Here is a 72089-nt window from a genome sequence, read left to right on the forward strand (position 1 = left end):
ACTATTCTAATTAATAAAAAAATCAACTTTCCTGAAATAGTAAAATTCAAATTTTTCAACAATATATTACATAATTGATAAATATATCTGGTCTTCGGTCTCAGCAGCCCTAAGACTCTTGACGCTCAGCAGATAAATTATAAACACTAAACCAAACTCCTTGCAAAAAAGTAGATACTGTAAAAAAAATAACAATATTGACAAATAGAAAATATTAGTAGGCCCTACCAACCTATGAATAAATTTCGAAGAAATTTATAAGTTTAAGAATTTATGTACCTACATAATATTAAACTTGAAACTATCAAAACAATAAAAACCTAAGAATGTTAGTGAAACTAATTTTTTTTTATTTGTCATAATACCTAAAATACGTATGTTTCCAAAATGAAACAAAGTATAAATAATGACCAATTTGACAAAAAAAAAATGTAGAACTCGAATGACATTGAAAACATACACGTGAAATTTAAAAGAATTATGAGTGCCCTAGGTAGGAAGAAAAAATATATATAGAAGAAATTAAATAAAAAATTGGGAGCGTGTACTTAGGTACGCGCATGAGAAGTTATACTTCTTTGGCATCATTAAAAAATAGTTTTTAATTGCATGCAAAAATATTGCGTGGAGTCCCTCCGCGCGGAAGAAGTGAAACTTCGTAATGTGGAAATGAAAATAGGAAGGGGTAGAAATTGATTTTTAGTGAAATCATATTGTATCAAATCAAACTAAAAAAAATAAAGGAAATAAATTTGTAACGATTCATAAATTGATCTTCAGAGAGAGAGCGACACCTATTGAATGTCTATAAAACTAACTTTCTTATGATAGCAGATTTTCATGAAATAAATCATGAAATCATTCAACGATAAAAGCTGTTTATTTAACTAAGCGGACGGGTTCGCCCCAAGGAGAAAATTGACGCGGCGAGACCTCGTGGACATAGAGAAATGACACACACTCACTATTTATGTGTCTATGAAACATGATTTTTTTTTGCAATTTAAAAAACGGTATTGAAAATTGAAGCAAATATGGCGACACTACAAACTGTCAAGATCTTAATTTTTTTTCTTTCTTTCTACTTAGTTCCTTACAATAGCAAAACGTAACGTAATGGCTTGAAAGCTATTGCTCGGCAGACATAGAGGAATGACACTAACAGTTTGTATATCTATGACACACATTACATAAAATGAAGATATATTTTTTTAACATGTTTAAAATTTATTTTTTTAGACAAAATATAGCCTATGTCCATCCCCAGGATATAATCTATCTCCTTGCCAAATTTCATTACGATCCGTTCAGCCGTTCAGCCGGGAAAAGGTAACAAACAGACAGACAGACAGAGTTACTTTCGCATTTATAATATTAGTAAGGATTAAATTGTCTAATGTGTGCGCACTTATACAACGAAAACTGACAAAGTGTCGCTATATAATATGAAATAAACACATTTATTGAAACGACTCTCGGGATACCTATTAACTCACCAAAATTTCATCGCAATCGGAATAATGGTATAGGAACGCATACAGCACAAACAAAAGAAAATTCAAGACATGACAAACGCATCAAACGATGCGATGGTGCGTTTAAAATTAATGCCAACTCTATCTATTTAGGAAGTTAGGAACAAAACTGTTATTAGCGCCTTTATTTTGCTAGCCGCTGCGAGCTCCACTAAGCGGGCTGGTCTCACCAAGGAGAAGGATATGAATTTTCCAGACCTTACTATGTTTATGATCGTGTGGCAGACATAGAGAAATGAAACTCACTATTTGTATGTCTATGACCTATGACTTTTTCTGTTATAAAATGAAATTATCACACTTTCACTCCCTTAGGGATGGAATTACATATAAATATGTAATCTATGTGTTAATCCAGGTTATAAACTATCTGTGTGCCAAATTTCAATCAAATCCGTTCAGCCGTTTTTGCGAGATTAAGTAACAAACATCCATCCATCCATACTTACAAACTTTCACGTTTATAATATTAGTAGGATTTATAGATCCAACTATTTATGTTTTCTTTTGTTTCATATCACTACTTTGGTGGAATACGATTTCGCTATCAATGAAATTATGGGTTGTTTTATTTGATTGGGTGTTAAAGGAAACATTTAAGTACGGTAATAAGAGTATTTTGCAATGGTACAATTCATCAATTAATACTAAAGTACCAGACATATGAAGTTACATAGGCCAACCCATGTTGCTGAGGCACTAAACTGGACAAAATAATTAGGGAATCAGACAAATATAATTAGGGGATAAAATAACAATGATAAGGTGATTAATACCAGCTCCTTGCTGGGTTGTTTGGTGATACATGTTTCCTTCAGATGAGAACACGTCGATTAGGCTATCAGGTACCACACAGAATCGCGACTCTTCGGAGAACAGGACATACTCCCTTCTACGATGTTCTTCCGCCCAGTTTCTATTGGTTGTGCGGTGCTCTCTTGTTAGTGGAACGCCTAACAGGGCCCTACGTGCATAGAGGTCACTATTATGGACACTTTTATCTGACACCTTGCTTCCTGTTGCTGTTTGCAAGGCACGTTGCCGTATAGCATTTCATTCTGTCCCCTGTTCTGACAGGCTGTCAATAGATGATGCTGAAAACAAATATTATCTGAACCTCTTATTCATTTTGTCTGATTCCCCGAATTTGTCGAGTGTCCAGTGTATTTCAAGTGTGTATGGACTTCAACAAATGAGTCAGTAATTTTGTTAACATAAATCAAATAATTCATGAATGTATGTGCATTTTCTTAGCTCCTTTAATTGAGTGTTTCTTCTGAATTCTCAACTTTAGAAGTTATAGTTTTTATCTCGCTTTAAATTGTGGTCTGTGGAGTTTGTGGCAATTAAGTTGTACAAATTCTTGCTGACGACCATGCATTTGCAGTATTTACTGAAGTTAAGCTAGTGCTTTATATCTTTATCAGATCGGCCTGTACGTTGAATCCGATTCCACGGCCTTAATTCCAGGTAGATCCAGGCCGCCCCCATTTCACTAACTGTCTCACTCCCCGTACAGCTCCCCAGTGAAACTGCGTCTGCGATTTAGCGTCGCTAAATGATCACGAAGTGCAACGAAATTCACTGTCGTTTCTTTGTCCTCGTGTGCCATATTGTTTCGATACCATTTTCACTATTTTCTTACTTCCTGAGCTGACTGGAATTACACTCAGTGCTACGAAAGTCTCATGTCCACTCTTTATTAATTTAGTGTTCATTTTCATTTTTTTATTACCCTTGTAAATAATTTTTCATTTCGGTAATGCAGAGTTTTTTGTACTAATTTTCTCTATGTTGTGGACATAAGATGATGGTTCCCGATAAATTACTATAGTGGAATAAACCGTAAGTTTAGGAACACTGTACTGTTTGTGTGATTTTGTGTAATGTTCCATGTCACAAAACTTGTGGTAATATATATTCGCGCCGATGATAAACAAAGAGATTATCAAAACCAAACCAGCCCTTCTGCCGCGCGGGGGAAAGCTGAAGACCTCCGTCGACCCAGAGACGAGCCAGCTACGAGCGACGTCTTGAGTTACGACCGCGGCATGGCTGCGTGTCTTCCCGCCCGGCGCAGAAGGGAGAGACACAGCTGATGGCGAGGGAGTGGAAATAAGAAGAAATGACTAGGCGGTAACTTGCCGAGCAGGAGGCGGGGAGAGGAGGGAGAGTTTTTAAATGGCAATTAAAGTGGCAGTTTTGTTGGGTCGTTAAAGGCGTGCTGACCTACCTCAACAACCAGCACGCTGCCGTCTTCCGGACTATGCGTGGCGATAGGGAAACTGTCTCCTGCGTTAAGAGAACCCCCAACTTTCCGCGTCATTTTGTGCCATTAGTGTAAGTTCCGCAGTTGTGCTTCTTAGACAGAACATGGAGGTATCATTCTGTGTAGCTAGTTGGTGTCGGTTTTAAAGTTTAAGAAATTCCTTTTTTTTTTGCAATTGGTAGTGACCTGCCAAATTCGCGGGTTCATTCGGTGATAGGCTAGAATTCAAACACATATACCTCTTAGAGAATTTTGCTATTGGCTTACTGTTCATCTGGACCAATCTCAACCAGTTATAAACCCTCAACCAAAGAAGGATCGAAACACAGACAAACCAACTGAGACGACTTACAAGTCGGCAGCCAATGAACTTGCGTTATTTGCCCGAGTGTACAGGGTATGTGTAGTCTATCCTGAAGGACATCGAAACCGCGAATTTTGCAGGTCTCTAGCAATTGGTTAGCAAACAAACCACAGTTTTATACAAACGTTTGTTTATAGCTTAAAGAACTAACACATTGAGAATATTCGTAAAAATGCCATAACGAAGTAAGTATTTTTACACATACATATATGTTAACAATAGATAAACAAGGACTTGGATTAGAACTTCATAATAAAAACATATTTTTATATCCAGATATAAAAAAGGAATGAAGGGTCGTTATAATTTTGGTTTCAGTTACTAACATGGTAACAATCACACATACACACTCTCTTACTTCGTTCTTACTTCCACCAAGCAAAACTTAATCTCACGTTCGTTATGGCCACAAGAGCTTACACAACCATTCAAGTGTTTTTCTCTGTCACGTGAGATCCATAAGTAGTTACATCGCTTTAGAGTTGTATCGATGAGTATGTATCACTGAGCACTGCTGCGCGGCTTCCTCCATGGAGGCATCTGTCGAGGACTAATTTCGCGTAGTCACCACCAGACTCCGGTCTTTCTCAGGATCTGCCATTTGTGCTTTCATGTTCTGTGAAATTAATCTGTTACTGCTAGTTGTTAGCACTTAGTGTATTTCAATGGGTTTTGTTTTATTCAAGCCAGTAATATCTGACTAAGAGTACCTTAGGTAAAGTCTGGAACCGTGGACACGTGGAATTGTTTTAGATTGGAGATGATGGTGTTTCAGGCGGTGGAGTTGGGTTCCTCCTTCTTTGTGGAGATGTTGTTGAGATTTTGTGTCGTCGATTCTCTGCTTGTTTTTGTTTTTTTCCCCCTGTGGCGCGGCGTCTGGCGGCGAACCAGGCCCCTGGCGGCCGCGGCGACAGAAGCGGGTAGCGCATCCCGACTCGGCAGGGTGCGTGGAAGCGACTCGGGGAAAGACGCCGCCGCCGACGCCGCCGCCTGGTAGCCATTCAGGGCTCACTCGCGGGCTTTGTCCGCGCCGAATGCGCCGGTCTCTTGTGTTTATTTGACCTGCGAGCCCGCTTCCCCACCCCCCCCCCCTCCGCCGAGCGCGGCACACACAGTAAACTCTTGTAGACTATGCGTATTTACCCTTCCCCCTTCGCGGCACAAAGCCCGCGCCCTTAGCCGCGCACCCGCGCGGGGCAGAAGTGACTCAAGTCCTGCTGCGCTTCTGACCCGCGTTCATGCGCACGTTAAACATGTGTCCCGACATAATACTGGGTATTTATTGCAAAATACTGTTGCATAAATTTAATCGTTGATTTATGTTTCATTCAAGCATATTTTATTTTTTTTTACACGGAAAAAATAACCAAATATTCAAGAATTTTACTGTATTTTGTTGTATCATGCTTATTATGTGCGCAGTTAATACTGGAAAAATATTCAAGGAACTGTTTCAACCATTGGATGTACGGGGAACAACACAAAGCATAAATGGCCGCGTAGGAATCCGAACCCAGAGTTACTGCGAACACTATTAAGTAGTGATACAGTTGTTTTCATGTAAAATGTACAAAAATTACAAATATCTGAGATTTTACATGAATATATCTGTTCCAGCTACAAAAAAAAATCTTACAGTTTTAATTTTAATTTGTAAAACTATAGAAAACAAATTAATAAGTAATATAAATCATGAAAACAAAATAATATCAATAACGTTATTTAAAGCGTTATTCACTTTCACTGTGTTTAAGTTAAACGAATTAAAATTTTATGTAGGCTATGTAATGAACACAACTTCGAAAGTTTTTTCGCATACAACTTCTGCCCTTTCGGGATACTTCTCTAACAGTATGGCAGACAGAAACGTAAGACAAAACGCAAGAAAGTTGGAAGTTTGAAGTTGAATAACACTTACGTTGTGGTTTTACGCCTTGCGTATTTTGTATACTGGTTCTCTGAAAATTGGTTGCTCAACATTTTGCGTCTTGGGATATTACGTTCTTTCGTATTTGTATACTAGGCCATAAAAACTAATGTCACTTTACGGACTTTCCAACTAAGAATGGACCTCAAATTGACAAGAAGTTCTGCATGATTTCAATCGACTGAATCTTCGTAGTAACTACGCCGTATTACGAACCCCAAGTTTTGAATTTCGTTGTAAACAAATTAAACAACACACACGTGTTTCTGAATGTTTCGTAAATGCACAAAGATTTTTCTTGTTGATTCATGCTCAATGTCAATGAAAGCAAAAACCGTAAATAACGAATATAGCCTTTAATTTAGAATATCCCTGGTAACTTAGTAACCAGCATTGTTGGTAAATTTTAGATTAATTTTTTAACAGTGCCCGTTAGACTACAGCTGTATCCAAGTTAAGAGTCCTGCCTATTTGGAGACCCACACTTTCATATTAATTTTACGAGAGCGATGTTTAAATACTATCCTTAATTTGTGGGAACTGGGTTTACTGGTTTCAAAGATAAACTTGCAAGAATCATCTTGAAGTAGCCTATAGACAGAACATTCGAAAAATTATAAAGTCTGTAGCAGAAATGCTCCTCTTTCTTCCGCGTGTGAGTTTATCTTGTTTACAACGAGACACAGAACATAGAAGTCGGAATCCAGCGTATTGTAAACTAAGATTCCATTTATCTGAGACTATGAAGAATGTTTATTTAAAGTGCATTCTTCTCTGAATATTCGGTAAGTTTAATGTTATTTTTTTTTACACTGCAAACATGGCGTAATGCAGCAATATTTTTTTCACAATATCAAATTACAACACAAACCACACTGCGCATATCAAAGAAAAGAACAAGGCTATTAAAGAAAAATAATCCGGGAAAAAATAATTGTTTGCATACATTTTAAGTTTTGAACATTTAAACATTGGGAAATCGCTCAAAATCCAGTATCCAAATAATTATATCTTTTTCTTAATTTATTCTCTTACTGTCATAATCTAACAATTGTAATTCTCAGTGTGTTTTTATAAAAATGATATTGTGAAAATCATGTGAGATCATAAACAGGCGAATGGTTAGTTCTTTATAAAATCAATGCAGTTAAAAATTAACAATAAGGCAACTTCTAAAATATGGGTTCTCATAATTTTTTTTTGGAGGAGGGGTTCAATATTTATATCAAACACTGCAGCGTATTAAATAATTTATACGCCTAGCACACTTACAAAAATAATATTTCCAGCTATAACCACTAAAACACAATTTTTATATTTAAAAAATGATTCTTCTTTTTTTTATATGCTGCCCAAGCTAAAAAAAATTGTATGAAGATAAAACTGTATTTAAGAATTAAGTTTTCAAACAGAGATTTGTTTTCGCTAACACAATTGATTTCTCTCAGAGAATAATTTAAACGTTTTTTTAATTAGTATATATTAGCTACGCATTGTTTTTATATCTTAGTTTTAATTATATATCTTAAATACGGACATTTTTATGTAAACTATAAACATGAATCTGTTAAAACTTCTATGAGTGAGTGTAATTTCGCTGGAAACCATTGAAACTACACCATTTTGACTCTGTGTACAACAGTTTAAACTATTTTTCAATGAAATTATTCTGGTCTGCAATAGTTCAAACAGTTTTATGTAGTGTTAGCTTTGTTAAATATAAGATGGAGATGCTCTTGCCATAGGAAACAATTTATAACATTTCAGTTAGGAATTATTTTAATGTTTCAAACAGTACATAAGTATGTATGTTGTCCACGTTGTAGTTCTGCAGACGGGTTTGATTCATCTTTTTATTCTTTACGATGTTGCGTATATATTTTCCATTATTCTTAACCAATACGGCCTACCTTCAACAAGAAAACAAAGATCCTATTTTTTAAGTTGGTAATTTATGCATAAAAATATTTATTTGAAAATTTCGTAGCCACTTCTGGAACTTTGTTCCCAATCATGATATTAATATATAGCAATAAAAATATTATTTCCATTCAGTTTGTAGGTATATGTTGCGCACAATGGCATCAAGATTGCACATTTACATGAAAACATCTGATCACTACAAAATTATGTTCGCAGTAATACTGGGTTCGAATTCTTACCCGGGTATTTGTGCATTGTTTATCACAATTAATTCCAATAGTTAACATTATTTGTGTACCGTTCGGTGAATATAGCTTTCCAGTATTAACTACCCATATTAATTAGCATATTTAAGCAAAACAAAGTTCAATTGTTGAATATTATATTACTATCCAAGGTTAAAAAATGCTTGAATAAGACCAAAATTGAAACATCAAATTAAGTGCCAATTTTTTGTATGAAATACTAATTATTATCTCTAAAAACGTACTTCGGATTTGTATGGAAATACCTAACCATAGCAGAGTGATGAACAAATTTATAATATATATCTTTGTACAAATATAGATTTTTTTTGTGTGTGGCTTCATCTCTATCCATGACGCGTTACTTCTGTCTATTTTCTCCCCGCCATCTTGACCAGCCCTTTCCCCGTGCCACGGCGCACACCCGCGACCGATCTATAAGGATAGTGTTTGTTGCCGCGTGTGACGTGTTTTCCAAATCAATCCGGCGCTAGTATGTTTATCGTTTCCTCCGAGGACTATATATCGAGGGAGATTTATTAATTTGCTTGGCCAAGGGAGGCTGGAGGGGGGTGGGAAGCACAAATACCGTAAATCACCGGATTAAGCGCCTGGCTTCTTTAAACAACCCTTCCCCCGGTTGGACCAGCTAGTTCAACAGCGCGGAGTGCGCTGGATTAAAACGGGGGTTGGGATTTCACCAAGGCTCATCACAGGCTAACTGGTTGTTAAAAAAATCTCTTGATTCCCTCGCGATTCATTCAAGGGCGACACCTTTGAAATCACTTAACGTAAGGGACCGGAAAAATTCGCGGGTTCAATGACCTGTAGGATGAACTCCATAGTTCTACGCACACTCGGTTAAATGACACCCACTCATTGGCTGCTGTCTTGTGAGACGTTCCAGCGTAGCAGCCTGTGATTCAATAAAGCTTTGGTTGGGTGTTTCTCATTGGCCCAGAGTCATCCAGGTGAGTTGTGAACCAATAACAGAGGCAGCACTGAGGTATAACGATTTGTATTTTAGCCTATCGCGAAATGAATTCGCGAATTTTTCCGGTCTCTACTTAACGTTAACTACATGCTGAAGAGAAACTGCTGCTTTCAATAAAAAAAATAAAAAAACAGGAAGTCTGATAAAACTTTCGTTAAATTGACTTTGGTAGTCTTCGTGGCAGGATATTACCTATAGCTAGGGACACCTGTATTTCGCGAATACATTTCGTGTCAAGGTATGTCACAACACACTGTAGCTTTTTCTTAGAGCAATGGCGAATCGTGAGCGTGCAGCAGTACGGTATTTACATTCCCATTGGCCCCGTCAAGTGCGGGAAAACACCTCTCGCCGACCACAGCCAATAACTACAAGAAAAAAACTACGGTGTTTTGCGATGTACCTAGACACGAAATGTATTCGCGAAATACAGGTGTCCCTCCCTATAGCAGTAACTAATTCTCAGTTTCTATGTAGATGCAACTTCACCGAGACCGATCCAAGCGGACTCTTAACTTGGAAGAGTCCGATTTCCAATTCAGGTACATTCATCCTTAGTTCGAGATTTTCCTGAAAATTACTTCAGTAAGAACTGGAGCGGATCCTTAATAGGCATAGCAAATTACTACCCCATTCTCTCGGATTTTTGTGGCGTGTGTTCGAGAGACCAGGAAGAAATATCTGGTATGAAAAATAAATCTGAAGAGCCCAAGGTTTGGCGTAGTTTGTGTCAGCCATCTTCCAGGGCAATCAACAAATGAGAGCCTCATTTCATGGCATAGTTTTTGTGAGGTTCGTTCACGACCAGCTGTCATCGGTTCACGAGGAAGAGCGTAACTGAAGGAAGATCTGGCCAACCAGATGGAGCCTGCGAAGTCCCTGCAGCAAGGATGAATGTCGATGGCTAGTTCTTGGATGACTTCAGTTCATTGCTGTGGCAAAACGACGTTTTATAGATATTGTTTAATCATTGTCAAAATTTTCAGTTGATTTTACACGAAGATTTTTTTTATTTTAATATATGTGCATTTTACTGCAGTTCTTTGCTGTGTGTGAACGCTTTCCTACTGTCTTTGATGTCTAATACGCGTTATTTTATAAACTGGCAGAGATTCTACTGCAAGTCTGTCCTATGTAGGTCTTGCTGGAGAAACAGTGCCCTTTATAAATCCAGGGCACATTATCGTGAGCTGAAGATGTTCCCTGTAATACATTTTGTAATTTTCCTAAACAGGTAATGGATAATTATAAACAAAACAATTGTATGGGACATTTACCTTAAAAATATAGTTCATATCATATGAATTTTAATGGTTCCTTTATTTAGGAAGGTTCATTATGGATAAATGAAAAATTTACCATTCAATTTTATATGAAGTTTTATGATTTCTATTAAATATTCAGGATCATTAGGTACATAAAAGAAGGGTAGTTAATGACTTTAATCACAATATCCTACCATATAGATATAGTTTTAACTTACATTTGTACACATAGGATTTTTGTTATTAAAGTGATCAAAATAAAATTGTGTTAACTTTAATAATTTTTTTAAAATTTATATAAAAGTTTAGTAAATTATCATTTCATTTAAGAAAGGTGTATAACTATCTTGTCATTGGTTCCATATTATTCTAACATTCATAATTTATCTAAAAGATAGAAATTTTCCTTGGATAAATTTTGCTGTTTAAGCAGTCAGAGAAAGTTTATGAAAATATTTGGAAAATAGCATTAAACCATGTGCAATAAGAAGTTAGGGTTAGAGTGTATAAAAAATCGAGTAAAAATTTTTTAAACATTTTTCCTGTCAAAATAATTTATTAACCATTTAAAATCGATCTATATTGTTTTAAATGGAGCTACTCCGGCTTCGCAAGGTTGCGATCTACTAATGTGGCGTCATTAAGATTTAATAAGTAATTAAAAGCATCTTAAGCAAAAAAGAATAGTTTTATGGATCGCATACGATATGGTGTAAAGATCAATTTAAGTCTAAATGAAATGCCCAAAATAACTCGGATATTAAATTTGATAAGAATTTATAGTATGTTGGCCAAGTATCTTTGCAAATAACTCATTAGATTTGAACCTATTTGAAAGATAAAAAATTGTTTAGTGAGTCATTCCCGGAAGATTGGCACATGCCATCGCGGACATTTTTGTAGGCCTTTTTAAAACATACAATTCTGTAATACATTAATTTCATTATTTAGTCATGTATAAGTCTGCGCAAGCTATGTAAGCGCCCTCAAAGCGTCTTTTTACGACTTCATTACAAAACATCGAGATATCTCTCAGCTATATTTAAATTTAATATGGATGCATTAAGAACACAAACCTTTGGGGAAAAAAAACCTAACTAATGGCGAAAAACGCATCGAAATACATTGTGTAGTTTAAAAGTATTAAGCGAAGAAACAGACGGACGCTGATACCAGTTTTTTTTCTATATCTACTATTTAAATATCATGTATAATAGTTCCAGCATTTGATTGGGTACACAAATAAAGATTTTAATATTATTTTTATTACTTTCATCGGACACAACTTTCTGAAGAATAAACAATTTTTTAAACTGTTTGGTGGCTCTGATACTCAAAATTTATTTTTCGTTTTTTTTTTTTTTCAAGTTATTTTATTTTATAGCATGTAAATATATTTTATCTTATAAGTGAGAGGTACTTGATAAACGTTCACGTTTAAAGTGCTTGGAGTAGTCCAATTAAAGTCCCTACCCCTAACTTTTACTTTTAAAAGAAGCGTTCCCTCCCTGTTTAATTTAAATGTTCGCCGTTAAATCAAGCGTTCACTTCTCACCCCTGTTCGCCGCCTCACCCCCTGTAATACCCCTTCTGGATATTCCGAAGCCAGCTCAAAGTTTAATTAAAACGTTTCACTTACAGGATGCCGGGCCTGCGCCGAATCTGTTAGAACTCGCAGCCCGGCGTTAGATTCCCGCCCAGCAACTGTCGCATAGTCGCGTTACAACTAGGAGATAAACTGAGCCAACTCGTGTTTTAATGCTGCGTTCGAGGATACTGCAAATGCTCTACAATGCGCGCATATTTCAGTAAAAAGATTTCTTCCAACATTATTTTCCTCTCAATTATTCCCAAAAATTTAAGCAGTTTTAATTTTTTTTTCAAACGTCATTTTGAAAATTATCAAAGACATATTTGGCATCGGTTCAGTTTACTAATGTTTTCTATAATTGTTTTGAGCGACGAAAATTCTTAAAGGCAATTATTAAAAAATCATTTTTTAAACTAATTATTTTTATAATATTAACTTAAACTGTTTACGGTACAAAATATATAATTTTTTAAATATATAAGTGTTCTAATTAAATGAATATACTTTCAATTTAACAACTGCATACCTTCTTATAATCGTCTAAATTCCCTAGAAAATATCTAACTGTGAAATATCTGATTTCCTGGTGTTGGCAGAATATCCGAAACTATTTTGTTTGGAGTGCATTTTAAAATTTAATCCTTTAAATGCTTTTTTTACTACGTTTTTAAACAAAAAGTTTGTGGCCTGTGATCACGTGTCTCTAGGGTTATTTTACTAATTTCATCAGTAATTATGAGAGTTGAGAGTAAGCATAATGGTTGCTCAGTGAAAAATAACGTTATAATAAATTATAAATACAAAATTAAACATTACTTCTATTACAAACTTACCATTACGTTTCCTCATTAGACTGACGTATTCATTAGATCCAACTTTTCTAAGAATAATTTATAGATTTATATCTTCCTCAATTAAAGCAAAGGTAAAGTAATGTTTTACAATTAACGTACACATTTATGAAAATAATATGAAGAATAATCAAATAAACAAATCTCTTTGAAATAAAATTAATAATTAAATAGTTATCTTTACTCTACAAATGATTATATATGAAGGATTCGAAGGTATTATTTTCATTGATTGTTAAATAATTTAAAAGGGTAAACATGTGTACATGTGTTATTAATTTGAGGTTTAAATAAGTTAAAATTTATTTCAAGTGGATTGAGAACAACAGGGAGAGATTATAACTCACATTCTTAAGAAATAATTTTACTTTAAAAAGAGGACGGTGTCGTGTAATATTTTTGACTTAAAAACACGCTGTTTACTTATGAACAATGCATTGTACGAGTGATTAAAAACATACATTTTTGAGGCTGCACGTAGGGCTAAACATTTTTGAATAAACTACCTACTTTTTCATACACTCTTAATGTTTCTGTTTAGATTTAAAAATATTTCAGCGAAATGTTCAATTCAGACGTTTAATGTTTATTTCAAACATTTGTTTGAGAATGTATTGTATGATAAAACTTGCAATTATATCATTTAAACGTTAGCAAACGCATCATCGTTTACAGTGAGGTAAAAATTGTAATTGAAGGAAAGGCTGATTGTGTTGTGTCTTAAAAATTTTCTCACAAGATATTTTAAATGAAAACAAATAGCTGAATACAATATTTTTACGTATGCTATAAGATAAACAAATTAAATGTACTTTATTTAGTTTTAATGGTACGAATAAAGAAGTGAATACAAATACAGGATAATATCTAGTCTATTATACATGTAAACTACGATTTTTTTTCAAAATATTATTCTGAATATAATTTTTTTTATAGAATAAATAACTTTAATATATGTTTTTAAAACAGGCATGTTTAAATAACCATGCTACTCATTTCTGCAACGTAAAGAGTAGACATGCAACTGCTTCTCACTATCACATTGAAAAAACAAAACACAATAACAAAAACGCGTCTCCGAAGCCAAAAAAGAAAAACTAGTCCTTATAGCATTAGATAAAATAATTTTAATATTTGTCGTTTAATTACCTCATATAAAAAAGCAAGTTTCATTTTTGGAAAAATATTAAATTATACGGAAATTTAACAATAACTTGAGCATAAATAGTTCTACAGAGCGTATTGGAAATTAGAGAAAATCGTTGAAATTAAAAAAATCTCGCTGGGTATTATATAATTTTTCTGTAAAGAAAGTATTTGTGTACAAACAACGAAAAACATCCCTAGTAGTTATAACCGAAATGTCTTAAGCTGAAAGTTAAGCAAGTGAATGCTCACATAACAAAGCTTGTAGTAAAAGCTATGTTATCATAGTAACGTTTCTTACCACGTTCTGCGCTGAGGAGAGGCGTGGCCTAGAATATGTCAAGCCTGAATCCAGCTATAAAGAACGAATATGCGAAGATCTTGATCCGATAACAAATCGTCAACGCCATAGCTCGACATTCACCTATAAGAAAAATATTAAAAAAATATAAATATTCGAATATTTTTCACCACTGAGTTGAGGCAGGGTTTCAAATCGTTGTTTGCGAATAAAATAACGCTATTTTCAGACTATAACATATTATAGAATAACGTTTTTAGGCATGGTAACTTATTACATTTTGTTAAATTAATAATCTCATAGTTTTATATTATAATTGTCGCTGTTTACACAAGATAAGAACATTAGTTTCTAAAAGAGTGTTTGAAGACTAACGCTCCAATATCAAGTTTTATTTTTTAAATTATTATGCAGATATATAATTATTAATTTAAAACATTATTTATAACATCTTCTCAGCGATATTACTTGTGTTTGCTTACTACTCTTAGAACTTACTGAAGTACTATCCCAAGTTAAAATAATGATTAGGAGTTATCTTAGACACGGGATATCTAAATGTTGAACTCGATCACAGCTTCTTTACTGTTACTCTTCCGCCTGTCAACTAGGCAGTTTGTGCAACCTCTCACACAGGTTGCCTACACGCGAGGGCAAGACCAGCAGTATGTGATAATATTTGTTTGAAACACGGTTCGTTGATTGTCTTGGAGCCGCAAGTATGAACTATGTGTAGTAAATAATTTTAAGACTCAAATTTTGTTCCGTCCTTCCTGAAAAAATAAAATATTTCTTGGCTAATGTCTACACAAACGTTAGTTACGTGAACATAAGAGTTTCTTTTACCGATTATCCACAATCAGAAAATAAATTATGCTTAAACTATTAATTCATTTTTATCAACTACATTCTCGATTGTTTATAATATAAGAACACAGGAAAACATTTTATCGCAACAATTTATTTAGAATACAAAGTAAATTACCTTAAAAACAGTATCATAACTAAGTACTGGTGATTTTCCCTCTTTGTTTTGGTATTTATCTGGTGAATGAAAATAAAATAATAATGTCTAACTACGGAAAAAATAACAATTGAGTTAATATATGAGCATATATACTAATTATTTTAATAGAGAGAAACTGTTTTTACTATGTGTTATATAAATATTCTATTACTTACAAAGATAAGTACAAAGTATTTGAATTCCACGCAAAAATATTACAAATATTTTTTTGGCCTTTTTAGTTTTAGTAAAAAATTTGTTTTTATTTTTAATTTCTTGCTACATAAATAAATTTGATACTTTATATTCTGGCAGTTTCTGTGGTAGGTACTTTCAAAACGTTGTGCATTTTTTTATTCTCGTTTGTTGATTTAATACAAATACACTTTTATTTTACCTTAAATTATGTGGTTGTAAATTCGCCACATATTTTTGCACTCGAATTTGCTCGTTTTTATCTGGTCAGTGTACACCTCAAACATACGGGATGTGTGATTACTTCCTTGTCATAAAAAACTTCGAGAATGTAAGAAACCACTTAAAATCAAAGAAACCTACGGCATCCAAAATAATTAAAGTATTATTGCTATGGTTTTAAAATACTGTAAATTAAAACTGATTTCAATGTTTAAATGGTTACAAGATCCAGCCTATTACAAATATTTTTTTTTAGTTTCCTACCAATTTAATTGAAATCAAATATGTTAACCTATTCAGGAAATGTATAGAAAAATACATTAAGTATTGGCCTCATCCGCCATTTTTAATCATTGTATTTTCACACAAAAAATATTTGCAAGGGTCAACATCTATGAATCTTCCTCTACGAAAAGTTTTTTTTATACATTTAGCAGCAAAGTATATTCATCAGATAGCTTATGCTTCACAATATTTAACATTATTAAAGTCAGGCAATAATCCTTTTTAAAAAATAATATTTTAAAAAAATGTATCTTTTTCAAGATACTCAGCAGGGTAGTGCTTGCAAAATAAATTCTATAATACCATTTCCGAAATTTACATTTTTTTTTCGTGAAAACATCAAACTAAAAAACAAAAAATAAAGAAAAATCAACATGGTGGGTGAACCTAATCCTTGCCGTATCATCTTAAAACTTCTTCAAAGGCTACCCCAACCCACCTCCTTTATTCTCTACAAAACAAATATAAAATTGGTCAGTATCGCGTGTAGGATTATTGCATTAGTCGGTTGAAATTTACCTTCTTTTACAGCCGTTTCGACTGTGCTAAGAATCACCCGTGGTCACGTAAAGCGGACAGTCTTCAGAAAACCTTCCAGGGGAAATACTTTAGTGGCGTGGGTTGGTAATCCCGGTGCGAAGCGACCGCAGGTTCCTGCCGGGAGAGACGACGGCTGCGACGCCCCGGCCCCGATAAGACAGCGCCTGTACGGCTGTGCTCGCCATTGTTTGTTCGACGAACAGCGGGTATTGCCTCCTCGCGGCCCGTCGCAGGGACTCAAGGTTAATCTCCCCGCCTTTCCGCGTCGGCACGAAATTGTGTGTGCCTTTGCGGGGCAGCGGGAGATGGCCAAACTTGCGAGGGGTGCTGCTGGTGGAGAGAAGAGAGAGAGATGTCGGGTGTTAAGAGAGAGGAGGGTTGCAGGATCTCGCCATGTTGTTGGCGCCCTCGGTTATTTCTTGTTTAGTTGCGGTCGACTGCTGCGCGGGTGGACGAAGAGGGGAGGAAGGAAGCATGGGGGCGAGGTTAAAGGTAAATAAACTACGCTGGGAGGGGGGAGGGGAATGGAAGGGGATGGCGGAGAGACAAACAAATCTCGTTTTTCTCCCCTCTGCCGTTGGCCCAGCCCTTATGATTCCACCAAATTGCTTTTTTTCGGCGTCTCCACCCCAAATGAATGCCAGGGCGTCGCTAAGGTGGGAGTGAGTGGGGGGCGTGGTCTCGCTAGGGGAACCTCCTACAATGAAATACGTGCTGTTGACAAGAACGCCGAGACGAAAGTCAAAACTTGTTTCTGAAGTAAAAAAAAAAAATTTTTTTTCGTGTCCCGGGGAGTTTCGGAACCTTATAGCTACAAACAACGCGTTAATCTCTCCCACTTAAAACCAGTGCTTTAATGTTCTGTTAAGTGAAACTTACAGTAACGCCAAAAATGTCAAAGTGTTTACCAAGGAATATCTTTCACAATTGTATGCAATTTGTGGTACTAATCAAATTGAAATCACAACGTCTGTAAATGGTGGCCGGATAAATTATTTTTCCTTTTCGTTGCCATGTACGGGCAGAACTCCTGGAATTGTTTCCAAAAAGGTGAAATGCTAAAGTTTTTGAAACTTTGAAGGCTGTTTGATTATAAATAACTATACAAAAACTCTTCAGTCCTGAAATACCATGTTGATATCGATGTATTAAAATCTAAATAAATATCTTTGTTTTAAACAGCTTAGTTCCCCTGCTAGCTATCTATTTTAATGAGTAAATTTATTTACTAACGTACAAATTCTTGGAATTATTTACAGTGAAACTTGTTTTAATTTAATTTGAATAAAATTGATTTATGAGTAGCTATATGTAAAATTTCACTATTTTTTTCGTAACATCTTCTTATTAACATAGAGCAGAGTTTATTCATAAAAATGTACTTTTATTGTTTAATTAATGTGGTCCTTTCAAAACTTAAAGGTAATAAATATTTTAGTAGCTCATTTATACCGTATGAGATTCTATTCTACAATAAAACGTTTCCAAATATTTTAACAGTTATATTTGGTCCTATTTATTTCTCCAAAATTATCAATAAAGAATCCTTACAAACAATTTATACTTGACTGTTGGGTTTATATCGTGCATGTCTAATTATTTTAAAGCATAATGCTTAACTTTTTACGGATCTGTAATTTAACATAAACCTTATGCATGAACCTATTCTTTCCCTAACCTCGATCGCATTAAACATATCTAATCACACACAAACCAACTGACATGCGGTTACTATCAGTAAGCAAAATAATGGAAATTGTGAAAGATACACAAAATGCCAAGTTATGTTGCGAATGTTGAGATAAACGGGTAAGAACAAATACGAGTCAAAAGGTTTTTGTTGCAATTATTTTTTTTTCAGTGGAGGACTAACTTTATCATGCTGTGCCTCAGTCAAAAAATACAACCATATTTCCTGAGGTACCCAATACAGATACCATAATGCGGTTTGTTTCTTGAACTAAAGCTTCTGTAGAGTTAAATATTATTTTGTAGTTAAAAACGAGTTATTAAAATTGAAATTATATTTTTTTATGTGTTATGGATTTGGATGAATTTAAGTATTTCACTTACTTAATTGTTTCCCAGAGAAGAAACCTGTTGCATCTCCACTCCTCCACCCACCGAAACAAAATAAATTTTAGCGAGTGACAAGACGCAATGTCAGGCAAAGTAATTAATTTATTGCGTTAGGTTCAGACAATAGAAAATCATTTCCTAGGGTTTACACGTGCGGGTAACGCATACAAATATTGTTTGCATAGTCTGATTTCGGAAATAATGTATTTCTTCAAAACATGTGCAACTAGCAGAATACCAAAATTTCACCGTGGCGATAGAAGCCGAGACTTAACATCCTACTCCAGGGTGACACCATGGAGTGAACCTGGTAAAGGAAAGCTCCTAGCAGTAACAAATGAAGCTATACAAGTATGCGCGCGTTGCAATATGCATTCTGTAGGCAAGCATAGATTCCATCACGTTCTTTGAGACATTAACTTGAGTTTTCTACCACATAAAAATACTTATTTGCTGCAGATAGTAGCGGAATAGAGACATGTATTATTTATTAATTTTAAATTTTTGATGTACTTAAATATTTATAATAAAATTAAATAAAACATCACATTTGAAGATTATAAATATGTAAAATTTATTAGCGCAGAAAACTCAAGTTTCTTTTCTCAGCAATTTCTTATCAAGCGTTACTTTAAGCTGGTTAATTTGCAAACAACCCAAATTTTTAAGTATCAGCTATTGTTAGTCACCAAATTAACTAATCATGCAATATGTTCATAATGCACATGAAACCGTACTTAGCAATTTATTAAAATGCAGATCAAAAAGTCAATTTATTTTTAAAATTAGGCCTATGCATTCTTTTTTATTTATTCTTCCCTTTTGGGTATTCACTTAAAATTCATTGCAATTTAAAATATTGATGTGTAACATCGTACCCCTCGTATACGTCATAAGGTGAGAGTAACAGAGGTCAAGGAACGGAAATGTGTAATTACCGACATCTGTGGTGGACAGCGTGAACCAATGTTCACAAAGTCAAAGGTAAACTTTAGAATATTAACTGTTTAATTAATTTTAACCAGATGAACAGCATTTTAATAAAATTCCTGATCAAAATAAGGTACAATTCAGTGTTTGAGTATTTTTCAAGCCTGTTTAATTTTTATGGGAGCTGTTTCGTAAGTTACATATTTTAAAACTTTGCTCTGCAAATGTAATGATTTTATAGTCGGCGTATCTGCTGCGGCAGCGAATTCTAGCGGCGTGTACGGATACTAAGTGTAATTCACGTAAACAAATGTAGCTGAAAACGTAAATTGCCTAGATATATTTATCACGCTCTGAATTATTTTAGAGAATTAATTGTTCAATTCCGTGTCCAAGTTTTGTATTATAAGTGTATTTGCAACATAAGAACACATGCATTAGCTCGTTACCGAGATTAGATGTTACACATCACTGGCGAAGACTGAAAGACTGGCTCACATTTTATAAAACAATATAATCAATATAGTATGAATTGAAGTTGTAGGAAAATATTGGAATCCATCCCGAGAACAATTTTTTTAGACTTAAATATTCAAATTTTGCCTTCTTGATTTATGCAGCATTTAGATCCATTGTGGCTTTGATTGACTAAAGCAACACTTGCGGGCTTAAATCTTGGTTGTAAAAAAAGCTATGATTTGCTACAAGATAGGTAACTTCGCTATGTTCAAAAAAAATTTCCAACCACTGGAAGAATTTCGCATTCATTGATACACAAACTGTCTAGGTGTAATTTATTTCCGCAATAAATCACAATTTCAACTAACTGATGAAAATTATCTGCTTGAATATCTCAAACAGGATAATATTTTCGTGAACTTAAGTGCGGCAGTAAAATTTAGAAGTAGCCTAATATTTCAGTAAATGTTATTTATTATGTTCAACCACTTTAACAGTTATCCCAAAGCTGTTTTAAGAGGAAAAAATAAATATCGAAATTCTTAACGATCTTTAACTTAAGAGAAACGGAAGGTGAAGAGTGGAAGTGACGTTTCCTTTTATTCAGCGACCTGATCACCAGTGCAGCCAAGTGCAGGGGAAAGCGAGGTTGGTGAGTTGGCTCACCTGTTTGGGAAGGAAAAGTGTATGTTCCTGTTGTCCAGGGTGGCGACCACTTCACACCTTCACATGGGAACACCCGGAGACAGCTCCTGAACCTGTAACATGCAATAATATCACTCACTTTAGACAAAACATTTCTAAAAAAAATTATATTATATTACGAAAAAAAAAAGTTGGATATCGCCACAAAATACTAACTTAATAAATTTGTGCAACGAACTAATGATGAGCCACTTTGGAACAATTATTTTTTTTACCAGTTACTCATCACAAGGATCTGCTTCACCTTTCACTATTGCATTTTTCACTTCAATAATATATAAGTATTTATAAACGCTAAATACCACTCACTGATTCACTTATCACGAATTTTCCGGAACTATAAGACCCGCGGACTTGAAATTCCGGACGCACTTTTACTATCTTACATAACGCCCAATAAGAACGGTTTTTGCAGAAATCAGCTATCAAGGAGGTAATCGAGCGTAGGGTAAGGAAATTCCAAGGCTGACACTCTCTTTGGAACTATAAGACCTACAAATTTATAATTTGGCAGGCATTTTCCTTAAGCTAAATGAACATTTACTCATAATATTTTTTTTACGGGAGTGAGTTAAGGAATTGGGTGGGTGATAATTTCTCTGACACTATTAGACATACAAACTTGACATTTAGCAGTATGTTCCTTATGCTAGGTTTATGATCATCCACTAGAAAACTAATTTTACAGAAATCAACTCCCAAGAGTCTGGACAGGGTTGGGTTAGTGAATTTTCAAAATTCAGTTCAGTTTAATTATATTTACAATGAGCTGTATGAGATTGTTCTTTCCTGTAGTTTTTCGTAGCGAAGCACATGTTCATCATTTACGGAAATCAAATCCCAGGAGGTTGAAAGTGGGTGGGTAAGGGAATGTTTAAATGTTTAAATTATATTCAGTTCAAACGTGCATTGCGAGAATGTTCTGAATGTAGACGGGTAGGCCTACATTAGCTAGTTATGTTTATTTCATGCAATATCTGCGAACGTTTTAACGCATTCTATATTAACTGCAATTATATTTTGTTGAGCATTTTATCACAAGATGATAAAGGGTTCAATATTGACAGAGTTTTTTGACGGATTGGAAGTGCAAATACAATGAATTGAATGTACGACTTGAGTAGTGCATACAATGGTAACTTCCGTAGTATTTTTGACGTGACAACGTCTAATAAATCGATGAACGCCGGCTGCACGCACGAAAGAGTGTCCCATAACGCACATTGTCCCGTTACGCTGTGTCCCGTTACGCTCATTGTACGCTTGCGCCGCATCTATCTCTCTTCCACTCGATTGAAACAACCATCGATTTGACTTTTTTGAGGCACATTAAATTTGATACACTCCTATTCGTTTCCTACTTTTCCTATCATCGTCCTATCCTTAACAGAATAACACAGATTGGAAGAAGTTAAACAGCAAACATGTATAAAAGTAATAGTTAAAATAATCTATTCGTTAAAGTAATAAACATATTTGAATTAATGAGTGCAAATAAAAGTAAATTTATCAATTAAATTGTAGATTTAATTTCACTCCTTCTTTGTATCCATACAAAATAGTGATAATTCAATAAAAAAGATTCAATTTTATTCATAAAAGTATGCAATCGTTTCATCAATGTTTTGTTATGACGTTGCCACGTTAAACTATCTTCCGTAAACCGACTTTACAGACAACCTATTTTTTTATACTAAATAAAAACCTAAAGTTCCAACATGTCGCGTGAGGTAGTCATAGGGCCCTGACACACGAGCGACCGAGTCGCGCGACTGAGACGCGCGACTCGGTCGCCGGGAAATCGCTTGCCATAAGATAGCATGGGCGTGGGTGAGAACCTGGCACACGGGCGACTGAGCGCGTCTCCATCGCGCGTCTGTCGCCAGCAGACGCGAATCCCCGCGACAGATCGCGGCGACCAGTCGTGCGGGAGCCTTGCACACGGGCGACTTTTAGCCGCGCGTCCGAGCGACTGTCGGTCAGTATCTGGTTGTATGTGCTGGCGAGGAAGATGGCGTTCGATTGTGACCGTTTTATAATCGAAATAGAATCAAGGCCAGCTATTTGGGATTCCAGATGTGATGAGTATGCTAACAAATGCAAAAAGGGAAAGGCATGGGAAGAGGTGTGCGATATGTTCGTTGAGAACTTCAAAGCCATGGATAGCGTCCATAAAAATAAAGCAGGTAAGTGTAATTTATAAATATAAGTGGTTAGTGGTGATCTGAATATTTCGTGCAGCCCTGCATTCACTTTATTTGTTTCAAATGTATTATAAACATAATTGTTCTACGTGAAGCCTATTTACTAGACAGAGTATTGCAATAATTTTATAAAACTTATAAAACGAATATAATATTTTTTTTCATTATTCCTTTATAGAAACGTTACTACGTTTTTAAATGATTTACAATCGTGAAGATTACTGTTCAAAATATTTACATTATTGTCGAAACTGTTTGGATGTGCCCGCTGCATTTTCGTATCGGGTGTTCTCTTCAAACGTCCGTTTAAGTATTCATATTACCACGAACCACCTGATATTGGCAATAATTACAACACATGTGAAATATTGTATAGTTAATATATCTCTTAACAACAAACAGGTGTGAAATTTTAACAGTTCGTGTTATTCTTCCCTCATAAAATACAAAACCACTGTGCGTGCATGTGAGTCATTGCCAATGTAAATAAATTAGCTATTAATGGAAGGGTTTGTTTTCAAATTACATTGCAGTATTTTGCTTCTACGCGGAATTCATTGTAACTTACGCTTATGTCTAATGTTTACGATAAACATAGAAATACAAGTAAAATACGATATAATATTGTTACGAACGTGGGAACGATAGGGTTCGAAAGGATAGCCCCTTTTTTTAATTAATTATCACTATTTTTATTGGTGCTACTATTTACAGTTTTATTTACAAGTTATCCTGGCTTGATATAGGCTCGAAATAAAGAAAGTCTCTCTCAGTCCGTCACAGTCTTACCGCAGCCACAGATCGCCGTAAAGTGTCCGCCGATGTCACACAGGGCACTTGCTGGCTTCGCCGATGTTATACACTCTCTTCCCAGAAGTCGCCCGGTCTTCGCCGCCTCGTCGCACAGGTCTTCGCCTCTCCACACTGCGCCAGACGCGCCACACAATTATCTGCTCTGATGCAACCGCCCCCTGCTGATATAGAGGTCGGCCTTACATTTAGAACCTTCGAGATGCTCTTTGACATTGCGCAACTAGGGACGTCCAGGATTACGTGCTGGGGCCGGCGACGATGTCGGAGAACATTCAAGAACCGTTCCATTGACCGACCAGGTGCAGCCAGGTCATTAGCGCAGGCAGGGCGAGGGTGAAGGGGGGGCAGGCAGGCCGCGTGTCATCAAGATAAAGATAAGGCACGCGCGGCGCTAATCTGTTTCCGAGAAGAGCATCGCTCCGTCCCCACTGCGACTGGGCTTGCACGTAACAATATAATTAAAAGTAGCGTAACAACTAACATAATTCCAAAGTGAACACATTTTCGCATACGGAAATTTTGTTTTCTCTATATTTTGTTTATGCCACAAAATTCACCATGGCTACTGTCCAATGTAACGGTTATACGGTTATAACTATTACGTTGTTGAATGTGACACCTCTATAAAAGTTAAATTTCACTAGTATTGTTCACTCTTCAAAGCAAAAAATATTGCCATGGCACTGACCCTTGTTCACTAGAAAAGTAATCGGAAAACTTTTCTCGGATTGTTAAAGCTGATCGTGTATTTCCTGGTCGTGTAAGCGGCTCCCCTTCATCTAGTCCCACGACGTTCAGAGTGCTGTCAAATTCAACACCATCCCTTTCTCTAACAAAATTGTGTAAAATACAACATGCTTTCACTATAGTTTCTGCGTTTTCAATTTTCACGTCCAATGGCCTGTGAAAGATACGCCACTTATTTGTAAGTATGCCGAAAGTGCATTCGATGTAACGTCTGGCTCGTGACAGCCTGTAGTTAAATATTTTCTTTTTTTGAGTAAGATTTTTCCCACCATAAGGCCTCTGCATGTGAGTTGAAAGAGCAAATGCTTCGTCACCTACGAAGGTAAAGGGAAGTGGCTCTCCATTTTCAACTATTGGCCTATCACTTGGGATGTTCAACGTATTATCCTTCATCTTCTGAAACAGCTCACTGTTTTTATATATTGCTGAGTCTGATGATTTTCCATAAGAACCAACATCAACAAATAAAAACCTATAATTAGAGTCGCATAATGCTAACAACACCATGGAAAAATATTTCTTGTAGGAAAAATAGGTTGACCCACTTTTAGCAGGTTGAATAAGCCTTACATGCTTGCCATCTATTGCTCCTAAACAGTTTGGGAAATTTGCACGTGTTCCAAAACCGTCAGCAATCTTCAGCCAGTCCTCTTGCATTAACTGCGGGAAACATGCTTCATGTAAAAGCCGCCATATTGTTTCACACACTTCAATAACAATCTTGCGACATGTGGAAATTCCACAACGGAATGTGTAATGCAATTCTGTGAACGAACATCCTGTAGCAAGGTACCTGCAAAAAAAAAAAAAAAAAAACACACACACTAAAAATATGCACCTTACATTATTGTTTTTTTTTTTTTCAGCTGCAGATCTGCAACGGAAATGGAAGAATCTACGTGACTGTTTCAGAAGAGAACTGGCTAAACAGAGGAATTGTAAATCAGGTTCTGCAGCAGATGGCAGGAAACAATATATATATTTCCAGCAGTTAACTTTCCTATTGCCAGTATGCGACACCAAACCTACAACAGAAGAATCTCCAGACTTGCACACGCAAGCCACACCCGCAGCAGCTACATCTACGGCACCTACTTCTCTTAAAAGAAAAAAACCGTCACCAGAAACAGAAGAACTTGAGCTACTTCAGTCGCTTAGAAGAAATATGGAAAAACGACATGCAGGTAGAGAAGAAGAAGACAGTGACAGGCATTTCTTGTTGAGTCTTTTGCCGTACTTCAAACGTCTGCCAGACGATATGAAACTTGAAATTCAAAGCGACTTTTTAAACACCTTAAGAAGGTACAATCAGGTGTCAATTTCTGGTCATCGATGTCCTTCTCAGACTTCTGTCTACCCTCATTCTTCTCCATCAGTGATCACAGGCCCATCATTTGTTTCGCTTCCATACCCTAGTAGTAATACAAGTACCTCTGGAGTACGCAACCAACAATTTACACCCACCATCAGTCAGTCTTACAACTACGGGTCTCATTCAACTTCAGAAACATCGCAGTTAATGAGTCAACCCCAGCAGCCGCTGCAATGCCACGCCTTATCACCAATGTCACCAGCAGCTTCCTCATCAGTATCTCTCCAGTCTGATACGTCAAGTATTTGTGAAGACTATTTTAACTGATACCTAATAAATTATAAGACATGTGACCTTCATGGAAAGAGCAGTTTCAGTGAATAACAAATAAATATGTTATCTAACAATTTTCTTCTAAATTTATGAAAGAATTTATTTTCGTGTGCAAAACGATAAACATTTATGTGTTGGATCTTTGAGACAATATCGTGTCACGTAATAATAAATGTTACTTATTTGGGGTATGTTCAGAAAATGTTTTTTTTTAATAATATGATAATAAATGCTTCAACTATACCCTTAAAATACATGTAACTGTCTAATTAAATTATAATTTCAGCCGTAGCCAAACACATTTCACTCCTGTGTTCCTTGTACAACTATGAAATGAACTATTTGTCTGCTTATACAAGTGTACCCACCTTAATGTAATTGCAAGTCTCTCTTCAGCAGGGATACTTCTTCTCATACTTGTGTAAACTTTTTCAATGTGAATTTTCAGTACATCCAGAAGATCCGAGAAAGTACTCCGAGACATTCTGAAATAGTTAAAATATTTCGAATTGTCTTCTTTTAGCTCACTCATAATCGTATAAAACTGGCCCCTTGCTAAGCGGTCTGCAGTTATTGGGTGCATCCATAGTACACGTTGCCTGCGACGACGCCGGCGCCGACGGCAACGACGCCTTAGGACAATGCCAAGAACTGTTTCTTCGTCGGTGTCCATATTCACAGTGAAGAGTGTGTCGCGTGAACCTGGCACACGAGCGTCTCGGTCGCGCGGCTGAGTCGCTCTACTCGGTCGCTTGCACGCTCGACTGCAGTCGCGCGTCTCAGTCGCGCGACCGAGACGCTCGTGTGCCAGGGCCCTTAATGTTTACCACTGTTTCAATGGCTAGCAGGTATAGTTTTCGGTGACTGGCTTTCTCGCAGACTCGTGACGTGGGTAAGTGGACGCTGCAGCCACTTCCTTGCTGGCAAGGAAACCGTAGCTGTCAGCCACGTGTTTAGTGTTTGTGTGTGTTGGTTGTGAGGGGGGGGGGGGGGGGGTGGTTCGACAGCCAGCAGTCCTGTGCGCTGGTACCACGGGAAGCCATTCGCTCACGCTGAGCCGGTAAGTGAGGGTCGTGTCACGTGGGTGTGGTAGGGAGTCTGCGGGAGGGGTAGGGTGGAGGAAGGGGGTTGGGGGAAGTTAAGAGCCCCGCGTTGGGCGCCGCAAAGAGGTGATTACACTCCGCGCCCGTTGGGGGTCGCGTCGCCACTTTCCGAGTCGGACTGAACGAGAGAAATGCCGGGAAACAAACCCCTCCCTTAGCGTCCAGCAACGTCATCCTTATTTTAGACTCAGTGGAGGCATTGTTTCTTTAACTAATCACTAGAGACCTACAAAATTCGCGGATTCATTTCGTGATATGCTACAATTCAAATAATTATACCTTAGCGCTGCTTCTACCACTGGTTCACTGTTAATCTGGAGTAATGAGGGTCAATTAGCGACACTCGCTCAAGAAATGTCGAATCACAGAGACTCAGTCGAGACGACTCACAAGTCAGCAGCCAATGAACTGGTGGCATTTGCCCGAGTGTGTAGAGTGAAGTAGAGTCTATCCTGGAGGTCACTGAATCCGCTTATTTTGCAGGTCTCTACTAATCACGTGTGTGAAGGATTAACAAATATTGTTTTTCCTTGTGCTACCGATGTAATTTCATTTATGAAGCCACAAACACACACACAATGACAAAAAAAGAACAGATACGTAGTCACTGCAAAACAAATTGTCTCGGTTTACACTGCCAAAATGTTTGAAGGAAAATCGTTAAAAAAAAAAAAAAAATATTTTTTTTACAGCATTACTAATTAAATTATCCCACGTTTATTAGTTATAGCTTACTGATCACCATGCTTAATACTGTACTCCTAATACTAATCGTCAATTTGAACTTTATTATAAAATTAAAATAAACTCCTACTGTATCAATAGGTTCTGGTGCTTAGAAAATAAACATGGGCTATTATTTAGTATTTTTTTCTGTTGTGGATGACATTTGTTCTGATGATAAAACTAACCTTTGATAATGAATGACCATTGTAAACGGATTTATATATTATAACACATAATATGCCAAGTCAAAATGTAAAACAATTAATAGGAAACACAAAAATTTATTTTGTGCATAAACTTCAAGATCGCATCTATTATCACGACATTATACTAATACAAAATAAGTTAAATTTTCGTACTGTTCCTATACACTTAATGACTTGAACCTTCATGGGAATTATTCTTACAGTTACATTACATTTCTTATTAATTTGATTTCTCCATTAAAAAAGGAGAGAAACCATGTATTCATATTAAATTTCACATATAATTGTAAACTGTGAGAATTTCTATTTCTGGTAAAAGAGCTGTATCATAAAATAAAATTATCTATATTTTTAATGTTATAGACAAGCTCTTCAATTTGTGTTAGTTTATTTAAAAAAAAATGATTGTTTAGTTAAGAACCAAAACGTTTGGCCACATTTGGCGACTAGGTATTTTGACTACTAAACTAACCCATTAAAAACGTATTCCACACTCTCAACGTGATACTAATTCAAAACAATTTCGAACTTCAAGATCAATAATACTCATGTTAAATCTAGAGTTTACAAGCATTAACGGTTAATACCAAATAAACTTGGCCAATCTTTTAACGCTTCCTAAAAATAACATCATTTTAATCGGTATAAATATTTGTCAAATACTACATTTAACATTGGAAATCCACGCCTATAGTTGAGGTATGAAACAGAATATATCTTAAGTTTTTGTTTAAATATCAAACACAACATTTTTTTACACATCTGTCATCTTAAAACTTGTGATGTTTTAACGAATAAAAAAAAAATTATAATCAGTCGTTTGGGCGGGGGGAGAAAGGAAATTTTGTAAACGTGTGTAGCCAGTAGCTAAAATATAGGTAATATTTAGTTCTATTTTTGCTACTGTTAGTGTAGGTTCGCGTGGGACACAAACACAATGGACTTGGGACATTTTAAAACCAGCGCATGCTGTCCGCCCTAAACCCACAAACACCGACTTGAGCCACTGTCAGCCCTACGCCCTTCCAGGAGGGTGAAGTACGACGCAAAGGGAGGGGACAGAAAATATTCAATTTCCGTCCCCAGGGGCGTAACAGCATTCTCGTGTACGATGTGGAACTAAAAAGGGGGGAGGGGGGTTGGATATTTCAGCTCACATGGGGAATATTATACGAGCGCAAAGCTGGCCATTCACCGCCCTCCAACCCTTCCCAACCTCCCCCCAACGGTCCATCTTTCCTTCCGTTCAACAGTGTGTGGGCCTAGTATAACGCAACCTGCCCGACGCCCCAGACATTACATTGCGGCGAGGACATGGGGTGGATGTGAAAGGGAGTGGATTGGACGGGGTAATGTTCGCCACGTGTCGGCGTGACTCTTCATGCGGACTAACAGTACGCAAGAGTGGTGTGTCCCGAGGTGGAAACTACCCACATCACGAGCGTATTTTATCACGTCAAAAAATTAAATAAATAGTAGGGATGGGCCAATCATACCCTCAAGTCCTCAAATATTAGATATTAAATCCTTAGTATTCGAAGAATTGAATATTTGAGGAAAAATATTCGAAGAAAAATATTAAAATCAATTCAATTTTTAAAAAAAATGTGCGCGTGGAGTCCATTCGCGACAGAAGTGTAACATCTTGCTTATTACACAGAGAAAAAGGTTTGTTTGAATCAAACAAATATTTGTTAATATATGGCGAAACAAATATTTACTTGGTGGAACAAAATATTTTGTTAGTTTAACCAAACTCGGTAAGTCAAAAAGATAATTTGTTACACCTAACCAAATATACATTTGAGTTGATAAAATCATTTTTTTTTTTGGGTAAACAGAATCCTTCCTTCTACAAAATAGGCTATTTGTTTGAATTAACAAAATATATTTATTTCGCCATGTATAAACAAATATTTTGTTGAGGCAAACAAACCTTTCTCTCAGTGTAGGTGTAGAAACAGACAGATTATTAGTATGTTTTATTTAACAAGAGATAATATTTGAGAATAGTAAAGATGCAAGTATCATCTCAAATGAAAAAAAAAAAGATTTTTTTTTCATTTTCCTTTACTCTCGCATCCTTTCACTGGCATTTTTTGACGTCTCTATTGGCAGTTCATTCCCCTTTGATAATAGTCTACCTCTTCTCTGCTTCTGTCTTTTTTATTATTTTTAGGCATGATGTTAAATCACGATCGCCAACTGAATACAATGAATGAACGAAAAACCCTCCAAACGAACATAAATTACTCTTATGAAGTCTATCTCACATGTCTATAAGTCCGTTTGACATTTTCAGTCCACAGTGTTTGCATACATAAAATAAATTACGCTTATACAGCTAAACTCTTAAGTCTATGCGTAATTTGTTTTCATTTTCCATCACACTATTCACTTGAAAATGAATTATATACTTAAAAAGTTAATTGCACAAATCAGTAATTATTTTCCACATGACTAAATAAATTATAGATACATCCCAAAAAATAAAATAAAATAAATATGGTAGTGTCAATCGTCAGTCGTTATAAAAATTGAGGAGTAGACAAACACAAGCAGCGTTACGAGAATTCCGTAGCATTACTGCTGCGTCATTTCTACCTCTCCCCTGCCGTCTCTCTTCTGACCGTTACAACTAGCATAGAACATGCTCCGCTACGTACCTATACCCCCCTCCCTTTTCATCTACTATTTCAAGCGCTAGCGCATGCGTTGGAGTGGCGTCGCAGCTGACGCACTCTCCTCCTCTACCGGTTTCCCCACCGGGTACCTAACTGTTCCGCTCATACGATCGGAATTTTCGTTACGCTCAAAAATATTGTAGCCCCCTCAGCAAAAAAAAATGTTCACTTCAAAATTCAACTCGATAACCTCTGAAGGTTACTCTGTCATTATTTTCCATACCTATCCTGTTAGCATCCCCCATGATATTGTGCTTTCTTTGTAGGCTTATTATGGAGTTCGTTCATAATTTTATAAAAAAATCAGAGATTTTTAAGTGTAGTGTTCCACCACGGTCATCTTGGGTTATATAAAATGTTGTCATCATAACTTTTATGAAACATTTGTTTTTATTATTAGCTGTGCCCCAGACTTCTTTAGCGTGGACATAAAAATTCAGACAGGTTTGTTTTTTATTTGTCAGGAAATATGTACAATTATTTTATATTGATTAGTAGGCTAACTACAATTTAAAATTAAGTTCATTAAAACTTCTTTGCATAAAAGTATTATTTATTTTTGTTTTGTTTTTCGTCCAGATGTAAGTACAATCAATTTCAAGATATCATTTTCCAGAAAACATTTTAGGTAGCCTACCTACACCAGATAATTTGCATACTTCGGTTGGCAAAACACTGATCAGATTTGGTAAACTACTATATCTAATTTTAAAAAACAACTTTAAAATTGGCATTGACTTCAGTTAGTGCGTGGATTTTATTCAAAAGGCCTGGAAAGTCAACAGTGTTTCATTTTTAAGTTACAAACAAAAATATAGATCAATGAAGTAATACTATCAACTGTAGTGAATAGAACGAATCTATTGATTTAGGTGTATCCATTAAAGAGATAAAAAGGCAAACTAATTTCAGTGATTCGGAACTGTTTCAAACTTTTGAAGAATTATTTTTGAGTGTACCTATGTGTTCCTGAGAAAGACAAAATAATAAAAACTAATTGGAATGAAACATTGTTTATTTTTTTCGTACATCCTCAATTTAACATTTTTAACCCAGCAAAAATATTCTATTTCATTACAGGATTTTAGGTCGCCATGGTGACCAACGCAACAACGCAACAGGCTCATGAGGTGCGGATTTTCGGTTCGATCCCAGCATCCCTGCTTTCCAAAATTTTCTGAGAAGTGAATCAGGAGCCAGGTATAACGAAACCCACTACACTACACATTTGTTTTTTAAATGAAACAGAAATACCTATTCATGTAAAATTACAGATAGTTTTTAATTTCTACATTTATATAAAAAACAAATGTATCACTTCAAAATAGTGTTCGCAGTAATACTGGGTTTGTATTCTTACCCAGGCATTTATTATTTGTGTTGTCCCAGTACCTCAAAGAGTTAAAGTTATTGGTAAAACGTTACTTGAATAGCTTTTCATTATTAACTGTACACATAAATTAGCTGGTTTAAAAATCTATGCTTGAATTAAACATCAATTAAAATTTTAAAACAATAAGTATACAATAAATTTTGTAAGAAATACTTCAGATTTATCACGGAAAACTTATTTCATATATGCAAAATAGCCACAATATTTCCTGTAACTTATTACGAATTATTTCTTGGTAACTGGCTTGCAAAGGGATCTTTGTAAAAGTCCAGGAAAACCAATGATAGAACCACCATTGCTGCACGGGTTCATTTCCCTCCAGGCTGTACTCAGCTTGCCCATACACAATGAAGCCTTCCTTGAGTGTTCATTGGTCGGCAACAAGGTCACGTCACCACCAATGGGCTACTTCATGTTTGTAATTGGCTCAGGTTCGTAATTGGCGTGCCAAGAGCACTGCAGTCCAATCAATAAAATGAGCAGATGTACCAATACTTGCTTCAAGTCACATTGTTTGGCAATGAATTCGAGAAATGATAGTTGCTTTAGCTTGAAATTCAAGTACGTATTTTTTATTTATCGTATATTTATAAATTAATATCTTGAAGTATGCTTTTAGCAAAGTAATACGCCGGAAAATTTAATTTCACTGTAGTCATTTTTTTTTGTTCCTCTCATGTCGAAGTCTGCCAGGGTTTGCTTGAACGATCCCCAGACAGTCCGTGGTATCCAATGCTAGACATGGTGTTTACATCCCCCCCCCCCTCATCAACCTTTCTCTGCAGCTGTCATCTGTTTCGTCTATCTGTGTGCGCCTGTGTGTGCGCGCCGAAACGGCTCCACACATGTCTGCGGCTTTCTCTCCTTCAAACACTCCCCAGCTCCTTCAATGCCTCTCTCCTCCTTCCCTTCTCCCTCCCCTTTCCCTAGTCCTGGAGCAGCATCAGTGTTTCCCCTGCTGTCTCTCATCTCGACGTTGGCCGTCAGTCTTCGCTGGAGCCCGCGCTTCGACGCCACAGTTGTGTGTGCGGCCGCCTTAATGCATCACTAGAGACATGCAAAATTCGCGGATTCGTTTCGCGATAGGCTAGCATCAAAACAACTATACCTTCGTACCGCTTCTGCGATTGGCCCACATTTTATCCGGGTAACTGTGAGCCAATGGGAAACACAAAACCAAGAAAGTGCCGAAGTTGAGACGTCTCACGCGTCAGTAGCCAATGAACAGGTGTCATTTCCGCGAGTATTTAAAGGACTGTGGAGTCTATCCTAGAGGTCAATGAAACTGCGAATTTTGCAGGTCTCTATCACTTACCCCTCCTCACTCTCTCTATATACGCCTATATCTTTGGTCTATGAATCCTTCAAGTACGATAAAAAACGTTTCACACCACCAAAATTAATAAATGAATTCAGTTTAATAGAAACCATCCCCGAAATTTAAGGTTAAATAAAGATTACTTATAATTCCTTTTTTTAGAAACATTTCTTCTAAAACGATTCATGGAAATAAAACATCACGCCGCTTTTTATTATGTATAATATAGCCTATGTACGTTTATTGTTTATTAAAAGGCACATGCCTTGCCATAATGTTAAATTACATCAAAGTTTCCTTGAAAACTAAATTTTTTGGTTTTATTTTCCAGAAGGCAAAATCAATGTAGAGGAATCATTTATTCGAAAACATTCTTCGTGTAACTGATAATTCGCCTAATCGCGCACAAGTTGGCAACAATTTTGATCTAATTAAAAAAAAAACACTTTCAAATCCTCATTGACTCGAGTTATTTCATAAATTTATAAGACTTAATTTCAACAGTCCTTTATTTTTGAGTAAGTACATTGAAATGTGTTGTCAATCTTTATATATATATTTCTTGTGTGCGTGTGTATGTCACTGAACTCCTCCTAGACGGCTGGACCGATTTTGATGAAATTTTGTGTGTGAGTTCACGGGGATTCGAGGATGGTTTAGATTCACAATTGGATATTTTATCTCGATTCTGAGTTAAGAAAAACTATAAAAAAAAAAAAACACGCTTTAAAAGCAAAAATTGCAACGCATTATTAGAAGCCATTAATTTTGATATTGTAAGGAACTAAGTAGAGAGTAAGAAAAAAATAAAAATCCTGACAGTTTATAGCGTCGCCATATTTGTTTCAATTTTCAATACCCTTTTTGTATATTACAATTTAAATTTCAGAAAAAAAATCATGTTTCATAGCCACACAAATAGTGAGGATGGTTTAGATTCACAATTGGATATTTTATCTCGATTCTGAGTTAATAAAAACTAAAAAAACACGCTTTAAAAGCAAAAAATTGCAACGCATTATTAGAAGCCATTAAGTTTTGCTGTTGTAAGGAACTAAGTAGAGAGTAAGAAAAAAATAAAGATCCTGATAGTTTATAGCGTTGCCATATTTGTTTCAATTTTCAATACCCTTTTTGTATATTACAATTTAAATTTCAGAAAAAAATCATGTTTCATAGCCACACAAATAGTGAGGATGGTTAAGATTCACAATTGGATATTTTATCTCGATTCTGAGTTAATAAAAACTAAAAAAACACGCTTTAAAAGCAAAAAATTGCAACGCATTATTAGAAGCCATTAAGTTTTGCTGTTGTAAGGAACTAAGTAGAGAGTAAGAAAAAAATAAAGATCCTGACAGTTTATAGTGTCGCCATATTTGTTTCAATTTTCAATACCATTTTTGTATATTACAATTTAAATTGCAGAAAAAAATCATGTTTCATAGCCACACAAATAGTGAGTGTGTGTCATTTCTCTATGTCCACGAGGTCTCGCCGCGTCAATTTTCTCCTTGGAGCGAACCCGTCCGCTTAATTAAATAAACAGCTTTTATCGTTGAATGATTTCATGATTTATTTAATGAAAATATTTTCTCATAAAAAAATTAGTTAGATAGACATTCAATAGGTGTCTTTCTCTCACTCTCACTCTCTCTCTCTCTCTCTGAAATGTATGTAGCTTGCTCGCGGGTCAGTAATGCAGACAATCTTTACATTCTAAAAAACAGTAAATGTGGTTTACAAAGACATTTTATGAAGTGTCTTCCCGTCATTACATTTGAAAGTAGAAACATATTTACTCAAAATTTAGGTAGTAACATATTTTTATTGCAAAGACTGAGATAGAGGTGAGAAAAATTATCATTTGTGAACATAAGAAAACTACTACAACTGTATCAACTGTTATGTTATAGTGTTTAAATTTCTAAATGGTGCAAGATAATACAAAATTCCATGCGGAAAAAGTCGTGGGCAGCAGATACGTATAGTTATAGGTGTGAGGCTATGCATGCTGATTTTTCATATACTGCATGGATGCGAACATGTAAGAATAATCTATCTATCTTACTATAATAAAACAGTACTTTTTCTGTCTGTCTGTTTGTACGCGATTTTGATCAAATTTTGTGTGTGAGTTCACGGGGATTCGAGGATGGTTTAGATTCACAATTGGATATTTTATCTCGATTCTGAGTTATGAAAAACTAAAAATACACGCTTTAAAAGCAAAAAAACTAAGCATTGTTGATAATTAGCCTCCATGGCAACGGGCTTTTGCATTGTTGTTGCCTTCTGCGTAACCATGGGAAAGGTTTTTGGTAACGGCAGTGGCGTGCCCAAGAGGAGGGGTATGTATAATGAGAAGATACAAAATGTCCAGCGTAGAAATACTTACCGCCATATCCATATCTCACAAAAAGTACATTTGGGCAGGACAATGTCTGTCGGGTCCGCTAGAAAGATATATAGAGAGATAGAGATATAAATAGAAAGATAGAGAGAGTTATAGAGATATACATAGAGAGATAGAGAATTAGAGAGATAAAGAGAGATGCTTAGTATACGTTTAAAAAATTACAAAAAAAAATTGATTGAGGCATTGCAACGCATGCCAGGCATTATCTAGTATACAAATAAATTTATTGTGATTTGTTTTGTTTTTACAGCACAATCAGTATATATGTTAGTTCGTCCTATTAGATTGTAGTAGGCTACATAATAATCAATACATCTACAGATACTCTTGAAAATGCACAATAAAATAAATATTTAATTCTGGGGTAGCTACATAAAAATTGTTTAAATTTTAAATAATAAGCCTAGCATCAGACATTTTAGAGTAAAATTATTTCGTAAAGGCAGACAGGTAAACCTACAGCCAAAATGTTTTGAACGTAAATTTTATTTCAATAACTAGTTGGCTCAAATGTAAATACTAAGTAATTAATATAGGGGGATGCAGCAGTAGGCCGAAAAGTAGAACGAAATTCAATAGACAGAAATGTACTAGACCGAACCGGCACTAGAACGAACAGGCACTAGACCGAAAGTTATTTAGCCGAAAGCACTAGACTGAAAGGCATTAGAACGAAAGGTATCAGACCGAAAAGCAAGACCGCAATGCACTAGGCCGAAAGGTACTAGACCGAACAGGCACAAGACCAAAATTTAATTTTCCGAAAGTCGTTCCTCTGAAATTTCGGTCAAATGTCTTTCGGCCAGGTGCCTGCTACCCAACAGCATAAAATTTAAGTAGCTTTGAAGTAGGTACTTCCAAAACCCCTTTTAGATTAAACCTCGGCCAGAACCCGATAAGAGTACTTGAATGTACCGTGTAAATAAGCAGGTGACATCTAATGTCATATTAAGTTGGTCCTTCATCAGTTCATGGACTTGTCACGCGTAGCTTATGTACAATAATCACAGGCTGTGTCAAACCAAAACACGTTATAAATGCTTCTACACTGTAAAAACTATTTACAAGGAAAATCCTTGTAAACCCAACTATATCACTTGTAAAACTGCAAGGTAGAGCTTTGTAAAATTTTCAATGGTACAAAGCTTTGCCTTGCAACTTTACTAATGATATCGTTGGCAACTGAGTATCCAATGACTACCCTTTTAAAAGTAAATGCATTGTAAAGCTGGATGTATATATATTTTTTAATTTAACCCGAAAGTGATGAGCATAGTTTAAATAAGGAGGTATATAAATTTAATACATTTACGTAATGTTTTCCATTTTGTTATGTATTTCTTTATGAATTTTCAGTGTATATATATATATATCCACGGCTCGAAACAGAACGCGGAGTGAGCTTGAGTCTAATGGGGCATTCTCCATATCGTAGGCAGCATTCTTCACCGGGCGAGAAAACCCAGGAAAGCAGAAGATCTCAGCCAATGCTTCACAAAGGGAGGGCGGTGGGAGAGAAGAAAAAAATAAAAAAATAAATAACACAACCCCTGCCCGCTTATCTGCGGTGTTTCCACCCCCGTGGCTGGTAGGTTCTGCATCAGGGAGGGGGGGGGGGAGCAGGTTTCTTTCTTCGTCCTTCCTCGCGGCGTGCACGCGTTTCACACGGCACTTGCGCGGGTCCGCTCCGCGATTTATAGCTCCGCCCCTCGGCCAAGACTCCATAGACTAGAAGGGGGGGGGGGGGGGGGGTGTGTTCCATTCTCGGAGGCGAAGCAGATAACCCGACAGTGTGTCTGTGGTACCACTGTAAAAAATGGTTTCCTTTGTTTTTTTTGTTTTTTTTTAAGCTTAAGCATTCCGGATTTTGTTCCATACTGTATATATATATATAGGTAGGCCTATATATATATATATATATATATATATATATATATATATTTGTAAATTGAAGAGAAATATTTTCGTACAATCACAGGTATTTATAAATTTGTACATTTTCATTAGAATAACAACTGTTTCACTGCACAATAGTGTTCGCAGTAATACCTACTGGATTCGGATTCTTACCCAAGAATTTGTGCTTTATGTTGTCCCAGTGCCTCCAATAGTTATATTTATTTTGTAAATAATTCCCTAAATAACTTTGCAGTATTATTTGGGCACATAATAAGAATGATAAAACAAAATAAACACAATTGTTGAATATAATTTATTATCTTTTCCTTGTTTAATATTTTATTCTTTATGAAACATCAATCAAAACGTAAAAGAATTCGCCAATTTTTGTTATAAATAGAATTATCTCGAGAAACGTATTTCATATATGAAAAAATAACCATTTCCATGTTTTGTTCATGTAGTATTACAAACTTTTTCTTGGCAACGGGTTACCAAAGTAGTATTTTGTAAAATTACAGAAAATTTATTTTCTGTGGAGTTTTTTTTTTTTTTTTTTTTAATTTTAAGCAGTAGGTTTCCAGTGTGTAACCACCGAGAGAATTATTTCAGTATTAAATAATTAGAAACCTGCTTAATTCGTAACGTACACAAGTCGATATCTTTTGAACATTGCCTGCTGTCATGGAGTTTTTGTTTCTTGTACTTCGGAGCTTGTTAAACTACCAATGTCCCATTTAGGAGCTATTACCTATAAAGTTTCACTTAGCAGACCAACACGTTTGGTAGGCCTTGGTGCCCCGATGGTCACAAAAATTACTATATACGAGTTAATGGCAACATATGCGGGACCGCCATCTGAACTAAATCCATTCCGCTCTCTAAACATAGGGAATGGCCGTGTCCTATCGTGGACTAGGCATACGGTTAGGGTACAGGTCTAGCATATTCAAGACCTGAACCCTTGTTTTTTGTGTCTTGGAATACCGGCCTTAAGAGTTTCTGGAATTTACTGGACGGCTTTCTCGGCAAAGACGCGGCAGGAGCGAACAGGAAGCATAGATGGGTTCCAAGGTTCGAAATTTTTTCTTTTTCCACGAAATTCATCCTGGCCATCACTGCCTATCTCCATTACACGGGAACAGCATTTCGCCCCTCTACACCTTCCCCCCACCCCCCGTGAGGCTCATCACTATAACTAGCGGGTCTCGGGGCCCACGATACGCGGATAACTGGGCCGGCCGTAAAGAAGAGGAGAGTGGGGGAAACAAAAACAACTCTCCGGCACTATCATTACCTCGCAGGAGGCCGGATCCCCCCCCCCCCCCCCCCCCTTTTCCTTTTCTCCGGGAAAACTACCTCCCGACCACGACCGGCGCCGCACATAACCTCAAAAACCCGCCCGGCCAACGAATGGCATTGGTCGAGGGGGAGGGGGGAAAATAACGAGATCGGTGTGGCCCAATCATGAGGCAGATGGCCACGGAGAGAGCATTTCCGCTCTCTTCTTATACAGCTGCCTTTGAGTCTACAGGAAACCTGTCAGCTGCGTCCAATTCACTTCTGAATATTAAGTACATACGCTCAAAAAAAACTCTTTGACAATACTTAGGCTACCAGTCGTGTAAATTATTTCCAATGTTTATTCTAGCTCATTGTGTGGGTATGATAAAAGATACATAGGCTACTGTTTTACTGGAAAACATTTTTAATTAGTATCTAACGTTAATTTAATGAGATAAAATAATCCTGCTTCATATAGGTACATTTTGAAAAAAATAAATGTCATGAGAAGTCTTTTTTAATTTTTCTTTATAATGTTCAGCATTTTCATAAGAAATTAAAAAAGGCACTCAATTTTAGAAACGATTCCCAACCTCTCGTCAAAAGTCTACTTTTTCTGTAATTTCGTATTAAAAGCTATATATAGGTAATAGGTAGTTATAGTATAGCTAGCGCATTGTGAAATGAAAATGGTTAACTGAACGATTACTACTTTCTTTAATAGGAAATTCAGGATTATGAAAATAATCATTCCATACCGACACGCAGCAAACTAATGCCGTTATGATAACTCTTAAAATTAATTCTTTCTCCACAGAGAATTTTCCTGTAGTGAACGACCAAAAAACATATCTAGATAATAAATTACAAAAAAATTTAACTGATTTAAAAATATTCTTAGCTTCACTAGCAGGCAGGCCTACACAAGTTGGCCTTGCTACACGAAAGAAGAAAAAAAGTTTACCAAAGAAAGCCTTGATGCAGATAAGTTTTCTGTTAATTGGTTTACAGCATAATTTAGTCTATAATAAGATAACCAAACGTTAACAAGAACGTAGCTACAATAAGTTCAGAAACTCAATTTCAACTTATTCCGTGATTAAACGTTACTGATTTATTTATCTGCATATAGTCTTGATAGAAGTATTTATTTTACGTATCTTTAGCTAAATTAATATTGCTGCGGACATGCATACACACGAATGTGTTCAAATAACCGCTTTCAATATGTTTAAAAGCTTTAAAAGTAGCCATTTTCACTTTACTGGTTTTTCTTTTCTTTTTTTTTTTTCCCCCCCGTCAAGTGTCGAAAATGTTGAAAGAGACAGTCTGGCATGTTGTAAACACTGTTTTCCCCCCCTTGAAAACCTTTCAGTATCTCTGGCGACAGCGGGGGAATTTCCGCCTCTCTCGCGGGGCAGCCGCGCTCCGGAAGGTTGGCAGGCCCGCGCCGCGGCGCGGGGGGCCAATGGGAGCGCTGCCCGAGGCGTGGCCTCGCGCGCAAGATGGCCCCCGGCGCGGGAGGAAAAACAATTGCCTGCCGCTCGACCGGAGCGCCCCTGGCGGCGAAGCGGGGAAGCTCGGCGGACGGAAGCCCGGGTAGCGCGCGCTGGCGACGAGAATACAAAACGAACAACAACAAAAAAGAAAGAAACGTATTTAAATTTCCTCCTCTACCCTCTCGCTTCGAAGACGGTGCCTTTTATAAACTTTCACAGGAAATACACGGGTGTAAAATGCGCCCTGAAGGAGGGGGGGGGGGGGGGGGGGGGCGAGAGAAAATGAGAATTAACACGTTTTCTAGAAGAAAGACAACTCGAAGCGGACAAAGGGAGGAGAACGAAAAAAAAAATGTGAACAACCTTATTTCAAATGCAATGGTAGGGCTAAGAATTTAAATAAAAGAGACGGAAATATTCAAAGGGGGAAACAAAAAAGTATATACTATATTATGTCTCATCCAATAAACAGCTACAAGCTGTTACAACTTGACATGTTTAAGACAGTCTGGGAATTAAGAATCCCTCTTAGAGCGTAGGGTTGAAAATAGTTTTTTTTTTCTCCTCCGCCTTTCAAGTTTTTGTCACAAGGTTCTACGTTGTGTTCCCAAGTTTGTCCGACTCGCTTGTGTTAATTCGAAAATACATACATACATATATATATATATATATATATATATATATATATATATATATATTTCTAAGTTACTGCCACCTCCTTGAAGAAAAAAAGGAAAGTCGGCGTGGCTCTTTGACCGCAGTAAATAACTCTGGCCGCGTCCGGCCTAGACGTACAAATCACGGCCGACAATCCCGCAGCCGGTGGCTTTCCGGGTCGTTTATTGGTGCGCGTGACATGGCGTCGGTCGCGAGCTGTGCTCCTCCCCTCGCGAGGTCTGGACGACGCCAGCTGCCTCGTAAACCTCACCGAGTTATCGGGACTCATTGCCGCCTCGAGCCTGAATCACAACGAGCGCAGCGTGTGCGATGCGACGCGACAGCAAGATATCGCATCAAAACGAGAACCACGCTAAACAACAGAAAAATTATTACCTTTGAAAGATTTGTGCAATGGGAGTGCATGACTTGATGTAAGCTTTTGGACATACACCATTACTAAACACATGTATGTCTGTAGAAGAAAACTACAAAAAACCAAAAGACAAAAAACACAAATTAAGCATAAAATGGCTGTTGTCGACAGAAAAATTATTGGAAACCTATAAAATTCGTTATTTTGCCAGGATGCAGATTTCCATACACTTGTACGTCCTCGGTCATTGCTATGGACAGGAATTTCCCGCGAATAAATCTGAACGCCTATTAGAGTGCAACAAGGTACCTACACCCACATCAGCTGTTTCTTCTTTTTTATTGGCGGCCGTCTGCGAGAGAAGTTGTTGCCTTGTTTGACCGAGCCACTCAGAAACGCGTTTGCTTCCCTACTGAATCAGTGTGATTGGTGTTGTAACAATCGACATGCGCCTGAAAGAAATTCACCCGATCACGAAACACAGACGATGCTACAGTGTTTTAACTTATAAATTATTTTGGAATCTTTTCACGAAATATGCATGGTCATAGTCAATGCTATGGACCGGAAAATTTCGCGGTTTCAATGACCTCTGGGATAAACTCAATTGCCCTACGCATACTCGAGCAAAATGCCACTTGATCATACGACTTCTGACTTGCGAGACAACTCAACTGGGTTTCTCGTGATTCGATACTTCTTTGGATGAGCGTCTCTCATTGGCTCAGAGTCCTCCAGATAAAACTTGAGCCAACAGCAGGAAGAATCACATGGATATAATCATTTGAATATTAATCTATCGCAAAATGAACCCGCGAAATTTTTCCGGTGTATAGTCATTGGATCACACGTTATTTGTCGAGGCAGTGATATTTTTCAGAGAAAAAAATCCGATTGAGTAATATAATGCAATGCGATATGTCTGCGACAGTAATTTCTGACTTGAAATTGTCAAGGGAATGCAATGCTTTATTTGGCCTGACACTTTAGAAAGCGTGTGCTTCCGTTCAGAATAGCTGTGATTTGTGTGCCGATTGTGGGCGTGTATTTGAAATAAACTCAACGAATCACGAAACACAGACGTCTTACAGTGTTTTAACACACACACAACTGATTTGGAAATCTTTCCACGAAAAATCACTGCCTCTAGTCATTTGACATTCCTACATTCCTTGAAGGACAAGGAGCCAATGTAAAAAAGACGCATAAGAGAGCATCTGGCCGAATCATGTGCGAACCAGCAACAGCTAATGAACACATGACTTACACAAGACCACGCACAAGTTTTTGGGTTCTAACTTGGAACCAGATAAAAAAAACGCGAATTTGCAGGTCTTTGACGATCAGTTATACCTAAAGACCTGAAAAACTCGCGTTATTATTTGTAGAGAGGTTCGTCTGCATACCGTTATAGACATGAACCGCGTCCTCATTGGACCACAAGAAGTTTTTACCCGCCCCCAAGTAAAAGAGACCAATAACAACATCACAAAATTCAAATGGCCCTATCACATGCAACCCGATGGTAGTGGAAATGTGTCATCAGTAGAGACCTGTAAAATTCGCGGATTCATTTCGCGATAGGATAGAGTCCAAATAATTTTGAGATTATTTTGCTTCAGTGATTGGGCAACAGTTTATATGAAGGACTCTGGGCCAATGAAAAATCTTTAACAGAAGAATTAGCGAATCACGAGCATTCCAGTCAACAGGTGTTACGAGTCGGTAACCAATCAGCAGATGTAATTTGCACGAGTGCATAGAGGATCATGGAGTCTATCCTTTAGGGATTTGAAATCGCGAATTTTACAGGTCTCTAGTCATCAGCCATTGGACACGACATATTTGTGTACAAGAGTGTGGTGCTTAGGCTATACCCTGGGGTCTGAAAATTACGGGAAATTTCAGGTCTCTAGTTAAAACTTAAATTTTTCTTTCCATTGCATTGCAATAAAACGAAAACTTAAAAATAGTAGCTAGTATTATTTACATGGCAACAGTTAAACTACCAACCGAAAACCAAATTCTGAAGTTTACTCCAGAACAACATTGTGGCCTTGGCACAATGGAAGTATTTATAAAAACTTTCCGATTGGAAAGTCTGTCGGCCACGTGAATTTTGTTGCGCTGACGTCACAGGTTTGTCAACCATCATGGGTTAGAATATGGCGTACAATAACGTGGGATCTACAATGAAATGCTTGGCCCCTGAATTTGAAAATTTTTGCAAACTGTTTAAATTGGAGAGTCAAAATGTTGCGAATATATTGGCAAATGTATTTGAATGTTTATTTATTAAATTTTTTTTGGAAAAAAGGATAACTAACGAAAATTTTTAAACTTTAACCACTGGCTTGATGTAAGCTTTTGGACATAATACCATAATACGCCATTGCTAAGCACATGTATGTCTATAGAAGAAAACTGCAGAAAACCAAAATACAAAAAACACAAATTAAGCAAAAAATTGCTCTTGTGAACAGGATATATACACCACATAATATTCCATAACAGGAAAATGGTCAAAATATAAAGAAAAACAAAGAAAAAAGGACTAAGAGAACGAAAAAAAAACACAAATGATGAATTGAACCCCAAAAAAATATTTGCACAGCGGTTGAAACGAGACAAAAACACAACAAAACGAAAAGACGAAACAAATACAATAGTTTTCCAAAACAGAAACAAACGACGTTTCGGGAACTGCTATCTGCTCCCGTCCTCAGGCAGAGAAGCACATGGTACGAAAACACAGGTGCGACCTGACCATTGGACTAAGAAAATCTTTGCGAGTAGCTACTATTTGAGATGGAAAATAAAAATTGTTACATTTAACGTAAACCTTAGGCCCACTCAATGTGTACAAATATTTCTTATTTTATATGACAGCTTCAAGACTGAATCATCAAACTTTATTTTTCTTTGATCGTAAAAAAAAATCGCATTTTCTTCCTCGCTGGAGCAGAATTTTGAGAAACACTTTTGCGCGCGCAACTTCAGAGACGCCTATCTCCGGGAGATCTAAGAGATTCATTCAACATTTTTTTACGACGTCTGCGCTTCCTAAGACTCGATCCGCCTGGGGCGTGGGTGTCGTTCGTTCGTTGGTTCGTTCAGCCGAACACTTTCCGAAGCTGGAATTCTTAGAAGACGTCGATTCGACGGCGCACACATAAAATTTCCTCTCTTTTTTTTTTATCCAATTTACCTCCTCGAGGAATATCAGATAGCTTCGGGTCCGTGAGACGTCTCCTGGTGGCGATGCAGCACATCGCAAAGCCATGCCTAGGGGGGGGGGGGGGGAGGGGGGATTTCTAGTTTATCGTGATGCTATACCCTTGATCCTTTTACTTCGTCGAACTTGATCCCTTCCTTTGCTTACCTATGTGTGTGTCTGTGTGTGTGCCTGCCATTCCTCCGGAATACCCGCGCAAGTGTGTAGAAGGGGCAACCCTTTCCTTCCTTTCGTGTGAAGCCCCTTCTCTCCCCCCCCCCCCCCCCCCCATTCTTCACTTCACAACCTACGGAGCAGTTGAATGGCGCACACGGGTTTTCACCTTCCGCCTCCGAAAAGCAATCCGTTTTAAAATTCAATCCAGGAGTTCCTTTCAGCGGCGACCAGCGACGCGGAAATTCTTCATGTTACCATAAAACTACCCTCCCCCACCTACTTCACCCCATGTGCCGGGGCCTGGTCTCAGAACAATAAGGCGCCTCGAGCTATGCAGATGCCAAGGGCGGAGGGAAAATGGGAGGTGTGAAAAGGGCGGAGGAAGAATTTCCCGTGGCCGAGGGGTGGGGTTATGGTGAAAGGGGAAAATCTTATCAGCCAGGGGATGAAGGGTTGTAAGAATAAATCGGGGGAAGGAGAAGATTGCTGCCCAGAGAAAGAAATCTACAAAAAAGAGGAAAAAAACAAAGCACTATACCTCTGAAGAACAATGACATGTAAATGGCTGTTAAGGGGGGAGGGGGTAGTTGTTTGGCCGGACTCTTTATTGTTAGGGATAATGAACTTCTCCTCCGTAGCGGGCCCCTATTTAAGTTCAGAGTTGAAGAGGGTTGAGGGTTGAGGATTAGCTTTGCGTCTTGATCGTGTACACGGGGCTAATGAAGTTATTACACAGCCGTGGATTCGAGTGTATACAGTCCGTTTGCGATTAACTTCATAATCTAAAAGAATTTCACGTTATAAGTTATTTAATAGAAGTTAAATCTAGCCAAATTTAAATTCGGTTCAAATTTGGTGAGAATAATCTTTAAGGCTCATCAAACAATCTTTTGCTTTATAAAAATATTCAGCTATAAATGTATAATTACTTATACAAGTTTCAATTAAGATAACATAATGTAAACTCTACAAATAAATTTATTTTATATGATTGTCTGCAACGCACTGTCATGATATTTTGTTGTTTAAACTCTTAAGATTTGTGATGTTTTTAAGTAACTTACCTAACAAAATGTTTTGCAGAAAGAAAAGTGATTTTCCATAAGTAATCACACTGAAGTTGAACAAAGGCCAAATAAACTCATTCAACAAGAGATGGTTTACAAATAACCAACACTCAAATTGTTTTAAGCCGATCTATTTAACACTGGCAATTTAAGTTCTCGATGATCTTTGAACGCTGAGTTTGCATTCAGGTAGGCCTACTTATTTGCCAAAGAACGGGTCTTCAACTAACCCACCGCATCCTTAAAATCACATAAATTTATAACGAGACGACAGAAAAGAGTTTCTGGTCATTTGGCAGAACTGGAAGTCACATCATCTGTACGTAATTATGCCACGTAACCTATCCATTTCCATTTTTTTTTTCACTTTAGGATTTTGTGGTTAGGTTTTTTTTAACGAGAGGTCTTTGCTAGCTGGAAGGAAGAAGTTCCTAATATGTGTCTATAGTCAAAGGGTTCCAGAGATCCTCTCAACGAATTTTAAATTTACAAAAAAAAAAACCTATTCCCATGACGTGACCGGTTAATTAGGATGTTTCGTCAGAGCTCAAACAACAAAAAAAAAGTGTAGTTGTATCGATCAAGGACGTAAAAGAGTCGTTGTCGACTTCTGTAGTGTCCTGAGAGAAGTTTGTTTTTACGGCATGCTGTTCGCTGCTTGCCGGGGGAATCACAGAGGATGCCGTCGATAAAGGCGAAAAGGGGGTGTTGGTGGGGTATGGAGGGGGGGAACGGGGCCCTAACAGGCGGGTCTATCTGGAGATCTCAAGGGTCCCGTCGCGGGTAGCCGGCCAGCCAGACACATTGTCTGCGTGTTACGGCTTTGTTTTGTCCGCGGGACAGGGCCAGGACGACCGAACCCTTCCGCTTCTTCTGCCGCCCTTATCTCTCTCGTCACGACGCTTATCACGTCACACTCGCCCGGACATAGCGCCGGGGTCCATTGCCGACGGACAGACAAAGCCCCGTTCGTATTTAAGCCCCCCGCCTGGTCATGCAGCGCAGCGGGATGATTAAGACCCCCGCCTACCCGGGCACACACACGTTGCGCAGAGCTTCAGGAAAAACAACGCGAATTCCAAACTACTCAAGATATCCAAGTGGGACGAAGCGTTAAAATGGCGAAAACGCGTGTTTTCAGAGTAATTTTTAGGCGTAAAACAACTGGTACAGTTTCTTGAAAGCATTTAAGGGCCTTGTATTACACATTTATCTTCATTTCTCCGCCATTTAATGTTACGGTCACCGCTAAAATTTCACAGTTATCCTCCTTGTTGACAATGAACTCGAGTACTGTAGTACTTGCTTGATATAAATAAACAATTGCGTGCATACGATATCAAGGTAGAGAAATATTGTTAGTGGCAAAAGAAAAATAATTATAGTGTCTATGAAACTGTTTGCTAGTGGTTGTAAAATAATTTTCTCTTGTAGCGTGTGAAGACGTAAACAAATTATTCCACAAAATGTTGGTTTTCCAGAGGCAGTTCATTTTTATATAAATATTTTTATATTAATTGCGTTACAGCACAATAGTTTTTTTATCATTACATGTCAATGCAAGATCATCTAGAGTTAAGATAGACCACAGTTAGATATAGGTACTCTAATATACAAAATTAAAATTAAAAACAATTGCCTTGTTCTAAAAAAAAATTATAATTTGTATTCTGCCAATTTTTTTTTAACTTATTGATTTTTCTCATTAAAGTAACTTTTTGTTTGATTTGATTGTCCTGAGATTTAACTAAATCATTTTTCTGCATATTTGTCCAGATAGCTTACTTTGTCTGGTCAATAACCTCGCCAAATACTTATATACTTAACAATTTTTTTTAAGCTGAAAGAAATCGAGCAATGAATATAGAAATAAACATTGACGTAACTTCTTACAGCTTTGAGAAATTTTTCACCGAGAAAATTTGAGACGAAACAAAAATGCGTGAGATTTATCGTGATTCGATTCACAGGAAAAGGCATTAATCAATGGGCATGACAAGATAATTAAATATTCAGCATGGAGTGAAAGGCTGTGCCTTGAGAAGGTAGTATTCTATATTATTATTTTGCTTCCATAGTTTCGTGTTTTGCTCATTATTTTATATAGATTCATAATATAAGTATTGTTAATTGTTTTATTGTGTGTTTATAAATTTATTGGAGTTTAGAATAATTAGGGAAAATTTTTATTTCAACCCTAGCATGAACTAAGAGCACATATTCTTGTTTAGAGTTTAGAATTAAACGTTTGTGTGTTGCATGTAAGCCATTACCTTTTTTGTGTATTATTCACAAATCAATAAAACACTGGTTTTACCACAATCATTCAAACATGAGTTTTTTGTAGGATTTTTGGTTAATCCTAATTGATTAATGAATGATATACAAAAAATTTAAGTAATACATTTCAAACGATACACACAAACGATTAATTTAAAACTCTAAACAACACTATTGCGTGCTCTTACTTTGTGCTAGGGTTGACATGATAATTGGCCTTTAGGTTTTTTAAAACTATGAAATAATTATTTTTTAAATTTATAAAACATTTCAGAAACAGTCAACGATAGTTAGGTATATCATAAATGTATTTAAAACTAGCTAATGCCCAGCATGCGTTTAATGCCTCGATAATTTTTATTTTTCAATTTTTGTAATTTGTTTGATGTAGGTACATTTATACATATGTCACTCTATAGCAATGAAAATATTACAAATCAATGTTTTTACCTATCTATATTTTATCTATCTTTTAACCTGTCACAGTTGTGAACGTAAGTAAAAACACGCGCGCATTCGAATACAAAGTTGTATCGAAATTTCAAAGCAATCGGTGATGAACATTTCGTAGATTTAAGATTTTAAACGAACGAACATTTACATTTTTATTTACCTTAAAATAGTGAACCAAAAAAAAAACGCTAGTTTATGAAAGCGAAATAACTCAGGATGCGACCTCCTGAAGAAAGGTTCTCATTTGAGCGCAGCGGGACGTTTCTTCTTCCCCTTTTAGTCGACGCAGGCAGGGCTGACAAGTCAAGTTTCTTCCTCGCCCGGGCTGAGGAGGCCGGCTGTTAGGGACCCGTGTAAGGGTTGAGCAGGAGGGAGGCTGCGGGGTGAGAGGGCGGAGGAAGCCACCCCTGCATGACGACGAGATGAGCGCGGGCCGGTCGCCATGGCAACCTCCACACGCATCTGCGGCCCCCGCCTGGCCGGGGGTTGGGAGAGGGAGGGGGTAGTTGTGCATGCGTGAGCTCGCTGATGGAAGCCCGTGCACAATTCAAGCACTCTCGACCCCTCGACGCAAAGGGGAAAAAAAAAAAAAAACACCGCGTCAAATAATAATGAGGTATTTGCGTGGCTGGATTTACTATAGGAGGCCGGGAGTGGCTAGGAGAAAATAAAACGATGAAGACTTCTGTCATAAACTACAAATTAGCACTCACCCGTGGAAAAAAAGATGTCGAGCATAAGTTTTTAGTATAATCCAGAAAAGCCTCGGTTACGATCAATTTAAATAATTACACGTTATCAAACCTTCTAAGATAACTAAGTCAATTGTTCGGAATGGTAAATCTGATAAGAATAATGCAGTTTATATTACATTTTTTAAAATTGGTTTTATAATAACTTTTAATCGAATAGAAATTTAGTGGTAACATTTATGTTATCCTGTTGGAATTTGGGTACCAATAACGCAGACAGATTTTACACGATCACAGCGAAAATGCACATTTTGTTCCATGATTAGGTTTCATACAGTCGACCAAATTAAAAATATATATTTTTAATATGTACTCTATTCATGATATTGCTTCAATTCTACCTTCAAATAGGTACCACCTTATTTTTCATTTATTTGCTTTTGACATGCAAACCAGTGATGGTATAACTTATCCTGCAGTTTCTTTCGTGCAGGGATTTTATAAAATAAAAAATATATATTTTATTTACACAAATGGCAAGTTTTAATATGGAAAAGTTGCAAGCAACTTCAAACTTTTTAATTATTAGTGCTTGGGCAGAAATTTCATCAAATGCTTATTTGTCAAACGAGTAAGTGTACCAAATATCCTCAGAATCTAGGGTAATAGATAACTGTCGTATACCGGGTATTTTCGTTATACTTTCAAAGTCATCGTAATAAAAAAATAATTCAAACAATATTGTATATAAAATAATATGTGAAGCTCATTAAATACACTTGTTATCACAACAAAATTTAATGATATCATTTAAGATAAATTTGTTAATAAAATCGATTTATTGATTGGTCCAGTAGCAACACAATTCATGCATTCTCATCATTGGCTAATCATTTATACTTTCAATGACAATAAAATAAGCCTACATCGTACGCAGTCTCCTTCACATAATTATATGCTAGATTATTACGTATTAATAACGCTGTTGAAATTTAATGCTAAGTTAAGCACATAATATTAGGTTTCGTTGGATAATTTTTGCCAGATATATGATGCTCTGTGCTTGGTAAAACGTAATACAAAAAGTTTTTATTTTTATTTTAATAGAACTACTTCGGTAGCTACATCGTGGTATCTCTCTAAAAGTTTATTGTAATATGTTTCCATAATTGGCATATAGCTAGATAATAAATAAACTCAAAAATAAAACTTTTTAGTACTAATTTCCCCAATTTTCTTTAAGAAAATTTGGAACTAGCATAAAACTAATAATCCAAAACGTTCGTTTGGCTGAGCCATAAAGGGGATATATTGGAAAGGTAACATTCCATAGTGGTTTCGCCAGCTTTAAGGTCATTACAGTTTTTTTAACGTTTGACTTTCAAAAATTTTCTTTTTTGAAACATAGTAGATGTAAATTTTAGTGGAATGCCTGAAATTGATAGTGAATGGCTGTTGCAAATAGTTTTTTACTTGAGAATCCACTGGTGCTTGGTATTTAATTTATTTTAAGTCAATAGAAATTATGTTTTGGTTTCTGAAAATCTCTTAAACTGTAATCCTTGCCTTAGTACATGTACTGAACATCCAAATATTTTTGAAACCGTCTTTCGGTTCCTATCTCTCCCCTCAAAAATTATTTTGCACAAAATAGTGTTTAATATTTGAAGGAATAGGAAAAAAGATCAATCGCACCGTTATTGCAAATATAGCCTATATACAATTTTTAATTGTAATACAATGGTCAGGAACTTGTGAATGATTACCAAATAATCTTAAGGTGCAAGACTACAAGAGCATCAGGTATTGAGCAATAAGGTGGACATTTTATCCGAGATCTTAAAATCAACCCATTGTAAATACAGTAGTTGCACAATATGTGATGAAAAAAGCGTCCACACTCTGGCACAGCACAAACCGACCAAGTGTTGGCGCATACGCAGCAAGGAAACAGGGCGCCCCACCGGCCTTCACCGAGTGGCTTTTGCAACACCTGAAGAAGCCACTCGACTCCTGGAGGCCGGCCTAGCCACCAAGGGCGCACAGCTCGCAGCTGAACCAGCTCACACCAGACCGCAGCTCCCCAGGGCCTGGGGCCGCACCGAGCTGCAGTCTACTCCGCGCGGCGCAGTGCTGCAGTTGGCAGAAATGTTAACTGCGGTGCTGAGCCGCGCTAGGTACACACCGAGCCAGCCGTGGGCAGAGGGGACTCGTCCCCTCCGCCGGCCTAGCCCTTTCTCCCGTTAAAGGGAGGGGGTCAGCAGCCCACGGTCTAGGAATCTCGCCACACAGACAACACACTTAGCTAACACAGTAAATTAGTCCAGCCTTTGCCCACACGCAAATATAAAATCACCACGTTTTAAATAACAAAATAATAATCAAAACAAACTGAGCAGCCAAGGCCAACTGCTCAGCTTAAATTAATATTCACCCCCCTTCCCCCCCTTTGAATTTAAATTTTAAACTTAAAGGGAGGGCTGGACAACACACGAGTTTAAAGTAGAGTCACCACACGAAATTAAAGTAGATTATACCAGGCCATTTGCAACAAAACACAGCTTCGCAGCTTATTTAAAAAGTCATTTACCAAAAGTCAAAACTGAATTCACAGCAGTCAAAACAGGAGGTTAGGGGTGGCAGTAAGCGACCTGGTACTCCTAAAGGGTCGCGGGGTTCGATGCCAAGTTGCGGCATTCGGGCCCCGCGGCCCTCACTGGCGATGATGTTATCCCCTGATCAGTCAGACGAGAGTCTGCTGGGGGGGGGGGGGGGTGCTTCATTAAGCACTGATACTGAGCCTGGCACAGCCCGTGCTAAATTTGACATTTCTCGAAAGCAGTAGATATATCAATGGTCTTCGTAGCCTTCTGCAACAGTTCTTCTGTTTTTAAACTGATTGTAAACCACTGCAAGATGATGGCAGCGCTTGTAAACAAAATTCACGTGATAATTTGTATGTGACAGTTTGTAAATCGGTATCTCATATATTTCTTTTAAAAAAAGTAAAATTTAAGACAAGTTACATGACACAGACTATAATTACCGTAACCAAAACGGCCGTAACAATATCCAATCGAGCAATGGTAAATCATTGATTAATTTTTCCAAACTAATCATTCCGAATTCTATTTTCCATGGTATGCCAAATTCACTTGAATAAGATAGAATGATTACATACTTACATTAGAACTTTAACGATTCATCTTCCAGTATTCCTTATTTCTGATGTATGTGTCCTTCTCTAATGAGTAATGACCGTTACGTAGGTATTGACATACTTAATTTTTACGATTCAGCGAAGTTTTTTAATAGTTCAGAGTTACGAGGGAGAAACCAAAAATACCTTGAATCGTAATGTTGCCCATCATGGACGTTTACGCCAATCAACCATGTGGCGTAACACGAAACGAAAAGTATGGTTTGTCTGGTAGTTACTTATGTGTGTCTTGAGTGCACTCATGACACGAAAAAAATCTGATTCTCACGAAAAACGTGCAGAAGTGAAGTTTCCGCTGCGTTTTTGCCGAGTAAACAAAAAATTTATTCTTTCGTGTTACGAGTGCACCAAAGACACACTCACAAACCCAAAACTGCAAGAGAAACCACACTCGTTGTTTACGGGTGACGCCTCTTGCCAGACTGACTCAGGGGAGGTCCTACAACAGCTCCCTAGTAACACTTAATGCAGTAACGGGTGTATACCATTTGTCCGAGTGCCCACTTCTCCGAATGGCCACTTGTCCGAGCTCCTTTTGTTCGAAAGACCACTTGTCCGAGTGACCACTTGTCCGAGCGGCCAACTCTCCGAGCTCTGAGGGGCGGATGGTGCAGTCATTTCTGATTGGCTAACAGGGATCTCATCTTCGCCATAGCGGACCCAGGGGCCGAGTACTGTAGTTTGGCATCGAACCCAGAGGCCCGCGAGGAGTATACCATTTCGCGGACTGAGGCCCCTAACCTCCTGTTCTGGGTCTATAAGAAACGTTTTTGGTTGGGGATTGTAGATAAATGTTTCTAATTAAAAGCTGCGACTCTTGGTGAGCTCCCCAGTAGCGAAAACTGGTGTTACAAGTACCTACATGATGCACAACATGACGATTCCAGTTATTTTTGGGTTCCCCTCTCGTATATTTGAAAAATGCAAGGTACATACATTTACTTGTAGCTACTGTTACTTACTAGAAAATATTTGGCAGGTATATATAAGTTATTCCATAAAAGTTTTTTCAAAAGTCTAAAATATTTTTACTTTGAGAGAAAAACTTGTAGAGTGTCACAGTCAAGATATAAAGAAGATATTTATAAACCATTAAAGTTTCCCGTTTTTTTTTAATCAGCCGTCGCGTTGCGTCCATACTAGGCTCTCATCCCATTGGGCAATAAGAATTCTTCGTTTCTCGTTTCCTAACGATATGCCCTGGAATATATTCTGCTCGTTTAAATAACAAGAAAATACTCCGCGCAGTTATTCTTTCAAATGAGAAACAAGTTTTCTTTCTCACACTCTTTTTGAATGTCTCTGCATTCCTGCACGTCTTTTTCAAGGCAAATGACATTTGTTTTTATAGGTTCTTTGGAAAGTTTTCTGTTAAATTGAGAAGATAAGTAATTTGAATAAAACATGGAGCTAGCTCTGTTATATATTTATCTTTGGTAAGTTAGTATTTAATTTATGAAATCTGAGATTTATGATTTATGTTAATTGTATTTGTCTTTATTTATTTCTGATTTAAATTGAAAAATAAAATCAGTTTTCATTACCTAATAATTGTAAATAATAATTTAAGTAAGTAATAAATTGGTTTATTTATGGCGAAAAGTAAAAAAAAGAGTGTCTAAATACAAATTATAATTTTTATTTTAAAGAAAAAAGACAAATAAATACACATTCATACATACGTTCTTCTTGGATTAGATGATCTGAAGAGCAATGCGAAGCGATCTCAAAAAAACTGTTTGATATAACACATATCACAAATATATTATTTCACTTCACCACTTTAGAATATTTTTTAAAGGATAATGTTCTTATGGGAACATCTCCCTGTTTGTCTGTGCCCCTATGTATGTAGCCTATGTTTGCGCCACCCTGTTAAATTTTTTTCCACACAAACAATTTTGACTAAATATTATGTGTAGTTATTTTTCACCTTCTAGAAAATACTTTTTTTTTTTATTTATGGCCAAAACTGGTTTCTGCGCAGTATCGTTCCACTCTGAATGAAATTCCCAATAGCTTAAAAACTACTATACCATCAAGAAAAGTAATGTAGCAAAGAAAAAGTTCCTAAATAAAATAAAACATGGATTAGAACAACATTTAATATCTGTCAAGGAGTCAAATCTGTGCCATATTTTTATTCTGATAAAGCACAATATTTTATGCATACTAAAATTTATTTAAATTAAATTACTTATATATAAATGAAATTTTTGGCTTCAAGATTTATCTTTGGAATATTTTGTAAAACTTGATTTAAAAAATATATAATTTCGCTTAAGCTTACAATGACTATATTTGAGACAAGACTGAATACATGTTCTTAAAAAGGCACCATTAGGAATTTTGATAGTACTGAAGTGTGGTGATAAATGTATGCATATATATATATAAATAAATATATATATATATATGTAAATTCCAGCCACAGAAGAAGCTTCTAATTAGAATTTGAAACTGGCACTCATATCTACATATCTGTCGAGACCAGATTGCAAACTATATGAGAAACATTATTCACGTGGGGGAAAAAAAACTTCAAGAAAATACGTAGACTTCGTTCCTTTTTCTGGACCCATCCTAGCGCCATCTTGTATACGGACAATCTTATAAATATTCATAGCGTTTAGAGCATTCAGAACTTCCTCGCCTGCTCGTCTATCCGCCTCTCTCCCTTCACAAGAGGGGAATACACCCAACCCTTGGGAGAAGGGGTGAAGGGCTATGTACTCCTTCTCGCTCGCGCAGTCAATTTCACTTGTTCGAGCGGGGGCGTCGGCCCCGTGACCTCTGTGTGTGTGTGTGTGGGGGGGGGGGGGGGGGTGCATGCCTTCAGCTGCCCCTAACTCCCTTAAGGGGGTATTGGAATATATTATTTTGCTTTTATAAGTTCTTGTTTCTGTTTAAGGAAGTTTTAATTAATTTCCTGTTTTTTTTTAATAAAGGGCAAACATATATTTTAACCCTACAATGGATTATAACCATATGATCATCTGATCGAAAAATTTGAAATAACAGGTCGTATTTTAACTTTATATAAAAATTATTTATTTGTATTAAATATTTATAAATAAATCAATTGTTTTCCTGGAAACCTATTTTTAAGAAATTTAAAAAAAAAATTGTGAATGATTTCCTAAAAATGAAACGTTTTACAACAAAGGGTACTAAGAAACGATAAATTTAAAAGCAAACGAATTTATGCTCTCAATTTACGCCGAGTTTGAAAAACAAGTTTAATTTGAAGTTATGAAAACTTTTAAATAAACAACCATTTAATAGATGCATCTTTTTATCAATAATCAATTATACCTATAGAATGTGTCCTTGAATGGTTATTGCAAACGGGAGGATTTATTTAAGACAATCTTTTGGTCATTTCAACATTGCTGGTTGGCACTGTATGACGTAGTGAGAACCGTGAAAACCTTAAGAACGTTAAAAAAAGATGAACAAACAGTATCGTTGTTGTCAGCCCGCTGGGTTGGTCTGTGATGTGATATAGTTCTAATTCCTACCACGGAATTCTCTGTGTTGTGCTGTCTATGCAAATAACATTTGACATCGTCTGATTTCGGCTTGTTTTCTGTGTAGATCATGTTTACGTGTTGGTAAATTCACGTAAAATCAAGAAAAAACGGGAAAACTTCGCCACGAGAAAAATAAATGACTTCTCTGGGCAAACTGAAAACCATGACGATTTTCGAATTACTATATCCGTGCTGAGATTTTGCTTGTCTATCAGAGGATGCCGCCATCCACATTAACTCGGTCTAGCGAGACACACATCTCCTCACTGGGAGGGCAGCGGTAAGCCATCGTGGGATCATTCAGCCACGAGCACCTCTAGACTTGTCAGACGGTGTTACTTGTGGGCACCGTCCACAGGACTGGCCAATCAGGACTCGTCATCGCTGTCTTTTTAGGGCTATTCGTACGTGCTACGTTACACTGCAACACATGCAAATACCTGTTTTTATTGAAGTTATTTTTAATTATACTTCTTATACGAGTTTCTCACTTTTACGTTTGCGTTACTTTCTAACGTTTCCGTGGAGGAAGAAAGAAAGAGAGAGTGATTGCCCAATGGCAGCTTATCATTTCATTCACTATCAAATACTTTTGTAAAAGATTACATAGGCCTCTCTCGTACTTTTGCCTACTTTCGCATAATGTTGCAACTCTAAACTCTCAGCCCTGAGATAGGATCCGGTGTTAGTATTAAAAGAGTGACAATGTTTGTAGACATTTCCGATTGGATTATTAAAAAATATTTTTAGCTATCGTAAACCCATTGATTCATTCTTAGATTCCATTGAAGACATGGCTAGACACTTGTAGAAGTCTACTTTCAATGTACGATTACGAGTGTTTCAAGTATTAGAGTCCTCTGAAAATTTCCTATCCCCCTCATGTGTGGAGTTGCACTTCAGACGTGCGTCGCGAACGAATTTTTTTAAAAATTTAAAATGAATAAGGCAAACATTACAAATTATCATGTTACCATAATAATATATACCCAAGAATTTTACATGCTTGGCACACACACATGAAGGGAACTGTAATTAATCATCGGAGGAACACTTGGTAAAACTACTAAGTCCAGATAGCTAAGCTGTGTTACTAATTTTTTTTACTAGTATAATGCTTTTCACGCTTGATTTTGACAGATTAATTCTTTGTCACGTATTATTATTTTATTAATATATCACACACCGTATTATGATTATGAGCCCACGAGCGTGTAAATATGTTGAGTCCAAATAAGGATAGGCCACATTGTTTAAAAAGTTTCCAAATCCCGTGCGTAAGAAAATTAATTGTTTTTTTTTTACCTTGCGGCAATATGGTTATAATGTAAAGAATAACTGTGAGGAAGGTCCATGCCGTTTTGTTTTAGCGTCGCGGAGTGGCGGACAAGTTACTCTTTGTTTTTTCATTCTACGACAGAACATTATCAATCCCTGGGAATACATTGCGGTATGTCTATGTTGCCTGTTGGCAAAATATGTTTCACCATAACTCAATGATAAGTTTATATTTGCAGAACTACAAAATTTGTCTAGAAAAATGCTTGATCACATTTAATCTATACATATAATATTAGCTATAATGAATCCTAGCGTTGATAATTTCTAATAATTTTCTTTATGGTTTGAGTATTTCAACCGTGAGTAATATTTATTGTTAATTAATCCATAACTAATAAAATCCTGCGCAGTTATATTGTAAAATGAGTAACACTTTTGTTAATTCATGTTCATTTAGAAAAAAAATCGTTCTCTCTTTCTCTCTCGCTGCAGTTTTACTTCTATCACATGTAGTCTACTGAGATATACTACGCATTTTTTTTTTTTTTGCAAATTTTCTCCACCATTACCTGTATATATATATATATATATATATATATATATATATATATATATATATATATATATATATATATATATGTGTGTGTGTGTGTGTGTGTGTGTTTGTTGGTGTTACATTTCAGCTTCAAGTTTGTAAAAAAATACGCCTTTTCGTACCAGACACATATAATACTAGAAGTTCAGTTTTAGTGTTTCCACAGCATCGAATCGTGACGTATACAATAGTTCGATAGTCTTTTTTTTTTTTTTTTTTTTTGGAAATATATTTTTGGAAAGAAAACTGCAACCGGCTGAAATCCATAAAGTCAGCGCATCAGGTGAGACTGCGTCTAGAGTCTAGATCCGCCCTCGGTCCTTCGCCTCCCTGGGCGGAGGGAGGGACGTACTTTTCCTTCGGGGCCAGGACGGCTTACAGGCGACGCCAGCTCCGAAATGAGTTTTCCTCTCCAGAGTCGCGGAGTTGTGAAAGGGGGGGGGGGGGGGGGGGGGCGAATCGCTGTTCGAGGACGGCAGCGGACAAAGTTCGTGCCTTCTGGAGTCCGTAATGCGATCCCCCGTCTTTCTCTCCCGGGCCCGAAAACTTTTATATAACTTACATTTCAACCCCCTCTCTTTATGGGACCTCCCGCGCCTTCAACTCGCCAGAATCTTTTCACGTATTTTTCTTCCCGTACCTCCTGCGCGACTTTAGGATCGTCCAGCTTTCGCCCTTTTTTGCTGACGCTCTGCCATTTCCTTCTGGAAAAATAAATGAAGCTGTAGAGAAAGACTTCGTTCCAATGTTGAGTTCCATCTGGATGCCCCGTGACTGTAAATGTCCTCTTGAAAATTTTTCAGCGTAGCCTGAAGTAAACGCACCCTCATGCGCAAAACTTCAGTGAAAAAAAAAATTTCGTCAACTTTCCTGAAAGCATGAAGTTAGGAATTGTCAGGAGACGGCATTCTGTGACGTAGTTTATGTCTTTTTTTAACCTCGCCATCGCCATACTGTTCCGCCCAAAACATTGCGGGTATTTTGTTTGATAACGAATGATTATTAATAGTAAGTAGGCCTATATATGAATTAAAATCTTAAACATTAAAAATTGTTACTTGCATAAAATTTAGAAGTAAAAAACTGTTTACACAATGCAAAAATTACATTTCAGCCAATTTTTGGGCGTCTGATCAACTTGGTGCAACAATTATCTGAAGGAAAAAAACAGTTTCACATACTTAAAATGTAATATTGGAGACGAGGCCACCTCCAATCTATGTAAACGACTTTCGTTTGTTCAAATCGATTAAACTGAATGTTAAGAACCAATTTATATTTGACATTCAAAGCAGATATAAAAATTTTTTTTGGTTAAAATTATTCCTATCTTAGAAACACGTAGGTTTAATGCTGTCACAAAAAAAATTAATTTTACCTTTCAGCAATGCCGATTTCGTACCTACTTCAGTTGACGAAATAATTATGTTGTATCAACAGATTCTGCCTCCAAAAATAAGATATTTTATTTATAATTTAATTTAATTGCTAATATATATATATATATATATATATATATATATATATATATATGTGTCTTAATATATATAAATCTCGTGTCACAATGTTTGTCCTCAATGGACTCCTAAACCACTTAACCGATTTCGATGAAAATTGGCATTTATGTGTAATTTTTTCCAACTTGAGAGATAGGATAGTTTTTATTTCGATTAATGGTCTTAATCTGATAATTTTAGAGTTTTCTAATGTGATGTATGTATGAGTTGGCAGAAAATCACCACGGCAACGGCTGTAGCATTGTTGATGCTTCATTCGTCTCCATGGCAACGACTATTTCATTGTTAGTGTAGTCCTCATCACTCATTAAATACAACCACCAATTTTTAGATATATACAGGTAAATAACTATACACTGGTAGAACAAAGTCGGTCGGGATTTGAAAGTGATATAAATTATTCAAATTAAGAAGACAATTACTAACTACATCTGATTTCTAAAAAGGTCCAGTGAACTCTTTACCAAGTCAACCGATTTCGATGAAAATTGGCATTTATGTGTAATTGTTTCCAACTTGAGAGATAGGGTAGTTTTTATTTCGATTAATAGTCTTAATAATTTATAATTAATAATAAACTGATTATCAATGTTGATTGGTGTTTAAGCCCGGGAAACAGTGGGTACTTCGTCTCCATGACAACGTTGCGTGCTCGAGAGTCGGGAAACCATCGGTGCTATTCGTTTTTTCTTCGGTACATTACAAAGCATTGTATTAAGTTTTTGTCAAAATTAATTAATTTTCATTTTATTTCATTTATTATAACTGTAAATAGGAGATTTGGTCTCATTTTCCCCCCCCCATAAATACAACCGTGCGAAGCCGGGTCGGGCAGCTAGTGTGTATATATATATATATATATATATATATATATATATATATATATATATCGGATCAAACTATTTATCTCTTACTCCTGCTTATTATTTAGAAATTTTGTATTGTTGATGCGAAGGATTTAGCATCATTATCAAATATATATAGGCCTATATATATATTTAATAGCAGAGCCCTGTGGCGTAACCAGGGTTAAATTTGAATTATATCAGATATTTCCCTATTACATTCCACAACAAACAGTATATTGAAAACTTTAATGTTTATTTTTTTGAAATGTAACTATCGGTTTAGAGGTTCTCTGCACAAAACGTTAGCCTTCGTTTTATGTTCTGGTAGCAAAAAAAATATTGGTTTTCTGGAGTTCCAACTCATGATAAACCAACATATAGTTGCCCATGGGAGAAACCCTATTTTCGTAAATATGTCCCTGAGACTTTTTAATGGTCAGCGCTAATACAGTTTTTAGGGGAAACTGGAGCCGTGTGAAACATATCGGAAAGTCAGTGGGGATCGTGTGAATCCTCGGAATGCGCGCCAACTAGCCGGCTGCTGGGCGTGTGAGGATGGTCGCCACTATTCAGTTGTCTTTTAAGTCTTTTATTAGTAGCCTTGTACCATTGCACGTATTAGGTGCGCTTAAATTTCTTAATAACATGATAGGCGTACCGATTTTTAATAATAGTTCTTGAGGTGGCAGGCCAAATGGTGTAGGGAAATTAAAAAAAAAAATTCTCGTGGAAAGTGTGTCAACAGACTTGTAGTTTTTGATTTGGCCAGGAACGTTTTGTATTATTAAATTGTTGACTTCATTGCCAGTGTCGTTTCTGGGCGACCGTACTATCCTTAAACACAACCAATGAAAGTATCGAGTTTTTTCAAGGTCAGGACAAACTGCAGCTATAAGATGCTGCAGGCTGTGAACTATTCGACTTGTCTCATTTGTACGATTTCAGCACCGTAAGCGTTCAAGCTTGGAGAAGAAAATCCTTCTTCAAGGTTGAGTAGTTCTTGTGGGAAAATATTATCAGCGATTCTGCTAAGACGGGTTCTCATGTTTGTTCGCAAATTTAGTATTTCAATAGAACTACAAAAGCGAGATGATTTTAAGCATGCTTCAATGATGTCTGCACGTATACTTTTTTTTATGATGGTTAGTGTCTGCCGAAAATCACCAGCAAAATCAAAAGTAACCCCACCCATGACGACATAAATGTTTCTACGTCCTTTAACGTTCAGTCAACAGCTTCAACGGCAATAAATGTAACTCGTGAGACACTGCGTGGTTTCAGAAAAGAAGACTCTTCCTTTCGACGTAACCTGGCTGCTCTCGTCTAAGATGAAATTCGTGTGAGTTGAAATTTTCTATTAGTCATCTTGTCGTTATTATATAAATGAAGTAACTAACTACTACTCAGTTGACACAGTCGTGGATAGGGAGAAGGCAGTACATTATCCATCTGAATTTTTAAATTCTCTGACGCCTCCCGAAATTCTTCCTCACAAATTAAAATTTAAAGTATGTTCACCTATTATATTACTAAGAAATTTAAACCCACCTAAACTGTGCAATAGTACGAGACTCAAAATAGTTAGGGTAGAGCGGGGCTATTCTGATCACGGGGTAAATCCGATCATAATAAGAGAATTGAAAACACAGCAAGCCATGAGCCGAAAGGAAACAATATCATACCATCAGTCGCAAGCTGGGAGTGTTGGTGTTCACGTGGTAAAAAATTTCCGTTGTTATTCTAAACTTTGCTGTGTGTAAAGAAGCGATTCAACACCAAGGTTAGTCACGCCATGCATTTTTATCACTCTATATAAAATCTCACGTTCCAAAATAAGAAGCTACAATTACAGAAACGAGATATCTTTTAGTACTTTGGTTTCTTCACGTAGCATATTTACTGGAAAACAATATCCTTGTATCAGTTCTGATAAAAACCAGTTTCCTCTTACAGTTTGGACGGCAAAGGTAAAAGTCGACAAAATGGGGCAATTCCGATCACGCTATTGGGGCTATTTCGATCACAGGAAATAATTTATTGCTCTGGAGAATACAGCACAGAAAGGATCGTATTTATCAACTAATCTTTAAAGCGATTACTCGACACTGCTCTATTGTCACGGTGCACGTAGCTGACAGAAAAAAGTATAATCTTAATGTTTCAAGGATAGCTGAGGGGACAGTTAGAGACCTAGCTGTACCAGTTTGTAGATACTGATGTTTATCTTTTCGACTACCGCACATTCCGTTGCGGTGATTGGTTTCACTTCCGATGCTTGGCGGGTCGCACCCTATATTACTCAAGAAAGAGTTGGCTGGTCTCACTCCGTGTTGGCCACACTTTAAATAACTCGCACACATTTTTTCATCTCGATGCCATAAAATAAAGGCATTACCAACTTGAAATATATAAAACGAAAAAGTGTCAACTTTGTACCTTGAAATATGACCATTGATTAAATACTGTCAGAGTGTTTGCCATCCACAAAGTTTACTGGTTCTTAGTACCAGCCGCTGTGTGCTGAAATCTAACAACTTTCGAAATGGGTCTTCGGGGACCATAGCAGCATAAGATTTCTCGCAACAAAGTTTAGTTAATTACGGATTTTCTTAAACATCTTGATACTGAAATCTAATATTGTTATTAATAATTTATTTAATCTCCAAATCCTTTCTGGAATACGAGACGATAACAGAATTCCACACTACCCAAGTTATAACCGAGATAAACATTTTGATGCATTTAACTGAAGTGTTGCGTGCATTTAAAACATCTCAAATGTAAATCAACACTAATATGTACTATGGTTGTGAATTTCAGATGGTCAGAAACTACAAAATAAAGAACACCACTCTTCAGTGGTCCGAGGAGTCTATGTCAAATGCTATCAGCAGTGTCCTCCATGGAGAAACAACCATCAGAGCAGCTGCTAACTTACATCAGGTGCCATTCACCACACTTCAGAACAGGATCCAAAAAGTAAAACTACAGCAGTTATTAGGAGACAAAGGGAAAGAGTGCAAACATAAAGTTGGTCACCCACCTGTACTAAATGCTGAGGAGGAAGATGAACTGTGTGACAGACTGCTCAACCTGTCGAAAAGAGGCTTTGGTTTGACCACAATTCAGGTAAGAAATGCAGCATACATGTATGCTGAAAAGAAGGGTCTAAAAATTCCATGGAGCAATACCGAAAAATTGCCTGGTAAAGATTGGCTTGGCAAGTTCATGGCCAGACATCCTCAACTCTCTTTGAGGAAACCGGAAGGTTTGTCAAAAATGAGGGCAGCTGCCATGGATGAAAAAGAATTTAACGACTTTTATGACCTCTTTGGTGATTTGACGAATGAATTAGAACTCAGGGAGAAGCCAGAGAGAATTTATAATGTTGATGAGTCTAAATTTCCTTTAAACAATAAGCCATCAAAAATCATTTGTGAAAAAGGCCAAAGAGAAGTAATTAAATTGACAAGTGTAGAACGTGGGGAAAATGTGTCAGTAGTAGCTTGTTTCAGTGGTAGTGGGGTGTACATACCACCATTCGTGATTTTCAAGGGTGTGCGGTATCGAGAGTCATACTGTGCTAATTTGCCATCTGGATCTGTAGCAGCAATGTCTGAATCTGGATATATAAATGAGGACCTATTTCTCAGATGGTTGCAACATTTTCAAAAGCACAGACTCCCAGGGAAATGCCTTCTTATTTTGGATGGACACGCATCACATTGTTCGCTTAAATGCCTGAACTACTGCAGAGAAAATGAAATTGAACTTCTCTGTTTACCACCTCATACCACTCATGTCCTTCAGCCTCTAGATCGCACACTATTCAAACCATTAAAAACTTTCTACCATCAAGAAGCAACCACATTCTTTCACAACAACCCAACACAATCGATCACCAAGTCTGACTTTGGAAAGATTTTCACAGCTGCGTGGAACAAAGCTGCATCCCATGGGAATGCTACTAAAGGGTTTCAGTGTACTGTTCTCTACCCATTTAACCCTAAGGCTATCTCGATGGATAAATTTCTACCATCTGTAGCTTTCCGAGCTGAATCTCCTTCTATATCAACAAAATCATCCACCATGCAAACTTCAGGTCCTTCATCTGATGTTTCTCTTGATCATGTTCAAAATCAATCACACAGCCAAAATTCCCCGTCCAAACACACAGTTTGCTCCAGTTCCCAAGCTTCATCCACCATGTCCATATCAGCTTCTACGTCCAAGTCTCCCAGTGAACAGATACTCATTGGATTTAATGACATCATTCCAACCCCAAACAAATCATCTACAAATAGGAATGCACCGAAACAAACCAGAAAGCAGAAATCTCGACATCTGACATCGGATGGAAACATCAAGGCAACAGCAGAAAAAGTTAAAATTGCCACATTAAAAAAGAAACAGATAGATTGCATAGTGAAGAGACGAAGACTGTTTGCAGAAAATGAAATGGACTCTAGCGAAGAAGAAATCCTCATCATGAAATATTCGAGTGACGCACCATGTGGATTTTGCAACAGAAGATGGAGCCAGTCTGCCAACAGAGGGGACTGGATCAAGTGCCAGAAATGTAGAAGCTGGTATCATGAAATCTGTGTGGGTGCCAAAGGAAAGAAACAATTCAGATGCGGTAAATGTGTGTGATCATGATTGCCCCACTATGATCGGATTTACCCCGTGTGTGATCGCAATTACCCCACTTGTTTTGTGAATCCTGTGATATCACCTTTTAAAGAATATTTTTTTGTAAATTTGTATGTGCCATTAATTACCTTTTTCATTCAAGGTATATTAGTATACATATTGAAGTTTATGCTCATGTATTTTCATTAACCTAATCTTATTTTCAACAATTTATTTTCACAACACAATTTGAAGTGATCGGAATTGCCCCTCTCTATCCTATTCCAATTTCTTTTTATCGAATGTACAATATGAACTTGCTACGGCACTGGTGAAACTGTTTTGATACCAATAAAACCGATGATACCCTCAGAAGTGCCTTTTCAGTTCAAACGGCTCCAATTTTCCAATTATATTAACATAACATAAATAAAGCACAAGGTCAAACTTTGAAAGTTGCTGGAATTGACTTAACCACTCAATGCTTATCAAACGGCCAATTGTATGGTGCTCTATCACGTGTAACATTTAAAAATAACATGTTCGTTTTTACACATAATCCGGCAGAAGTTACCAATGTTAATATTACCCACATGATCGACGCAACAGGCTGATACGACACTACGACAGAAAAAAAAAATGAAGGCTTATGTGCTACCCGTGAGAAGTCAAGACGGGTTGCTAGTACTGTATAATTTTTAGTTAGATTAATATTTCGTAATCTTGAAATGCACTCTCATTGGTTGTCATTTGTAACGCATTGTGGAAGCAGCAGACGCGATGGTGAAATATTCCAGGAGATTTGTGGAGAGGGCCTTAAGCAGGGTGCACAATTGAAAAAAAACTAAAACAGTAACAGTAGATCGTGGGCACAATATTTTACCGCCACAATGAATGAGTGTAGAGTATGAAGCCATTTTGGGGGGTCTAGAGAACTGTTTATATTTATCACACATATCTGTAGCGAGAAATTGTCGAGATAATACAAAGCTGAGGTTTAATTCCTGCTTTAAATATTAATTATAAGACACTAGCAAAAATAGTAAAAAAAAAATGTTTCTTGGCTAGAATGATTGAGTAATTGTCACGGGATAATTTGGTAGTTAACACTGTTACTTACTAACACTGCCAACAGATGTCGAATACATCGCGAAAAAATTCAGTTGTGAACCGACTTCACACAATTCGTGTGCACAGTTCGTGCGCATGGCCTGTACGCTTATGTTTTTTTTTATTTGACGTGATAACGTCTTATAAATCAATGAACGCCGGCTGCACGCAAGAAAAAGCATGACTCATTGTCACGTTCCGCCTGAGCCGAGCGTGCTTGAACCGGCCAACCACCGTGCGAGAAAATCTTCTATAATATCAAACAGGTTATGGCGGGCTTTTTTAAAGCAGCAATTTAAAAAAATTGATTTATTTGTCCAATTTCGTCATTTCAAATTAACAATTTATTGACATTGATTTTATTTCAGTTTATTTCTATAACTAATTGTTCGTGATTATATTTAAACATAACTATTTAAATTAAATTTGCAAAAACTGTAAATAAAGTTTGAAAATTAAAAAGTATGCAATTTTTCATCAATGTTTTTTTATGACGTTATCACGTAAAATTATCGTCCGTAAACCGACTTTACAGACAACCCCCCCCCCTTTTTTTTCACCCCTTGCAGTTATGGTTGCTCGTATCAAAAAAGATTTTTTACAAAGGTTTTTATAATCGTGAAGCCGGCCTTAGCGACGCGCCGCCGCCATCGCAGTCTCCGGACGCTGCGCTGGCGCCACGGTCTGGCGCCTACGCCCCTCGAGATGACGTCACCCCCACCCCCCACCCCTCGCGGCAGGCTCTTGAGAGGAGAAGACCGCCGCTGCGTGATTGTTTACGCGCGCGCACGGAGAGGCGACGCGAGACGCGGGTGTCAAGCAGTTAGTTCCCCGGACCACCGTGCCAGCGCCACCGGCGACGCCAACCGACGCTCAGTCATGCCCGAGGCAGCGCCCAACAAAGGCATGGGCCGGGCATCCCCTGCGATAACCGGCATCGAATATCTCACGAGGAGACCAACAATTTACTTAATTTTTTTTTTCTTTCCCTCTCTCTTCCATCCTTCCCTTATAATTCCCGGCCATACCTGGAATACTTGGAAAACACCTCTCCGCATCTTCCAACCCCCCCCCCCCCCCCCCCCCCAAATTCGTCCGGAGGAGCACAATGGAACAAACGAGGAACGAGTGGTACTTTGTTAAGCTTGCGTCGCGTAAAAAGTTATAGTTTACAGCGTTTCCGATAGTAAAAGTCCGGAGTTTGGCAATAATAGGCACGCAGCTGATATTAGTTACGTCCCAGCGTAAATACCACATTTGCCGCGCTGACGCGGGAAAATATAGTTTTCGGCTGTTAAAGGGTTGAAGATTTAAATAATTGTAACAAATACCGCTTGAAACTTAATTTAAAAAAAAAATTATAACTGGCTATGGAAATAAAGCTAGTTAGTAACATGAATATATTTTTATTCAGATGGATTTTTGTTTTGTAATGCTACCGTTTTTTGCCGCTTCACAGAAATTTATTTAGCAAACCTTTCACGTTTTCACTCTTAAAGATAACTGTGTCTGTAGGTTTTTCGTGCAAGTGTTTTTATTTTCGGAAGGTGTGTGGTACCAAGTCAGCAGCGTGGAGTTGTGACCGTGGATAATCTGTTGTGGTTTACCACAGCCTTCTTCATCAGGGAGTTGAAGGGACGTCCAATTATTCCCGCATTTTGGTTAACAAGCCCGGAGTAATGGCAGCAATAGCAACTTCAAATCTATGTCTCAACTCTGGAATATCATTAGATAGCGGCGTAACGTAGACTTAAAGCCCCAGAGGAAAAAAATAACCAACGGAGTTATGTCAGGTGAACGTGGAGAAAAGAGCTCTGATTTCTCTAATTACTTATACCATCGGTGGTTAAATAAATAAATAAATAAAAGCTCAGGAGTCGCCTTTTTGCGTAGGTGGCGCTGCAAACGAGAAAAAAAAAGCTCAGCTAAATGCCTTTGAGTTAATCATTAATTGTGACCTTGGACCAACACACTGCCACGCTTACGGTTGATGCTGTTGAAGTTGGTAACTCGGACATTCTTTCTACGGACGTGCTGTAATTCGAGGAGGCCACACGGGTTCGAAACCTGGGATCGTGTGATTTTGATGTAGGCCTATTAGGTTTCCGACTCATTTCGGTATATATGTGGATTTAATTTATTTCCATTTGTATCGTTTGGGATTCTTTCGGTTATTTCATTTTAATATGTTCAAGTAGATAACATTACCACACATTTCAGTCCTTTGCTTTGATTTATTTCGTTACAATTCATGCATTTAATCATTGAAATTCGTTTCTATTAAAGTACACTAATTTCGTTATAAATGGGTTCTTTTGATGCTTTTTGATGTTGTTTTACTTCATTTTAATTATTTAAATACATTTGAGTACAAATCATTTTATTTCTATTGTTTAGAGTGATTTGTTTTGTTGTATTAGGTTTCCGACTCATTTCGGTATATGTGGATTTTTTTTTTTTTTTCATTTCCATTGGTATCGTTTAAGATTATTTCGGTTATTTCACATTAATATGTTCAAGTAGATAACATTTTCACACAAATTTAGTTCTTTCCTTTGACTTATTTCGTTACAAATCAAGCATTTAATCATTGAAATTCGATTCTATTAAAGTACACTTAATCCGTTGTAAATGGGTTACTTTCATGCTTTTTCATGTAATTTTCCTCCGGAAAGCGGGGGCGAACCTGGACAGTCGTCAAGACACGGATCAGCGTCCTCAGCCGAGCGCTTCTCCGCCCACTCGCACGACCAGTTCTCGCGAGACGGGTCCCGTGTACAGTCGCCGACTTTATTCCCCGTAGCGGCGTCATGAAGCCCGGCTACACCCCGCCCACGGGTTGTTTCCGAAGGAGAGGGAGGGAAACCCGGTCTATAGAGCCTCTGATTTGTGTTCTTCATTAACAGCCGCCTCCGTGATCCCCCCTTCTTATCCCCTATCCGGCGGTTTCTTCGTCCATTTTCATAACTTCCCCACCGGCCATTTAACTTAAGTCGACCCCTCCGAGAACCCTAAGAAATCTCCGCTTTGATTCGACGTGGCTGGAGTTTATGGGAGACCGAAGATATTCACAGACGCACGTATGTAGAATCCTCGATCGTGCGTCTTCGGATTTGTTATTTTTTTTTTTTACAGCCAGTATGGTAACTCATCGGAGCGTGACGGAGAGTTAAAAGTTCATGAGTGGGGCACTCGATGAGAAAGATGCGCAAGGTTACCGTAACGATGCTACAGTGCAGCACATTTTACACTACTCTGAAGAAAAAAGTACAACTTTTTTATAAATATTTCTAAAGTATTTGGTTGTTTTTTGTCAAGCTATTTTGTAATTCAGAGTTTAGAATAAGATAATAATTTAATTTCATAATTTGTTTTATATGACAAGTGGATTATTGATGTGTGAAGTTTTACTTCTTGCACGCTTAGTGGCTACGCATTATTTAAGTGTGGTTTTATTGCGGTTGTGAAAACAAAACTTATTAAAATATTTGACATAAATAAATTTCTGGCTCGAATTCGTTCTTTTTTCGCGGTATGTTACGTTTTCACATCTCTTATTGATTATTATTAAAATTAATGTTTGGTTTGATTAAGTCAGATACATAAATAAAACATGAAATAATTTTAAAATGCTTTCTGTAATTTTTCCTTCCAATACAGTATGGTTTTCACACGTTTAGGTGATCATTACTAAAGTGAAAGTTTGGTTAAGTTCAATGAGCGAAATTTACTATACTTTAAAATCTTTTAAACGTCTGGATTATCGCCAAATTAACTCTTTAATTTTATTGCGGACACGTAGATTCACGCACGAGCAATAAACTTAGAATGTGTTTGGGGACAAATCACGGGTCCTGTAAATGATAGTTTCAATCTAGTTTTAAGACAGGGGAGTTATTCTTGGCTTCAGTCACTGCCTATCCCCGCATGCGACCCTCTCCCTGCATGGCTGATGCCGGCATGACCAGGCGTATAGGCTTCAGCCTGAGACGCACTTAGGTCCCTCCCTAACCCGGACCCCTCCTACATATACCTATACACTTAGTATTAAGTTAGGTTAGGAAAAAAATTCTGATAATTATGGGTTGCTGGCTGCTCGCTGGAGCTCGGGAAGTTTCGAGTTTGCTCGGGAAATGGCGACATTAGTCAGCTTCCTCGCCGAGAATAATTCCTTTGAGATATTTATTAGTTTCTGAATCATCGTTGCTGATGTGAGTGATTGATCAAATCCCTTTTTCAATTTCATAATAACTAGTATTTTTATTCATACTTTTAACATCATTCATGATCTCTGGTTTGGTCTTCAAGTGTTCTGGAGAAATTTAATTAAGTTCTTGAATCTCACTTTATTCTGACTTAATTTGGCCACTATAGACCCACTGACCATTTTTCTATCCTCATTTATCGATGGAAATTCTAACATAAATAAATGTGATTTTTTTATTTTTCATTTGTTTTATTATTGCATAATAATTTCATACAGAAGCTGTTTTAAAGTTTGGAGGTTTTTTAATACATAAAATTTTTAAATTACAAACTAAGTAGGCCCTATACAAAAATTGGACCTATTATTTCTGAAATGCCTATGCATTTATTTCATTTGAAAATATCAATAATACCAAAGCTTATTTACTCATAAAAATCGCATTTATAAATATGCGACAAAAATAGACAAGCACATTTTATACATAAATAATATAAATTCAAAAGAATTTCACCAAAACGTCCTAGAAATTCAAAATGCTGTGTACAGTTACGTACATCCGTAAGTAGTCCTACTGATATCAGTACGTACAACGAAGCTAAGTAGTGTCTATAAGTATAAGCCATTGACCTAAATTATGACATAAAATGTGGAGCGTCACAGTGAGTGCTTTGCGTGTTGAAAATAATGGATTCATCGAAATTCCGAAGACAAAAATATTTTCCGCAAAAAAAAAGTCACAACTCTCACCAGTGTTTGATCACGTGATATCTACGTAGTTTGAAAATATATTCTATGTACCGACACTAATCCATTTATTTTTCATTTAAGTTACTTTTAGATAATGATATGTATCAGCTCTGACCCTGACCTGAACATAGCTCACGATTTATGGTCAGAAGAGGCCTACTGGACCGCAGATAATGAGGTATTTCACAAAATAACAAACTTAATGACCAAACGACATTGGCTTATCTATACATATGTCTTATGATTGTTCCGTGGCAGCCATATAAGCAGAACCCCAAATAACCTAAATAGGAAGATTAAGAAACTAATTCATGCTTTAAGCTAAGTAATTTTAGTTTTTTTTTGTTGTCGATAGGAAAATATTAAAGTGTTGCTTCTCAAGTATGTTCGTTAATAAAATATATTAAAACTTAATTTTTTTGGTACCAGCTGCTTGAACTAAAAATTTGCAAAGTTAAAAAAATTTTGCTGTAAATTCGTGACGACCAATAAAGGTACTTTCAGTGTGTTAAGGTTGGTATAAATATTGAAAAAATAAAGTTAGCTTCTAAATGTGGTACAGCTTACACGGAGAAAAATGTTTTTTTGAATCAAACAAATATTTGTTTATATATGGCAACACAAATATTTACTTGGTGGAAAAAAATATGTTGTTATTTTAACCAAACTCGTTAAGTAAAAAAAATAATTTGTTAGAACTAACCAAATATT

The 72089-nt window shown here is 36.9% G+C and overlaps 1 protein-coding gene across 1 annotated transcript; it reads left to right on the forward strand.

Annotated features, from left to right (window-relative positions):
• Positions 1-22580: 22580 nt before the first annotated feature.
• Positions 22581-49341, forward strand: LOC134535257 (uncharacterized). Its single transcript, XM_063374329.1, has 4 exons — positions 22581-23018; positions 25463-25898; positions 40649-40872; positions 49277-49341. The coding sequence occupies exons 1-4, from the start codon at positions 22844-22846 to the stop codon at positions 49339-49341; spliced, it is 900 nt and encodes a 299-aa protein (XP_063230399.1). The 5' UTR covers positions 22581-22843.
• The last annotated feature ends 22748 nt before the right edge of the window (positions 49342-72089 follow it).

Source organism: Bacillus rossius, chromosome 8 (assembly GCF_032445375.1).
Source record: "Bacillus rossius redtenbacheri isolate Brsri chromosome 8, Brsri_v3, whole genome shotgun sequence".
Lineage (NCBI taxonomy): Eukaryota > Metazoa > Arthropoda > Insecta > Phasmatodea > Bacillidae > Bacillus > Bacillus rossius.

Excerpts from the sequence above, each read along its gene's own strand:
- LOC134535257 (XM_063374329.1), top strand. The coding sequence starts at position 22,844 with ATGGCGTTCGATTGTGACCGTTTTATAATCGAAATAGAATCAAGGCCA. Across the intron at positions 23,019-25,462 it reads CGTCCATAAAAATAAAGCAG|CTGCAGATCTGCAACGGAAA; the intron begins GTAAGTGTAATT and ends TTTTTTTTTCAG. Across the intron at positions 40,873-49,276 it reads CTCGGCGGACGGAAGCCCGG|TCGACGCAGGCAGGGCTGAC; the intron begins GTAGCGCGCGCT and ends TTCCCCTTTTAG.